This window comes from Pyricularia grisea, chromosome I (genome assembly GCF_004355905.1).
Source record: "Pyricularia grisea strain NI907 chromosome I, whole genome shotgun sequence".
Lineage (NCBI taxonomy): Eukaryota > Fungi > Ascomycota > Sordariomycetes > Magnaporthales > Pyriculariaceae > Pyricularia > Pyricularia grisea.
In genome coordinates, this window is record NC_044973.1 from 5706218 (window position 1) to 5777289 (window position 71072).

The window sequence follows — 71072 nt, forward strand, 5'->3', positions numbered from 1 at the left end:
AAATGAAAGGGAACTTGTGAAAGAGGGAGGAGGACGGGGTTGATGACAAAGCTCCTTACCAGTCTTGTTTGGATCCTTCTCCTTCTCCAAAACAGCTGTCCTCAGATCTAACCAACATCCAGCAACCGAGAGCGGTTATGTCTGCCAGTTCAACGCATACAAGACGATGGGGGTGGTGTTAGTAGAAAAAACCAGCCCAGGTACATTTAATCAGCAGAGCGACGAAACACGTCCACGAAATGAAGCTCTTCAAAGTTTGTAGTTTTGTAATTACTCTATATTCATCAGTATTGACTCTAATTAACAGTTTGCATTAAACTTCTTAGATATCTTCTACAGGAGTATCCAATTGAAGACAGGAATGTTACTTGAGCAGCATTCTGCCCCTGACGCTATCACCAAGACTTGGGTCCGGGCCCCGCACTGCGGGGGAAGCAAGCCCAAGCCGCCGACCTTCATGCTTTACTGAAACGAGGCCCTATTGTAGCTCCATTCTATTAACACAGATAGAAGGTGCGCTCGTTCTTTTGTCGCGCTTTTGTGCATATGCTAGGATTATATTAGGCGGGGTCATTTTTGATTTGGGGCTGTCCGTTGTATCCAGTAAACATTCAACATAAAACCATTTTCTTGCTTTATTTCCTTGCACCATGTTAAAAACTTAAAATTCAAGTATCCTTCCCATCCGTTCCTCAAACTCCCCAGACAGTAGCCTTTCATCCAAAAGCCCCATCAAGATTGATTTCACTACAACAACAGGTCGGCAACTAACACGGCCTAGCTTCTGCCTGCAGCATTGTCCTACTCATGTATTGGACGGCGCAGCCGAGCAACCCACTACGGTCTATGCACAGCCCTCGGCCCTTGAGTCGGGTTTACTGATCCGCAGCTGCTTGAATAATGCAGCGAGGGTCTTTGTGTAGCTTTGGTCTAGAACCCGACCGGGCCAATGTAAACGGACAGCGCATCTTTCTATTGCAGATTAAGACACAAAAAGGAAAACAGGGAAATGCACCTTGTGGATTGAAGTAGCAGCGTTATTACTCGCTCCAGGAGAAGGCTATCTGGGGCTAATTGGCACTACACGTAATCAATATTCAACAACGTTCAGCTTGGGGTTACCCATGGTGGCGAAAGTAACCTCTTACGTATGTACTACCTCATTAATTGCAGAGACCATTACACAATGTCAGCGTGCATTGGCTCTTGGGCCGACGCCTTTTGCTCTTTCATGCAAGCCTGCCTAGAATGCACATGGCTAGCCCGAATGGTATCACAATTTCATGAATGAGAGAAAAAAAAGTTTTCTTGATAGCTTAATAAGGCTAATATAGCATTAGTCATGTGAAGAGGAGAGGAGCCAGTTGCTATAATTGGTTTATACAAGGCTTAACTTATATAGGCAAGTACCATATGGAGCAACTGAACATAATCTGCTAAAAATAAACCCTTCTTTCAGCTCGTATAACGAACAATAAAGGCAAAATATGTAATCAAATTCTCCGTACAAAGAACTCAACTCGGAAGATAATGCGACAATTATTTTGTTGTGTCAAAAATAGTTTCTTCTATTTGAACGTAAGTCTGGTGGAGAAATGAATGGGGTCTTATATAAATCCAATACACATGTCCTGTAATCTTCCGTTATTTTCTGCCCTCAGCGCTCTCAGTCCCTTCACCTTATATCGTGTCCAGGTGCATAATTTTAAACATCTGACCTGTTTCTACGCTGTTTGTCAAAATGAATTTTATTATCTTGTCTATTATAGCCGTCCTGGCTGGTGTGGCTATTGCAGCCCCTTTGCGGGCTGTTGGGAGCGCCAATACTATTACACCTCGAAGCAATAGTCAGTTCCGTCGTTAAAATGCAAAGATACTTTTTTTTTTTCGATATGTAGAGCAATACGTTCGATCGTCTTTGGAAACGCTCATACCTTCTATCAACTTACACCTTCCACTACCGAATACATTTTGCTGACATTCTGGCTATTCTTGTGTTCAGGAATCCAAGCGCAGACCCTCACCCCCGAGTTCCTGCAAAAGCGGACACCGGTTGGCTGGGACAGTAAGCATGTCGTGCACCCCAGCGACGCAGAATTCTTGAAGCATATAGATAGACACAGGGTGAACTGGGAACTCGAAAAAATACCAGAATATTGGGCTCAACAGCGCGAAAAAGAAGAGGCCCAAGAATTGCACAAACAAACATGGAGTGTGCACCAGACACAAATGCTCCATGACAAGGCGGCCGCAAACGCGAGGATCCCGCAGCACGCGTCGGGCAGCCGTAGAGGTGGAAAGGGCGGCTCTAATCCAAGGGGCGGACGATAATTAGGTCACAGCATTTTTTTGATGGTACGGACTCGAGTAGCGATCTTTTGCTTTTGCTTTTCCAATATCGACTGAGGTGGCTTTGACCAATCCTTTCAATATAGAAATTCCTTGCTTTATAGGAATACCTGTTTAATAGCTTCATATTAACCTTTAGAGAATGTGATGTTCATGGAGCTATGGTACATGACATCCTGTCCCTCCTGTGATTTTTATCCTTGCTAGCGTCCGCCCCTATTAAAAGTTATTCTAATTCAATCTAACAACGATCCCGTGTCTGTCGAGAGCTGATAGGCTGTTCTAAACTAATCATTCTTCATTTCTGACCCTTCTGAGAATGGGCCGACGTGTTTGGTTGCGAAATAACGAGACCACGGCCGCACCAGCTACTAAACGAATGTTGGTTTGAAACAGGTTCATCTGTTCAATTGTCGGTTGATTGGGGGTTATTGAACAGTCTGATGCATCCCGGGTCAGCTTTGATTACTCGAAGGCTCACTTCGACTTGCTGCATATTAAGTATTCTGATTATAGGTGTTAGACGCTAAACCTCGACATCTTTGAACAAGAAAGACCTCAATCGGCGAAGTTTCATGTCCAAAGCTGCGAGCCAACGCCGATGCTTTGGCGCAATTACTCGGCTGCATCTGACCCTCTTCATGCTGCCCTTCCCAGAGACTAGGCGTAGGTCGTCGTGCCGCGAGCGCGATGAGCTCTTCGATTCTGGTCTGCTTGGGAGGGGAATCGTGGAGGCTCGTCAAGGCCAGAACTTGGCAGCAGTTGGAGCGCGTGAACAGGCCGGCGGGGCCGACCTTAGTCGTGTGCTTTTGGTTGTTTGAGAGTGGCGGTCGCTTTGGGTAAAGCTCGTATTATTATGCCATGAATCTAATTCGTTGCTGAGGTTGGCTTAAGTGGGTTATTTCGTGAGTACGAAGGTATGTAAATGAAGAAAAGTTTAATGTATCCTGTCGCTTTGGGAAAAATTTCTTCTTATGACGCAGGATCTCCGGGGACTCTGGGGCGACCATCCTTTATGCAATTGCGTAAGATTCGGAGATGCCCTCGAGGCAGCTGACTCGACCCGGGTCCCTTTTGTTATTTTTAGTGTGCTCTTTTCTTAACTGTTCTAACAGGAGATTAAGGTATCATGCAACAAGGCTGTACACGCTAGACCTATTGGGTAATATGACGGCACCGAACACTAGCGACTTGTCACGGTAATAGAAACTGCACAGATTATAATGTCTTCCTATTCCGCTTGTTTAGTTTTCACTTTCTCCCTGAACCCATACCCAATACTCACTTTGTAACCACGCAATCTGCATTTTATTTTCCTTTGTTTTTGTATCTCATTGCTATTAGGCACTTCTCAGTTTGAGTTACGTCGGCTTTGAATAAGCTTTTTAAATAGGCTTTGCAGGTCTTTTACCATTTATCTTATCTTTTGGAGCATTTACAAAAAGCAAAGAAAAAACGGTGGCCAAACAGACAACACCTTATCAAAATGCATCCCTCGTCGATTCTCGTCCTTTTCGCTTTCGGCACCGCTGCCACGGCTGCTGGCATAGTTGGAGTAGACATGTGCCCCCAGTGGACAAGCTCCACTCTCCGCATAGAAAAGACGGCAGACAACCACTGCTGCGTATACGGCCGCAATACTGTATTGGGTTGTTGCACTCTCAAAAACGTCAGCCCGTTGGACAAGTACGAACCACCGTGCACATCTGAGAAGTTTCAGTCTTCAGAAGCCGTCAAAAAATTCTTTGAATGGAAGGTAAGAAAGCAAAAAGAGGATGACAGAGAGAAAAAGCGAAAAGAGCAGGCCGCAAACGGGAAGAAGTCTTGGTCTTTTATCGTTAAGAAGTCCACGTCGGCTGAGCCAGCTTCGTCATGAACATTTGCACGTTAGGGTACAATTAGAAGGCATTGACTGCATTGGTTGGAAATTGGATCAGTACATTGTCTTGTTGTTTCTGTTGGAATATTTTCTGGTCTTGTTTTGGATGCTTAATTAGAATACTAGAGTAGTGCTAGGGCATCTGTCCTTCTTTGTTCATTTTTTGATCTTGAATAGCCAGAAGATACCTCACCCAGAAGCAGTAATTCATGAAAGCCCCAATCAATATCCCTGCTTTATTCAGATGCCAGCATAAAGCTCCAAAAGTATTGTCTTTCCGATAACACTACACATACACTAGGATCAAGAAAAATGACAAAATGATTAAAAGCTAACCGCTTTAGAGTTTTAACTTCTGCACTCCTAATTGCTCTTTGTTAGTTTCCTGGCATTCTTAGGTAATTCCCCATGTATTTTCTATCGTCTGATCGCTGCTGCAGACTTGGGTGCGATTTGCGCTGATCAAACGCAGGGTGACCAGGTCCCTAAATCTTTATGTTATTACACCAAGCTGGAAAACTCCTTTCTGGAATTTGGAATAGAGTTTCAGAGTCGGCTCATCTTCACCCGGAAGGATCTGGCTGCCGTAGAAGCCCGCGGTGCCGCCGATGCGATCAACCCACTGCGCACGATGTTAGTATCGACAAGAAACAAAAGGCTACTGCCACGGAGAGAAAATTTCAGCTTGAATTGTATTTTCAAGTCAACCGCTTTGCATTATCATCACCACTCTTTTGCCGAGAGTAAGATACGCTGCAGACAAACATCCAACTCATCTACAAACCCTACGTCATTTATCCCCCACTATATACATCCTCAGTATCCATACAGGTTAACCGGCGCTCCCACCGCCGCCTCGACCATCTTCTTGTTCTCCCTGATGAGCATGAGCCGAATCCACCACGCACACGCGATGCTCCCCAACGCAAACGCCGCGCTGGCACTGAAGCCGATCGTGTACCGCGGCCCATCGCTGTCGGGCCAGATGTACGCGCCGTAGATGTAGCCAATCTGGCCCGCGACGTTGGTCATGGCCAGCACGACCGCCTTCTTCTCCTTTGTCTGCGAGCAGCTGCTGGACGCCCAGCCGATGATGACAGAGTTGACCGAGTAGGCGCCGGCGGCAAAGATGAAGCACGCCGTGTAGCGGCCCGCGACCGACATCTCGGCGGCGGCGAGCACGAAGCCCGCGACGGCAAGGGCGAGTCCGATAGTGATGTGCCAGGTGCGCTCGTGTAGCCGGCCAGAAGACCAGCCGATGCCGATGCCGAACATGCCCGCGACGATGAAGGGCGGGCAGGTCATGAGGAGTGTTTGGGTAGTGTTGAATTTGAGAGTTTTGACGACACTTTGTTTTGTTATCAGCATGGGTTGCGTCATTTTCTTTTAAAGATAAGGGATAGATGTCATGCACTCACGTCGGGAAGAACGAGTTGAAGGAGCACGCCGACAAGTGGAAGTTCTGCATTAGACAGAAGGCCCAGGCCTTAGGGTCCTTGACGGCTTGCTTGAGCCCGATCATGACGGAAGATTCGCCCTGGTCGTCGACGCGGTCACGCTCCATGCGATCGTGGGCAATTTTGCGCTCCTTTTCGTTGAGCCAGCGAGTCGTCAGGGGCGTGTCGGGAAGCAGCCAGAAGCCGAGAAGACCAATGAAGGCCGTGGCTGCACCCTCGAGGATGAAGAGCCTAATGTCGGGGTTTATATCAGATATTGCATCAGGTGGTTGATCTGAGAAGGGGGCTACTTACCATCGCCAACCACTAATCCCACGGACACCGTCGAGGCCTGCAAAAACGCCGGCTGCAATGAGGCCGGAGAAGCCGGTCGCGAGGATTTGGGCACAGTATAGGAGGGCAATGCGGGTCGCGACCTCTGTAGCTTTGTCAGTTCGGAGCGGAAAGATTTGTCCTCTGGAAACTGCACTAACCTCTACGGGGGTAGAAGATTGACAGCATGTAGGTCGCACCGGGGTAGAACTGCCGAAAAACTGGTTAGTTGTGGATGTCAAAACCTCGTGGGGCACAGGCATGACATACGGGAGCCTCGGTGATACCCAGGAAGAAACGAGAAGCAATCAGCCCGCCCTTGTTGTGCACGAGCGCAGTGCAAGCTGTAGAAAAGTGGTCAGTGAAAATACAAGGTCAAATCTCAAGCAACCGACATACCAGAAACGACGGCCCAGATAATCATCCACGAGCTCATATAGAGGCTAGGCCGTATTCTTGTGATCAACATGTTGCTGGGGATTTGGAACAGCACATAGCCGACAAACAGGATCGAGACGGCGACGTTAAAGTCGAAGCCGCTCATTCCGAGATCCTTTTCGAGGGTGTTGAGACGCGCCTGTGCGATGGCGTTGCGGTCGACGTAGTTGAGAAAGTACATGATGCAGAGCGTGGGCTGTCATTTTGGGCGACTTGTAAGTTAACTCGGCTCCTGTTCAAGGGAAGAGAATAATAGTGAGTGTGTACCATTATACGCCAGTCCAACTTTCGAACAAGCGCCTTTTCGGCGGGGTCAGTGCTGGTAATGGCACCGCTGTAATCCCGCTTCTGGCCAGCGTCTTCTTTCAGGTTCCCGGCATCGTAATCGTCGGCTGTCTGTGCCCTCGAGACTTCTGCCTCCGTCTTGGAATCGGGGTTTGCGTGCGACATGTTGACGGTTTAGCTGGTGAACCCGACAGGAGTAAGGCACAAGGTCAGGCTTGACAAGATAATCAGGGTGAAGGAACGGCAGGGCTCTTTTTGTACAATAATCAGTGGCCTTCCATTTGCTCAACATGATCGCGGGGGTGGTCTCTTCCGAATAGGAAATCTCCACACTTGTTGAATGGACAGTGGAGAGGGATTGATGACCGGTGGGTTCCCGGCTTTTTTTTTTTTTTGTGCGCTAAAGTTTGCGGGGTGGTGCGGAGTCTGCTGGCCTGGATTGCGACAACGGCTTCGATATTTGATGAGCGGGCTCCAATTAGGCTGGTCGGTCGACTGCCGGCTATGTGCCGAAGATACTATACCAGGGAATAAGGCCCGATTTTTGCTGCAGCTGAGGAGGCTTGCTGACGTTGGCATCAACGGCGTCGGATTAAGCATTTAATCTAGAACTAAAAGGTCCCCGAGCATTGTCCGAACTGTCATCTCGTCTCAGATCGTTTAACATGGTATGTTTTGGGCGGGTCTAAACAATTTTGGGATTAGGCAAAAGCATCTAGGAACGCTTCAATAGTTCCAGGAAGGTCAGTCCGGCGTAAAGTTTATCTCGACGACTTTCATGTTGTTTGTTTCAGACTCCGAAAGACGCAACGGCAGCTGAAATAAGCACAAAGCGGAATAAAAAGAAGAAAAAGTCGGTGGATACACCACATCCTTGTTGAGATTGACTGTCAACGAGTCTATTTGTCATTGAGTCTCAACGACATTAGCTACAGTGGAACCACCTCCGCAACTACCCCGTGCGACCAAGATGCGGGGAACAGTTCCACCCCCATTTAGCGCCCGAACAAGCTTGTGGTTCCCTAGCTTGGTCTGTTGCTTTGGTGGGCTTGATGCGATCAAGCGGTGCAACCAGAAAGATCTGAGAGGCTTGGCAGTCATTGCAATTACGGATCACGGCAATCTGGTCAGAAGCAAGGGAGTCGGGAAAGAAAGAAGGAAAGAAAGTACCCACTTCTATTGTCAAGATAGTCATCCACTACATATCCAATTAAGATAGGTATCCCGTGAATAGCAGCGCACACAATCTCGATAGTTTTCCACCCATTCCTTCGTATCCCACCAATCCTCAACGCATCAACCCCGAGAACCTCGTCGCCCACAACGCGTTAATTTATCCCTGTTGACAACCAATTGTCCCAAACTTTCATCCGCACCCAAACAAGTACCTCTGCTTTTCCTCCGAAACCGCAGCACGCTGGCCTAGATTTGCGCATTCATCAGCGTGGCGCGCCCTTTTTGAACACTGCCAACTCTCTGTGATCAAACCATCACCTCGGCTCCCCTTTGAGACTGGGCCAATTGGGGATCAACCCCCATTGTTTCTGCACTGGCCCATTGGGAGGTGGGGACAGTTCCGCGCACCGGGGCAGGATGAGACTGAGCAAAGGTGCGAGGGGATTTTCAACTGCCTCCACTGAGGCAAATGACGTATTAAAAACGTATGAGAAGGTCTTTACATTGCATTCGCAGTGGAAAGATGAAACCTGTGCAAATTGGAAAATGGCGTGAGTTGGATTATATATAGCTGGCTACTTCTTGTCGAGCCGCTGCGGCTGTGCTTTTTTGTCTCGGTCAGGTACACCCAAAAGATGGAGAAGAGGGGAAAGGAGGCAAAAAAAAAAAGAAGAAAAAAGAAAAACCGTACTTGTGACCGTTTCTTTCTTCCGCAAGCACCAAATGCAATCCAATCCTCGAGTAGCCCGCTTTGGTTGCTGTTGTTGGGTCCATGTCACAAGGTTATAGAAATCTGTAGGAATAAAATTGCAAACGAAATGCAAAAAAAAAAAAAAAAAGCCTCTCCTCAGGTCCGCTTTACAATTTTTTCATCTGTCCGTTTTTACATCCTGCAACCCCCGGAGCACCTCGTTTGCCCGATCTGACCAGTCGAAAGGATTGCTACACTTGGGCTAGACTTGTCATCCCGGCTCTAATTTGCCCCTTAACCTGTGTGCTATTTAATTTGCCTTCGGCAATGAGCCGTGAATGAATAGCATGCCCTCAGGTGGCACTGTTAGCAGGGCAAGTGAGCGCATGATTCTGCAATGGGAATGCGCCTCCATTGTGCCGACTGCAAGTTCTTGCCATCCGCCATTATTACCTAATTCCAAGGGGCCAAGCCCAAAGGTTTCGGCGGCTTCTATTGCTATCCTGCTCTAGTCGGATCCCTTTCAGGGTGTGTGGGAAGAGGAAAACACGCTGTAAATCTCGACTTGGAAGCTGAGGTATGGTGAGGATGCGCAATGACGCACACTAAGGAACACGTGCAGCCAGAATTATAGGGTAGGAGAGCCATGTAGAGCGCGGTGACTCTTTTATCCTGCTCCCAACGCTGACTCAGCGCTCGCTGTCATGTGATGACTCGATCTATCGAATTATCTAATGCGACACCAAACTTGTCCGATCCGGCCAGGATTAATCTGGGATGTACAGGACCTAATTATAATTGTCAAATACGTTTATTTAATAGTTGAAGACCATTATTCGTAATAGGATAAAATCGGATTCGGTCCGTTGTTAAAAGTAGACTAATTAGTTCATGCTTTATGCTATAGGGCAGACTATTAATTATACAGCTACTTGCTAATAATTTACGCAATTTGACTTGTCAGCTTAATACAAAATTGTGTAAACAGTAAACTGAAATAGTTTAAAGTTATGGTTGACTTAACATCTATTTAACTGGCCTGGTGAGTTTGACCTTTCACAGCCAGAACTGCTTTGGCCTCATTGTTTCTTCAGCTTTTTTTTTTTCTCTCGAAGATTGCAACAAAGCTTGTAACATCTCGGTTTCTGATTACAAAACTTTTACAATGAGGTTTAATATCATCTTTGCCGGTGCTTTGGCCCTTTTCTCGACCACCGAAAGCGCAGGTATACTCTCCCTTCCCAAATGGATCAATAAACAAATCTTCATCGGAGAGGATAGACAGGGCTCACTTTCGGTTGCGAGAGGCTACGAAGACCACTGCGATGAGTACATCAATGCCGCGGATTACGGTTATGATCTACGCGATGATCCCGTGGAGGACGCGATTGATGCGCGTTATTACAATAAACACGGATATCATATTGGCGATGGACCCGCCGAGTACAGTACTTGGGGGGGCGGGAAATGGGGCGACGGATATACTGGACCAGATGATTTGTTCAATGACCAGGCATATTATGGACCGCCTGGAGACATTGTAGAGTATCACGAGGATTGTTAGTACCTGTTGATAGGAATAAAGTGATCGTTGTAATCGGTAAAAAAATATAACAAATCGAGGCGGTATTTCAAACATAATAACTATCTATTTGTAACCATTTACTATCCAATAAAAATGTGTTAAAATTGCTATTATTTGTTTTAAAATCACGTGGTTTTACACATAATTTATCCACTCGCATATCTGTTTATTAATAAACAAAATAAAATAATTGAAAAATGTGGTAAGTTCCTAATATTGCAAATTAATATTTTAATTACGCCATCTCTAATAAAGGTGAAAATATCTAATACTTTTTTAATAATAATATTTTTAACAGTTATTTAATAAATATATTATTATTTATATAAATTTTAAAAATGCTTGGATTATTATTTTTTGGTTTAGCGAATTATACCGCTATTACTTTTAAAAATGTTGGCGTTTTAAGTTTTATTTTTATTATTATATCCGCCTTCGCGTTTACTAATTTTATCCGGATTTTTTTATTAAATGGTAAATTCCGGGTTTTTACATTTACCGCCACCGCCGCCGTTACCGTTGTCAGCCCGACCCTTGCTTTTATTTTTATTATTTTTACCGCCGGTGCCCTTAAAAATAAAAAAATAATTTTCATCGCCCGTACAAAAGAATTGTTCACTACGTTCGTTAATTAAATTACCTAAACTAAGATAAAATAAACGTACTTTGCTTGTTGTTAATATTCTCTTAAATTACTTAAGATTAATAATTTTATATGGGATATATTTTCGCGCCGCCGTTTTTTATTTTCGCCCGTTTACTGGCGTAATCCGGCCAAAATTTTATTTGGGGTCTTTACGTTTTATTTTCGCGGGTAAATAAATTTTTAATAATTTCGCGGTTTATTATAAAATAAATCCGTTTTCAAGCGATATTATTAATACGCTTTTAAACATTTTTGCGAAAAAGTTTCCTCCCCAGTTCGCCTTTTTACGGTTTGTAAAAACTTTATTTAAATTTGTTAATTACTTTTTACGGTTTTTTCGGAGATTAAAAAATTAATATCTTTATTATTATTTCTCGGATTTGTTTTAAAGGGTAAATGGTAATCTGTATATTATATCCTATATATATATATATATATATATATAATTTATTCGTTTATATTAAATTCCTTAACGTATAATTTAAATGTTTTTTATAATAACGTTTACAGGGTTATTAAATCCATTAAATTATTAAAATTATTAAAAAATTATAATGTTAATTATTTTTTCTTTTTTATAATAATTCCAAATTATAAAAGGTAATTATTAGTCTCAGTGCTTAAACTAGACCCCCATGCGTTGCAGGGTGGACCGGGCGCTCCATATACCTTTCAGCCACATGGCTTTTCGGCCAATCAAATCGGCCGAAAAAATCGCGCCCGTTTTAATCTGAGGACATATTGTCGATTATCGCTAGTCTCAGTGCTTAGACTAGACCCCCCTGCGTTGCAGGGTGGACCGGGCGCTCCATATACCTTTTAGCCACACGGCTTTTCGACCAATTAAATTGGCCGAAAAGATCGCGCCCGTTTTAATTTGAGGATATATTGTTAATTTTCGTCGCAAGCGACAAAAATGCACAATGTACGCACTGTGTATACACTGTATGCGCAAAAGCGATATAATTAAAATACTGTGTATTTTTTTATTTATAAATATTTAATTAAATAAAAATGGTAAACATAAAATAAAGATATCGGTGTACAGTTTAAAATTAGGGCTTTTTAACGGTTTAAATTTTATATTTGTTATTATTATATTTAAATAAAACTAAAAATAAATAATAATATTATTATTTTTAACGCCCTATTTAAAAATTTATATATAAATAATAATATATATAAATTTTTTATTATTATATAATAATAAATATATTTATATTAACACCCACGTATTATTTTTTTTGCCAAATTATCGTTCGTTAATTTTTTATTTATATAAATATACGTTAAATTTAATAATTTATATAAATATTTAATAATTAATATATTTGTTAATAAAAGGTTTTATAATTAATATATTTGTTAATAAAAGGTTTTATAATTAAAAAATTCGACATACTAAACTTTTATATTAATTTTATATAATAGTTTAATAACGTTTATTTTTTTATTTAATTTAAAATAAATATAAAATATAATTTAAAAAATATAAACTTTATTAAATTTATATATAAAATACGCAATTTTAACAATATTTAAAAACCTTTCTAACGTGGATATTCGTTTATACTAGTTTTATAACCGTTAAAAATTTGGTATTAATATCGTTAAAATTGGTAAAAATATTAACCCGTTTCGATTATAAAATTTATTAAAAATATTTAATATTTGGCCTATTCGAATATTTAACACCTTATATTACGTAATATATTAACCAAAATTTATATATATAATATATACGTATATACCACCTTCCAAGTACAACAATTTTCAAATTATATATTAAAATACAAAAATAATTAAAAAAATCGAAAAATTTCAATATTTATTAAAAAACCAACCTCCATTTAAAAATTAAAAACACCTATATTCCAATTCGACCAATATAACCATTAAAAATATAAATTAAATCGTTACTAATTATTTCGTTAATTCCTATATCCAACGTACAAACCGTTTATTTTTGCGATTTTTATTTAATTAATTATAACGGAGTGTCGGTCGCCGAATTGGCGAAATCACCTCCATTTGAGCCCAAAATGAACAAATTATCCTCAAACCTGAACCAAAGTAATTTTTGGTTGCACCCACAGGTACAGACAAAGCCACGAATTAAGCCACGGCTTAATTAGTGGAGCTCGCGTTCAGGGATAAGCCCTGAGACTAATAATAGCTATATTTAACCCGTATATTTCTCCGTAAAATATATTAGTGAAAACGTTACGGGTTACGCGTTTATAATTAGTAAAGTTTAATATATAATATTGTTTTATATTTTAAAATTATTTTCTCCTTTATGATTAAGTTTATTATTATATTAATTACGCAATTTATTTTAAAAATAAAATCTCCTTATTCGGTGAATAATACGTTTATAAATCCTATTATTTAACCGCACTTTTATATAAAAAATATATATTTTGGCCCTTTTAATAGGTTTTCGATTTATTATTATAATAATTTGGTAAATATTTTAACTTTTACGTATAATTAACTAACCGTTTATACGGCCATGAAAAACGTAAATATAATTTCAAATTAACAAGTAGTAAAAGGTTTATTTGTAATAATTATTAACCGTTATATTTAATTATAAAGCTTCTTATACAAATTTGTTTCGTATTTATAAATATTAATTTTAACTATGGTGTCTTTTATATAATCCGTCTTATATTATTAATAAAATAATATTTTAATTGGTAATTTATTTCTGTAGTTTTTAATTCCCGTTATAATTTGTTAAAAACAAACTTAAAAACTTATTCTGGGGTTTTATTTGCGTCTCCGGGCTTGTTTAATACGGATTAAAATATAATTAAATTTTAATTTAAATAATATTTAAAGCGGATAAAATCGGTATTGGACCCTTTTAAATTTTAAAAATATATTGTAACCAGGTATATACGAGGAATAATGGCTAGAGTTTTTTTTTAAAAATATACGAAAATATAATGTCTGGTAAGGAAACTTAAATTTAAATTTAAATTTTTTAAATTAATATAAATGTTTTTAATTTGGTAAATAAAATTATTTGATTAACATTTAAATAAGGAATAAAAACTTATATATAATAATATAATAATATTTTATATCGTCATAAAATAATTATACGTTAGAAAATATTATATATAATTAATTGGTTTTTTACGTATTTACCCATTTATTTTAAGGTTTTTATTTATAAAACGGTTATTTTTTAAAAACGGTTAGGCGGTGGCGCGTATATTTATATTATATATCGGGTAATAGCCGAAATTTTAAGTCGGATTTTTAAAATTTATTTTAAACGTGGGGTATATAAGTTATAAATTGGTAATTAATAATATATAATTTTTTAGTTCTATATGTAAAAGTTCGTTTAATTTACAGCTTTATATAATTACCGTTTATATTTATATTTTATAATATTTATAATATTTTTTTATTTTTTATTTATCTTATTATATGTACGGCCTAATATATATACGGTAATATAAAATATATTATTAAGTGGAAAAACTATGGATACGAATAAAATATTCGGAAGTTCTTTTAATTATTTTTAAAATAATTAAAAACCGTTCCGCTAATAATACCGAGAATTAAATTTAAGAATAAATTAAATAAAAAAAAACAATTTAAAAAAACACTATTTATTAATTTTAAAAATTAAGAACCAATTTAAATTCGAAATTATATTTCCAAATAAATTTACCAAAATAATTAAAATATAATTAAAATTAAAATCCGGAAAGATTAATTTTAAAAATATTTAAAAAGGAATTTCGCCTAAATATTATTATTTTTCTTACTTTAATTTCTTATATTTTATACAATATAATTTACATTATTTTTTAAAATTTAAATTCCTTTCTAATTTTCGTAAATAAAGAAATCTCGTTTACTACGCGAAAATTTATTTTTCGACCGTTTTAATTTTATATTTAATCTTATATATTAACACCCCATATAACGAATTTAGGCGGCCAATAAACCTAATATATTATATTTAAAACGGTTTTAAGTAAATATATTCCACGTAACAAATAAAACCCTGGAAAAATATTTAATTGAACGTTACATTTTCAACGTAATAATTTTTTAAAAAATTATTTCTATAATATTAATTTATAAAAACAAATAAAAAGACGTGGCGAGGTTTTATCGACGGACGATTAAGTTTTAATTTAATGATTTAATTAAATATAACGTGGGAAAATTAATTAAAAAAACGAAAATAGAAATAAAATATAAGTAAAAACGGATGATTTAAAACCAAAAGAATTTGGTGAAAAAAGGATATTTAATATTACGACCATATAATTGGGCCGGTATTAAAAACACCAAATAAAATTACAATTGCTTTAATAATATTTGCCTAAAAATTACCGACCGCTGAAAAAAATATATATATAGAGGAAATTACGTAATACCACGTAATTACCCATAAATAAATTTTAATAACTTGTAAAAATGAAAAAGAATTACATTCGGAATATAATTTATATAAAACACGTTTATTACCATGTGAATAAATCCGATTTTAAAATTATTTAACAATAATTTAATTTTAATCAACTTTAATTATTACTTAAAACCGATTATAGTTTTACCCCAATTATTAATAATACCCGATTACCCGATTAAACGTTTAATTGTTTTAACCCACTGTACTTTATTATAAGAACAAATTACCCCAATATTTTAATCGTAATATAAAGGGAATTAATAATTAAGGTATTTTTATTTAGCTTATTTATATTGCTTATGTTAATAATATTAATTAATGTTAATAGAAAAAAAAATAATCGCCGCAATCGGTAAAAATAATATAATAAATTAAACGGTATTCTTATATATAATAATTTTTTATTCGTAATTATGATCAATCTAATCAAGATTTGCTGAAATTTCTATTACGTGTTCCGAGATCACGTGGCGTTACACGTGATTTACCCACTCGCATGTCTGCCCATGAATAAACAGTACCAATAAGGATAAAACAACCTGTAAACGGGAGCTGTAAACAGAATGCCACGCGGTAATAACACCATAAATAATAAATAATCTCATTTCTTGCACAAAAAGCAAATCTTGTCAGGGCCTTGGCTTGCGATCAAGACGGCGACGCATGATACCTTTAATTGTACGCTGCAAATTTAATCAGGTAAAAGACTTGGGCATTCCATAGAAGTGATGAAGGATTTGAAGCTACAAGTGGTTTAATTGTGGCCAGTTGTATATTAAGCCTTTATGTTATCTCCTTTATTAAACATTTGGTTGCCACAATGCTTGAGGTGATTTACTTAGGTCTGACGCAGCGTACGACTGATATAAACGTATACTGAATGCCCCGTGAAAAACAGGTGCAAAACCGATCAGGCTGCCTCCAGAAGCAGCGGCTATGGTGTTTCTGAATCAGTCGTCCATCATATTGGCATTCTCATCGGTTTGCAGCCGCACCCATGCCTAGGCTGTCAAATCTTGCGCCACCACCTTAACAGTGCTATAAACCAATTTCGTTCGGCCGGATGCCTTGAAAATGTCACGTTAGCAGCTGGTGCTGTGTAAATACGTACATGCGCGTATTCGTCCAGGTTAGGCCCTAGAGTTGGACTTCCACCTATAATACTCTCTCCTTGGCTGGTGGAGCGTCTGGAAATGGCAGTACGTTCAAAATTTCGATTTTGGTCAAATCCTAGGGCCAAAGCATTGTTCGGGAGAATATCTTAATTTATTCTCGTAATATTTTAGAAATTGGACCGGAGTTTGGTAAACTTATTCAGAAAATTATAACAAGTATCCCAGTTGTCCGCAACCTTGCTATTTATACCACTTACACTCCCGTTAGCGGTTGCATCATTCGTAATCGTTCTTTAAATTATTATTGTAACTCAAATTTTCAGCCTATATTAAGGAGTACAAAATCTTCGAAAATAAAGGTAGGATTTTATAGCTCGTACCGCGCATAACCGTTCAACTCGATCTTCCTAAATCTCAGGAGGAGTTCTCGAAAGGCGAGGGTTTCCCTTGGTGCTTTACGAACTGTGCAATGTGCGTTCAAGTTAAACTCCGATTCTGCTTGGTGCGCGGCCCACGCCTGGAAGGAACCCCCTCGGCCGCTTATTTTTCCAAAACTGTCTCTCCTTCTCGACCAATTTGCCGGTTATCGCCAAGTCTTCATGGGCGTTAAATAGCAGCCGTTCCCATGTGGACGATCCAGTCATCCTTGGGCGGACTGCGGGCTTGCAGCGCGCATCATCGGTGGGAGGTAGTCGCGAGCTCCAGCACCAAGAGCTACAGTAGGTGTGCAATTTTATTGCAACCGAACCCCAAAAAACGCGACACCGCGTTTGAAATCGCGTAAACCTTCCCCAACCTCCTTTTTTCAATGTTTTATTCGTAAACAATAATATATCACCAAAACGTGATTTTGGTAAATTAGTAACCGGAAACCGCCAAAAATATAACAGGTTTAAATTTTAACGGGTATTATTATAATATTAATAATTTTCCCTTCCGAACGAAAATGGAATAAAAATTATTTGTTTAATAATAAACCAGGCTAAAATAATAAAGAAACATTTACAAATACAAGTTTACGGATACTCGTTTATTAAATACGTAAATTATTGCAGGTTAAATGGAATTTATTTTTAAATGAACTAAGAACCGGCGGTAACCGTTAATTTTAAAATAAACTTTTATGAAAATTATATATATTCTGTTAAAAGTCTAAATACGTATTGTATAGTTTTGAAAATCGGTTAAAGCCCGGCTTTATTTTGTACAAGATTAGGAATGAAAAAAGAAACAAAGTAACTAATTACGTACGCTTAAAATATTAATAAATTCATACCGTTAATAACGTGATTTATATAAATTATATCTCACGATAAATATTGGGTAAAAAATTTATATTTTAATTATTTTATATGAACCTTGGTTATTTAAACACATATTATAAACCAGTAATATTTATCATATAAATTACGGTTATTTAATAGTTAAAGCTGCATTTAAAATCAATATTAAGAAAGTTTTTATAAATTATCATATAGTTAAATAAATGGCCACGTATATTTAACAGTTGTACAGTTTAAAGTTATATTAAAATGGTAAAAAAAGCCTTTTATTATATGATAAAAGCGCGTTAATAAAATAAAATTTAAAAAAAACACAGTTAAAAGGTTTATAAATTTTATTATCGAAAACATCATTAAATTAATAAATTGGTCGATTTATAACCCACATTTGAACTTTATAAAGGACGTTTGGAAAATATTTTTATTTGCAAAATTTGGGTTAAACGCGGCCAACTTTACAAGATTTACCTCCGCAATTTAATTTATATAAAAGTGGCTAAATTAAGTCAAAATCGACCATTTTATCGATTTAATACCGCATAAAGTTTAAATTGTACGTAATTTTTAAAACCGGTATACCAAATATTAAAATAAATGTAAATAGCTTGATTTTTACGTATTTATTCTTTTTATAACCCCCGAACGAAACTGGTAGAATTATATTAAAAATTGGTGATCGAAACCCAAGGTGGTGGCGAGATTCATTGGGTTGCGATATTTTTGCACTAATGTTATAATAAATAAAAGGTTTAATAATCCCAAACCGCATTTTATGTGCACATACGTAAAATATAACCAAAAGAATGACGTGAACTAAAGTGAAATCCGAAAAGGAAGCTAGGAAAAAATAATATATATATATATATATAGAGTAGTGAAAACCAATTTGTTTAACAAGACCAATTGAGCGAAAAGTATAATATTGGCGATTTTATTTTGAGAACCGGTTTACGACTTTAAAAAACAGTTTTAATCGTGTAATTACTAATATGGTGTGCTAAGAGAGGAGAATTTTACCACAACTAAATAATATTAAACGTTGCGGGTTTGCGCGACAACTATTCAGGAGAAATTTGAAGATCGCGACCCTCAGGTATTTTGCAGCCTGGTGGAGAATAGTATTAAAAGAAAATCAAATCCACAGCTCCGCGCGACATCCACAAATATATAGGAAGGGAGATTTATACATTTACCATAGTACACCGAACTTTATTTCATTTATCATGAGGGTGGGACATCAAACTATCGATTGGACTGTAAAATAGAAAAGGTTTGCCCGAATTTATATATAAAGTAAATTGTATATGCAAACAACAAATTATCTAGGGATATATTTTATATTTGGCGACGACCTGCTTTTTTATCATTATGTATATATGCGTGGCATTTTACGAGGTTTGTTTCTTGGCAGGAAAGATTGAGTATTTAAAGTTTCTGTTACTTTTTTAAGAAAAGTTTTTACCCGAATTGGAAACGTTCATGAAGACCGAACCATTGGACGATAAGTCGGGATTGAATTTAGTCCCGATCCCTATAATAATTGATTACTTTAATGCAGTTATAACACAGCCCCGACATGAATAGAATTTTGTTTCAAATTAAACTACGATTATATACTAATAGTATTTGTGAGGTAAGTTAATATGGAAACATCACATATAAAAGAAATGTTCCTCGACCACAATTTGGTCGGAATGATAATTTTTACTGATTACCATCTTGCAATTTTGTTATAATACAAGCAATTACAAAAACAGAAGAAGAAAACCGACTCCTCAAAAGTTTTGCCTTCTCCATTCACCAAAATGCATATTAAAACTCTTTACACTATTGCCGGGTTTGCTCACCTTGTTATCGGTGGTCCGACAATAAAGCCGGTTGAAAACCTCCCTCCCATCGGGGCACCGCCCCCAAAATCCGTTCATGGCAAGAACAGAAGGGCTGTAACATCAAATGCCAATAATTATCCTGGCGTATATTCAGACACAGACGCTTGTCCTCTTGATAACAGTCATTCTTTTGGTAAGTTACAAAACGAAATTTGACATGATATTCATTCGTAACTTTACCAAAACAAAAATAACTAATTCATTCCTTCCCCCCTCAACAGATAACTACGGGACCCTTCATCGCCGCGAGTTGAGCGCCTTGATTTTCTTTGGCGGTTTGGCGTGTATTGTCGCTGGAGTGTTACTTATCCCGCTTGAACGCTTGCGTCAGAAATTGAAGAGGACGTCGATAGGCCCTGAAGGTGCGGACAGGACGATCGATGCATTAAAACACCGAAAAGACCAAAAAAAGAGCGCCGAGGTAATCGAAATGCTCGGAAAACATGGCGACGCGGTAGCGGTCCTCAAAGAATATTATGATTTAAACCGCGGAGCAGGCGCACGCCAGAACGCCGGTAACGGCGCAGGTTCGAAAAAGTCGTGGAAGGAAAAAATGAGATTTTCTCAATATATGCACAAAAAGAAGATCGGGGCGTCATCTCCGGTCGCAGATTATGCAAGGAACGGAGGGGCGTGGTAATCGGTGTCTTTTTAGGCAAACCTGTGTACGATGGAGACCGGAATAGATATGCGGGTAGGAAGATGAGACAACCCGTTGATAAAAGGGAAGCTTTTTTCATCCAGGAGGAAACAGGGGAGGCTTGAGATTGCGGCTAGTCTGGGCCAGATCTTGCCAATGTATCCATCTCATACCATCGCTAGTTCTTGCTTTTTGACTAAACATAGACTTGATATTTTTCAGACATATTTATCTCACGTCCAACGCCATTACTAAGTGATATTGATATTTCTTCAGTGACTAATGGAGACATATTAAGAAATTCGGTCATCATCCTTTCTTGGCCACTCTCAGATCTTCCCAAATCCGACTTTTCCGCATCTCTGTTTGCTCTCAGGGATCACTTGATCCTGTTTGGAGGGTGGAACCTTTCTTTTACAGTATCCAGAACAGGTGCTCCTTCTATAAAATACTCCCATCAATCTCTGGGATCGTCTCCTCTGTCTTTTTTCTCAATCCCTCCCGAGGTTTCGCAGCCAGCGTTAAACCAAATGACCCACCAATCTCACCCCACGTGCAAGAGCCTTCATACCACTCGCCGCCCAACAGAAGGACCACAAGATGCACCGCGGTCAAGGCTACATGCAACAACAAGACCACAAAGGAAAACTTGAGCAGCCACCCTCTAAACTTGTAGCTGAATGTGTAGTGGAAGTACTAAAAGTCCGTTTTGGCAAAGCAACAATTTGACGTGTCCGTCGGCCCTGTGTGTTCCTCGCCCAGCGCGTAGAACGTCGCAACGCGTCGGCCAGCGTCATGGCTAGACGGCTGGCAAGGCACTGGTGCCACAGAGTCTCCTGATTCGTGGCCTCGGCACAGTGGCTGGCCATGTGCTCGAGAGGGCTCTGGTTGGTGACGTTGCCGCCGCTTTGAGCGTCCTTGCCCCTGGACAAAAGTCCGCGTGCACCAACCCACCAATCCTGCTGCGTACCTCTCCTGGATTGCAACAAGTAGCTCGCTAGGACGCCAGGCGTCAAGATCAACTATTTCGTCGCCTTGGAAGATGGAGGCCCGTTCCGTCGCGATCCAGACTGTAGGCATGGATAGCCAGCGTGCGTCGATCAGGCACACCAGTCTGTGCTTTTCTAAATTGTTATCGATACTAATGTCCATAACCGCAAATGCCAAGAGGTTTCTGTCGAAGGGAAGGAGTTCACTCGCTGTCACCACTACCAAGACGGGTTGACTGGTTGAGAGTGGGACATGTTTTTGACTGCCCCTACGGTGACTTTCCCCTTCAGCGCGTGAGACCTGATATGGCCACCCGCAGAAGTTACTTCCTTGGGCTACACTGTACCGAAACCTTTGGTTGCATCCATCCCTTCTTCTCCTCTTCAGGGATGCTCTGATTCGCACATGGATACTATGGGTTCCAGGTTGCTTCAGCTGGTCTGGATCTGGATGAGCTGAGTCAGCTTTCCAAGCAGCTTCACCGTTTCTCCTACAGGCTCTGTAGACTGGGCGAGAAAGTCGCAGCAACTAATTTTGATATGCTTCTATTTTATCGGCATCGCAGGCTACGGGATTGATTGACCGGATTTCACAACCGCAAATTGAATGGTAAACTCAGGCTCAGCACAAAAATAGCTTTCATGAATCATTTCTTATGGGTTCCTCATGTCGATCCTCAGGAGTCAGAAGACCAAGAACAAATTTTCTTCTGTTTCTTCTGCATTATCGAGTCGATTGTGAAGGGGTGGGGAAATGTTCATGCGGAGGATGTGCATGTCTGTCAACCCGCCGGCCATATCTTCATTTCGGTCTCCGATAGAAGTCGAGTGAGCCTTGTATTTTACCAAATCTCTTCTGTGGAACCGATAGTGTGGATGCGGCTCGTGTCTATTTTGGGCGAGGGATAATTTCTGGTCCACCCAAAAAAGCCCTTCGAATACAAGCAATCTTAGATCACTTACATCGTGCCTGGTAAAACCTTCCCTTTGTGGTAATACGACCGATGCAAATTGGGTTGTGATCAAAATATTTTGGTTATAAATATTTACATTCAAACCCTATATATATGTATATGTATGTATTTATAGCCTTATCCCGCTAACGAGACTGCTATGTCAACACAAGTGACAAAAGAAAAAGAGTGCTTTTGACCCACCTGAGCTGAAATTTGTTTGTTTTGTGGGGCCTTACATATCAGTCTTGTCAATCACTATTGTTATCACAGTGATGCAGAACTGTGAAATAATTTGTGGCATGGCCGGATATTCTATTAGCACTTTTTTTTTGCTGACTATTCTCATTTTGCTTCTTTTCACCGTCAAGTCATATCGCCTATCTAACCCGAATGAACCTGGGGTTCAACTAACTTCTTACTGCGCTGTGCTCCTCCACACTTAGAGAAATAACCAAACAGGGACTCTTCCTGTGTATACATAAAGAAGAGCTATGATGGGGGGGCCCGAAAAAAACTAACCATAAGCAAACTACAGTCCCGGCCATTTTGTGGCCAGAGCCCTGACAGTTGCACATACATTTACGCCGTGCTCGAGGCCAGGATATCAGGTCTAACTTTCGCATGGATGCATAAAAGACGGCGATTGCCGCTTTGACCTTGACTCAATGTCGGGAAAACCCCTTTCCTGTAGTTCAAGGTTTGCTTACTTACCAATAGAGCTACATGGACTTTAGGTAAGGTTTAGTAACTGGAGAGCAATTTACTTCGCTGTATATATATTTCCCCCACTCGGTCTCTTTCTTTCCTCATTTTCGCGACATACCTTGACATTTTGTCACTGTTCTAGTTTTGAATCATCTTCTTCTGGCTTCCTTGCGATTCAAAATGTTCAGCAACCCTCTTATTCTTACTTTTCTCGCCATTTCATGGCTTTCAGGAAACGCGTCAGCAGGATGCTTCGGGCCGCACGGTCCTCGCAAATGCAGCTTGTATCGGGCTGATTCCCGTGATCCTCGCACCATCGAACTTGCCAACGGCTTCATGACGACGGGTCTCGAGAAGGTAGACGAACCGGCTGTAGTTTGGGGCCGTTCAAAGAGCGCGGTCGTTGCCACTTACCGGGATTACATCAAAGACAAGCCCTTCTATCTCTATTATATTGACACTGGCAAAGGCCGCATTGCGAGTCAATGGATTGAATACCAGGAACGGGTTCAGAATATCAAGCAGAACCAATGTGGTGTTCCAACAAAATCACTTGACATGAACTTGCTACGGGCGCAAACGATGACGATGGAGACCCAGAAGGTCGATTGTCACAAGGAATTGATGAAAAATGCTGCGAAGCTGGTTCCAATTACCTGGGATAGCATTATGGGCTATGAGACTGTTAAGCCCAACGAGCAGCCATCCGAGTGGCATGAGAACCCGGAATGGAGAAAAAATAGAGACAAGATATGGTTTTAAGTACCAGAAAAAGCACGTGGCTGGTTTCAATGTCGATTTTGGAGGCTATTGGGACTACTTCAACATCCACGTCTCATCATTCCTTTTTATTTCCATTTATTCAACCTAGCACTACGCGACTAATATCAGCCGGCCACCAAATTTCGAAACGTGGGAGCGCATTTCAGCGCTATCTTGACGACCACGGAAGCCTTACCAGCGACATTGGATGAAACCAAAGCTTCTCATCTCTATCCAAGTTTCGCTGAGGGTGATACTGTTCCTAGAGGTGACAAACCGTCGTGACGACTTGTCTGTCGCATGCGGTGTTGGGCGGTGGACCTAGACGGCAGATGCGCAGCCGGACAAAAGGGTCAGCGCGAATGGAGTGGAAATGGTGGTGAGCCGGATTTTTTATTGCTTTTTTGTTGAGTTTCTAAGCTTGAAAGCTTTTGTTTGCAATGTTGAATGTTTCAACATACGGGTCTTGGACTGTGTTGGGTATTGGGGTTTTTCTATTTATTTCTTTTTGTTTCAATTCTTTATTTGTGGTTTCTTTTTTGAGTATTTGAAACAAGGTAAAGTGCAGCCGGTTCTATATTAGAAAACAGTTTGGCGCGCGCTGATTTCAAATCATGAATTTGTTTGAAGGCAATTCTCCAGAAAGGGGCACCGAGCAAAACATGAGAAGGCCAACGATGCCGACACTAGAAACTAATTTAGTATAAGAACTGTTCAACCCTTAGACTAGCTGTCCAGACATTCTTATAATTATCGTGATGATTTGGTACATCTAAGAATAGTGCAACAGTTCAGAGTAATTGGATCATGATTACAGAAATCGGCAATACAAACTCCCTTGCCCCGTGCTCCTGAAGAGATTTCAGACCTTGTTTGGGCAAAGAGGTGGGGTTGGAGGTAATACTAGAATTTAGACTCCAGTAAGCGAGAGGCGTCGACGAGGGGTAAGCAGACTGCAGTATGTATATTTATTGTTTTAGCTTGAGTTCCTGCTCAGTCCCGACAAGCAAATATGGTGAGAAAATTTCCGACGGATAACCCCTTTTATGATTGGTATTTTCGATGGTTTGTTTTACAATCTTGTTTTCTAGAAAGCCTCTTCTTCATAAAACGTCATCAAAACCCGCCCCCACGGATTCCCTAGTCCCCTGACTTCTATTTCCCATGGTATCAACTATATTCAGCAGTTGTACTTCGTCTGTTCAATTGTTTCCGACCCGACTGTAGCCTAGAACGCGTGCCTCCCCATCCGGTCAATGGGGTTATAGCTGTACGACAGAGAATAATCGTCAATGCTGTTCAGACTCAACTCTTTCTTGAAAGCCTCCTTAACTTCCCTCACAATTGACGAATCCTGGCTGCATATGACGATTTCGGTCACGCGCGAGCCCCCAAGCCTGACTTCCCTAGCAACGTATCTCGTCTCGTAGCATTCCTGGCCGATCTGCACATCCGCGGCGGTGATGGTGCCGTCGCTGTGGAAGAAGACGGCCGTGCAGCCCTTGAGTTTGAACACGCCGCCACGCGCACCACGTCGCCCGTCGACCAGCCCGTCACAGGACCGAGAGAGTACGCATTTTGGACCGAGATTCGACGCCATAATCTGCCGACGCGCGGCACCGGGCAAAACTTGGTATGATGGACAGCTCTGAGACCATCGGAGCTGGGTCGGACGTTTGTTGAGAGTTGGCGGGAGAATCCGCGTGAGGAACTAGGGGAGGCGGAACTGCTTGGCGATTTCTGTCTGCGGGACGAAGACGTGTCAAACACTCCGCGGCCGTGGAGTGGGTAGTCGTCGGGGGGGAAAGCGGGATCGAAGGTCTGGTTAGGTTTCACGGATATGACCGAGGTTGTCTCAGCTTTCATAGGGGAGCAGTCGCCACGGTGGTGATCCCAGTAAGGATTTGGACTAGGAATGAAAAACTCATTTTCACATTGGGTTGGAAGGTTGTAAAGGTGGATGGGGGATTTCAAAATAACATCACTTAATTGATGAATGAAAAGGTTAAATCTGGTAGACGGTTAGAGGTTTTAGTGAAAGATAATGCTTATTTGAGATGCAAATAGTTCTTACTAAATCATTGCTTCCTTATATACTACATTTTCAAAGAGATACAAAAGACTCATGAGCCTAATCATACATTTCAAGCTTGAAACAGAAAGTCTTCGGAATGACTGTAACCATGCCCTACTCACGACGTTCATGGTAATTGCCATACCAAACGGGCGCAGCTATGAAAGCATTCATCTGATATTTGCATCGCCACTCTAGAAGTAAACTAAAGTGGCCGCCAGCAGGAAGTCCCATTTGTTTGCCAACCTTGAGCCTGTTCGCATTTCCAGCGCCAAAATTACCTCATTACTAATAAAGGAGCTCGTGACACTGCCATTAGGCACTTATAAGTTATGGTATGGAAACTTGGACAAGAGAACGAGGGTGGTACCATTATACACACGGTTGGGAGAGTCCAAACATGGTAAAAATCCTATACTACCAAGGAGCAAAAACGGTATTGGTCCGGTCCTCGTGCTCATACGTTTCAGCTGATCTTGCCAGTGCGAAGCCACGTTCGTTTCACACTCTGCATTGGGGCCTATACCTATTGCCTGGGCTTACACCATCGGCACGAAATCTTGTTCTTAAGCGAACTCACAGTTTACCAGGGGTCTATACAGAACATGCACCTAAAACGGGTGACAGTAAAGCAAGATTCCCAGTTTTCGAACGCTCGCTTTACCTCCATGTTTGGACATTACTTGGCTTAGAAATCTCTCGTTTATTCGCTTGGATACGCATTGTATTTGCGTTGACCTAGGCCAAACTTTACAAGATATTGCATTGCTGGGCTTGGGGGTTTGCAGTTATGCAATACGTGGATATTGTACCGCCCCTTGTGAAGGTGCTGTCTAAATTTGGAATGAAGATCTTCAGACACAAAAAGTAAATGGCTTATATGAGTTTGATGATGAGACTGTTGCTACCAATCCTTGTCCAATCTCCTAGGCAGGGGTAGTGATCTGGATAATCTTCTTGAAATTAAGACATGCTACAAAAACTTGCGGAACTAATAAGACCTTTTATACAAAATATAAATTTTTCTTTTGCTGCCTTGTTTCTTGTCGACCACGAAGAAAGGACGCAGTCGAGATTCGTTCCGAGCGTGTCAATCATCACGTTCCCCTTTAGTTTTCCTGCTCGTGCAAACGACAATATCGGCCACCTTGGCCCTCTTAAAAGGAAAGTCAGCTCCTCTCGTGTCATGACACTTTCTTCCAGGTATTAGATGACCTGCAGATACGGTGGCAGAGCTACCGGCTGGTTAAACATCCGCATGATGAGACCTTCCTCAACTGCCTTCGGCTCGATTATAAACCCTAGCAGCCAATCAACTAAAATACCTTACTAAACTTAAACTGCAAGTCACTGAGGCACAGAGTTATTGACAAAATTGATTGAGAGTTTTGATAAAAGAGAAATAACCGACGGCAAAGGTACGATTTGATAAACTTTTCTTTGACAGTCGCTCCTCTATAATTTCCCAGCCAAACTCCGTGAAGAACCACTGATACATGGTAAGCCAAGACTCGAAAGCAAGACAAAAGATGACAAAATGAGTAAGGAGAGACAAAGAGAATACAAGTAGCAAGGATTCACATCAACAAAAGAAAGGAAAAACAATACAAACGCCGGAGCTAGTTCTTTTCCCCTTTTCACATTTTCTCAAACTTTACTCTCGGGATCTCAACGCAGCAATCCCGCTACAGAGCCTGCAGGCCCTCCAACTTAGGCCCTGTGAGGCTTGGCCCTGCATGCCTTTCCCTTGCCCGTTGGCCGTCGACCATGGGGAGCAATAGACACGTCGTCCATGTGCACGCCCTTGTCCCTGAAGGAGGGGTCCGCGTGAGTGTCATGGTACTTGGGCTCGTTGCGTGCCTCGAGGTCCCGACGGGCAGAGTATTTGTTGAAAGAGCCGTCATCGTTGTACACCTGATTGTCGCGGGGCAGAGGGGCTGCCTCCCCTGTGCCGGTGCTGGTCTGAGTCTTGGTTTTCCTGGAGGAATTGGGCGACTTGGGCGACTTGGGCGACGTGGGCGGCATGGGCTGAAGGTCTTCAGGAATGTTGCTAGTCGGTTGCCTGCGGCGGGATAGGACCTTTCTGTTGCGGTGCGAGCGCTGCCCTCTGCCGTTTTTGTTAATAGGATTACCATGCTCGTCGACGCCCTGCTTTCCCCAATGGGCATCGTCGTCGGCGCGGGCCACAATCCTAGTGGGATGCCCATGGCGACTTTTACGGATGGGATTACCATGCTCGTCGACGCCCAGCTTGCCCGAATGAGGGTCGTCGGCGCGGGCCACAATCCTAGTGGGACGCCCATGGCGACTTTTACGGATGGGATTACCATGCTCGTCGACGCCCAGCTTGCCCGAATGGGGGTCGTCGGCGCGGGCCATAATCCTAGTGGGACGCCCGTGGCGATTTTTACGAATGGGATTACCATGCTCGTCGACGCCCTGCTTTCCCCAATGGGCATCGTCGTCGGCGCGGGCCACAATCCTAGTGCTACGCCCGTGGCGGCCTTTATAAATGGGATTACCATGCTCGTCGACGCCCAGCTTGCCCGAACGGGTGTCGTCGTCGGCGCGGGCGGCGATGTGGCCCTGCGGGGCCGATTCCGACTGGACGCTTCTACGCGTGTGCAGGGAGGCCTGTGGGCACGCCTCACATGTATGGACTTCTTTGGATTTCTGTGGGTGATCTTCTTTCTTCTTCTCAATTTCCTCTTTTCTAGCCGTATGGGGCATGAAGGGGTTGGACCATTGGTTCTGAGGTAGCTTCCTTCCTTCTCCCCACTTCAGGTTTCTTCCATGATCATCATAGTTGTTATCCGTGGCGTAATGTTGCTCTCCCTTGTCGCCTCGTTTGTGGTGATTACTTTTGTGAGAAGCCCCATTGGTTGCGTAGCTCGGGCTGTTGTGTGTACCCGCTGGAGGGATTCTCGGAGGGTAGCTGACCGTGTCGCCAGGCTGAGGGTGGGGTTCACCCAAGTCATAGGGGTGGTCGCGAGCCACGAGACTTGCCGTATCAGCACCGTGGTCGGCGAGGACTTCGGCCAGCGCCTGTGGGCCGAGGGCCGCGAGCACGGTAAACTTGAGCCAGCTGGAGACGCGCATCTTGAAGTTCAAGAGGAAGACAAAGAAATAGGAAATAGTTCAAAAAAACCGAAGCTATACGTGCGTAAATGACCAGAACAAGTACAAACTACAAACAGAATAGAAGACGTTGTTGAATGTGAAATGAGAAAGGCATGCGGGAAGATCCAACAATGTTCGGGGGACCAAAACTTTCCTCCTGATATATCTCTTCGCAGATCTCGTTTGTCAGGATATTATAGGCGATTTGTATATAGTAGCATGAATCGTATCGTAGATGCAGCATAAACTTCAATCGGCTGTGGGCGCAGTCACTTGTAATGTGCTTCCATAGACACTGTCATTAGTGTGAAGATCCCATTGTACGGCACCAGTCATGTCTAGATTGGGACAGTGAATAGTTAGCTGACGTCAAGGTACACCCCTCCCTAGATTTGGAGAAATGGGTCCGGCGAGTCGGCTAGCCAACAGTGCTTGAAGTTCTCCCAATAGATCATTTGATGCATATCTGCCAAAAATAAAATTCAATTTAAGCGCTGCCGCGTGAGTATATGTCATGCATCTTGAAAGTATACTTATCCGGGCATATCAAGTGGCTGTCCCTGAACGTTTTGCAAATAGATCTAACTATAGAGATTAAAATAATACGGTTACCGACTGTTTTGGAGGTTTTAAATTACTTGATAACAGGTCTGTTTAAAATGTCAAGCATTTATACTATACTACTTTGCACGCATGACTGAACAATGTTACCAAGACTTTACTATACTACGGCGACGGGCGACAAAAATAAACCCCGTCACCGAATATGTATGCGTGGGCCTTCATTAACTTGACTAGCCGCGGGGGCAATTAAGTGCCTACCTAAATTTTATTTTTTTCTTGTTTTTCTTTTGTTCAAAACCATTACCAAAGTTGGCAAAGCCCAAAATGCCCACACCAGCGGAAACTCTACAGGGGGGTGGATTGTTACCCCACGACCATAGTAGTATTAGGCCAAAAAGCACCCGCCTTGTCATCGTACGTAGATACGTGGGCTTTCACCCGATCAACTATCCGCGAAAATCATCCAAGACCTACCACATATTCCGTTGAATTTTCGTCAAAAAAATAAAGACTATTCTTTTTACCAAAGTCGAGAGCACGCACACAGCCAACAGCTTTCTGCTCATTATTCAGGGGTGGTGAGTTTTCTCCTATACCACCAGAGTATTATTCCTGTTGGCTAAATATTGTCAGTTATTATTTTTAGTAACGCGCATTGAAAGACACTACCAAGTGGTAACGAGTAATTTATATGCACAGTGAGCGGGTAGAATCTTCTATTACAGGCTAACATAAACTTTTGTAATGACTAAATTCTTACAATTAATCGCAGAAAAGAATACATAAAGGTTGCATTGCGCTAGTAGCCCATGCATCCCGCCTTTAATGTGAGCATTTGCGAATAGACTTTTTATTTTTGGTTTGTAATTTCCCACGCATAAATTTATTATTGAAATCAACTATTCACTTACGGACTCACGTAAATATAACTTTTCACTATGAATTCATTATTGCTATATTTTATTTTGAATTTTGCCCCGATTATTTATAGCAAAGGTAGGCATCTTTGTATTACCGCTGAATTTACGGTCTAATACTCATATACCTGTAGCCCCTCACCAGAACGATCTATTCGAATACTGTGGTATTGTTCCGCTCTCTGAACGCACCGAAGTGTATATGATCCCTTCGAAAGGCAATGGTTGGATACTGCCCAAGGGTAAATGGGATGGTCAACACGATACTGATTGGGAATCCTGCGCAAGGCGCGTGGCTATACGGAAGGCCGGGTTGGTGCTTGGTCCTCTCACCTATCTGGGCACTACCCCCGGTCGTCGTAGCGGCATTGTCTGGTATAGCGGGACAGTGAAGGAAACACGAGACCCTACCGACACGAGCGCTCGAGATTATGAGACTGGAGTAGAATTCTCATTCTCATATGCATTTAATAATTTAAGGACGCATGAACTGTTTAAATACAAGTTACCCATGTGGAATGCCCTCCAGGCAGCCATAGAGAAGGCAAAGCGTACGCGTTACAGGGGGTAATGATATTTACTCGGGGGCTGTACGTTGTGGGCGCCCTTAAAGAGGAGTTTATAAAACCGTGGGCCACGAATTTCGACAGAAACCGTACGTAAATGCACCTTACCGCGAATAAAGCTAGCATTACAAACCCAAATAAAATTATATTTATATATAAAACTATGAATATAATAATTATATTTATTACCTTATATGGTTATTTATTTTTTAAACATTGCCAAAGAAGTATATTAATGCTAATAAAAGAAATATAAAACGAGTTTGAAAATGTTAGTTCTCTCTCCCCGGCTAAACATTAAATAAAATTTATTAAACTCTATTAATTTATAAATAAATTATAAGAAAAAAAGTATAAAAATAGGGTTTTTAAAAATGTTTAACTTAAAGTTTATAATATATTATTATATATTACAGCGTTCGCCCATTTTTAATATTTTATTAATATTTTTAATTCTTTTATAAATTTATATAATCGAGGGCGTAAAAATAAACTTAATATTACTTAAATATACTTAAAGTAGTCCCGCTATAAAAATGTAATGTTTAAAGCAGGTTAAGCTTTTAAATTATTATTTTATTAGTTTATTTTGTACAAAATATAACAGCTTATTACCCGGGCATTTAAAACAATTAAACCGTTTATATTAACCAGGTTTTCCTTATATAAATAAATTGCTTTTTACGCCTTTATAAAAGTGTAATTAAATTGTAAAACTGTGAAAAGAATTAAAATATAATATATATACATATGTAAATATATTTAATAATAAATAATGTTATTATTAATTTTATTTAACCCTGCTATTTATTATTAGAAAAGTAAACAGGTTATATTTATAATATAATATTCCAATAACCGGTTATTTGTATTAAATATTATAAATCTTCCAAAATTATAAATTATTTTAATGATTTACACGTTGCTTTACACTATTATTATTTAATTTAAATATTTAAATAAATTTATAAAACCGTTTTTTAACGTTTTTATCTCGATTATTTTTTACTTATTGCGGCAAATCCCCATTCTTTCTTCAAATATACGATTTGAAAGTTTCTTTTCGTTAAACCTTTTAAATATTTTCGGTATTTAAAATAATATAAGCGGTATATTTAACTTAATCGTATTAGTATTTAATATAATACTATTTTTCGCTTAAAATAGCGACTTAAAATAAACGTTGGGTTAGGCGTATAACCCGGGTGATAAAAATTCCAAAAAGTTTAAATTATATTAATATAACCGGTGTTCTTAAAAATTTACATTTTTATATTTTACGAATTTTAAACGCGTAAATAAACGGTGTTTATAATAATTATAATATTTTCGTTATTAATTTTTAATATATCGTTAATTAAAAAACTTAATAATTTAAATACTTTTATTTAATTTATTTATATTATTTATATTAATAGAATTAAACTAATTCTTATAATTGGTAAAAAATAATATATTAAATTAAACAGTATTTTTTTATATGGTAATTATTTGGTTATAAGTATTTATAATTTTATAAAAGTTTGTTAAGAGTTTTATTACGTGTTTTAAAATTACGTGGCTCCACATATAATTTACCCACTCTTATATTTAACCATAAGTAAATATTTAATTTAATTAATATAATTTTTATTAATAGGCCTTTTATTATATGAAGTAATTAATAAAACGTTATTATAAGATAACGTAAATATTATTATATATATTTTATTTTCCAAATTAAAAAAGAGCTTTTAAATATTCTTTTTATTTTTTACTTTTAATTAAGTGAGAGAGTTACCTATTATTGGCCCGCGCGGTTATCCCCGTAACTTATCATTTAATTAATTAATAAAACGTATAAATCCTTATTCCAACAATTTTAATAAACATAATTTTAACAAGTTTTTTTTCAAGTTTTTTTACAATAAATTTAAAATTATACAATTTTATTATATGAAAATTATGAATATTTTAATTATAGCGCATAGCCCCGCAGGGTTAAATTTTGCTTTATTTTAAACGAGCGTTAAACAAATATTATAAAAGTACGCCTATAAAAGGGGACTTAAAAATTTAAGATTTGTAAATGAGTTTTAAATTCCTTAAAACTAATTTGCAATCCAAATATAAGTATTTTAATCTTATTACAAATTATAATACGTTATAATTATTACCTTATAATTATTCTCACCTTATACCCAGCCCTATTTAATATTCCGGCTGTGACGAGGTTTAAAATATAATATAAGAGTATCCCTAATTTAACTTTTATTTTCCCCTTTTATATGCCGTATTTTTGTTTTTTATTATTTATTAAAAACCCTTTCCAATAATTAAATGTGCTGTTTAAATATTAACTTCACTATTTGGGGTTAAACTTCATATAATATTAATTATAACGTTATTTAAAATAAGGTTAATTAAACCATTATTAAATACCAAAAATATATATACTTTAATTATCTTTCAAATTTTGCAATTTCAGCTTGATGTTTACAAAATAAAATAAACAACTTATAAATATAATAAATGACGTGGCCAATATATATATGAATATTACACCGTTAAAAAGCATTTATTATATCCTATATATTAATAAAAACTGGGTTGGACTGGGTAAATGGTTGGGTTATTATTGCAGATTAAAAATAAAGGTAAGCTGACCACTTCAGGGGCCTGACCATTTCTGGGTCAGCCGGTTTCGGTGGCATTGGTCAATGGTTTTATGACCCCCTGTTTAAGGGGGCCCACAACGTACGGCCCCCAAATAAGGCTAATCTGGAGTGAGTTTTTCAGCGCAGCCTGCTTTAACAATTTGGAAGGGAAAGACAATATGCAGCAATATATGACACATTAGAGATTGGGGTTTAGTCTTACTTATAATACGAGCCAACATTAGTCTCCTTTTTGTGTTTTCATTTTCGAATTCTATGTACATTAATCAATTTTGGGATCAATTGTATCCCTTCATCTCAGGTGCCGCCCGACTTCATACCTCTTAGCCCTTGTGGCGCCTTTACTGCACAGCATCCGCTGCGCAATGCTGATGACCTGATACATTTTGCTCCCGTACTTGTAAGATATGTACCGACACTTCCTCATTCAATTTGCGATACGCGACGCGCTCGCTGCGCGACCCGACGTGGCGATTTGGCATGCCAAGCGGATTTTGCACATTCTTGGCTACTTTATTGGGGTTTGTTTTTTTGATGTGATGCATTATAACGGTATTTCAGCGTCGTTTCCTTTTGAATTTATCTTCGCCTTGACTTCCAAAAACAAGTGCAGATGGTTTCGAAACAGGTCAAGCGGCAGCGCCAACAACTAGTTTTTTGAAGTATTTGCTGCAGCATCTTACTTGCTGCAGTTGTAGCTAATTCAGCAATCCAATGTAACAAATTAACAATAAGTGGACACGGTTACAGTACAATAGTTACTGGTATATAAACGCCACACAAATCACAGCAGGGGCGCCACATAATTCGACACACACATATTTAAAGATTTAACCCTTTTACAATGGCCAACCATCTGGACCACTATTTAGGTCGGAAAATATGTCCGAACTTTTATAGTGATTGGCGTTATAAATAAAGGTTTTAATGCTGGTGTAAGTAGTGGTGCAGATTATGGCGCAGGTTGTCGGCCTTGTAAAGGGGGTTAAATTTGTAAATAGGTTATCAAACAAAATCATCGCGGGGCTTACGGCTTACAATCATAGACTGGGGAGTTTTCGTACTGTGGTAGTACTTATGTAGTGTAAATTTAATAGCTTGAAACGTTGAAATCTTTGGTCACGATATAATAGGTGGACGTAGTGATGTAATATTGTGTTTAAAAATATGATATTACATAACTTGCAAACTAACAAAAGTACTAATAATATATGATTCAAAAAATAACAGGAATACGAATCATATATTATCCAGCAAGGTTTTACTTTAATGGTAGGGGTGAAAATCGCCGTCCCTGAACTGTTAGCAAAGTATTGTGGACCTTGTCGGTGTTCTCGATTTGGGGAATAGTTTTTTGTAACAACAATAAATTTTCGATGCGGTAGGTACCTGAAACACCCCGCGGTCAGTTAAGTTGATAATGGTCCACGCGTATATATATACGGTGGTAAGGGGCGGTTCTTTTTTTGCCTGCACCAGTGGTAAACCGAAAATAAACTTTTAAAATTAGCGCTCATATTTTTATTTGAACTAATTTTAGTAATTTCTTTCTTCCTAACACACGAGATCTACATAATACCGTATTAAATTACTCATGGTACCTACGGGGACTCATTTATTTTTAGGTTATCCCTCCTTTTGTTCTCCACACATTAATCAAGGCGCTTACAATGGAATAATCCTATAAAGCCTGTGAATCCCCAGGTAGCCAAACGAAAAGCTTTTGTCTTTAAATTATCGATTGTTCAGAATTGTCTTCTTTGCCCAAAATTATTATCTTCGACACCTCTTTGCAAAGCAATGTCTACCTTTAAAGTTTATTTTTTTGCGGCCCTCGTCTCCTTATTAGCCCTTCTAAACACAGCCGCGGCCTACAATTGCAGAGGTACTACTTATTCGGTACAATATGCGGACAGTGTTCTTACTAGAGCGTGCGGTCTCGTTCGACAAGGGTTCAAGATGGGGATCTATCCTCACACTTTTTATAACTCAGAAAGCTGGTTCGATACCACGAATCCGCTTTACGAATATCCCATCCTCTCAAGTGGGAAACCTTTCTTCATCGGTAAATATTACTATTCTATTTCACAGCCCAGATTATCCTAACTTGAAGCTGTTTTTGACTCTGTTATCCTGCTACTATAATAGTAGTGAAATAATGCTAACAGCTCTTTTTTCTTTTTCAAGGTACGCCCCCCGGCCCAGATAGGATTGTATACTACGTTGCAGGCGCACAATGCAGGCTCGTCGGCATTGTTACACACACTGGTGCTCAGGGCAACAACTTTTTTGCATGCAAACAAAGGAGCAATTAAAGGTCTCGGGCTTGGCGGCTGGGGTGGGACTGGCGCAAGAGCAGGAATAATATATTCGCAAAGTTAGTTTTATAATGTTAATAGTTACCACAGCTTTTCCCCACTGTTTTACTTTTGACACTTTTATTGTACTTAACGAAAGTTTGGCGGTCAGTCAAAGTACGTCTCGCCAATCTTGTAAAGGGGAGGGACTTTAATTTATGCGACATGTAATCTTGCCCTTTTTGATCCCAGCGATATTGTGATGAAACAAATGACGAAGGCTTAAAAAGCCATTATATGCTCGATTATGCTACGGAAATATACAAGTGGTAAATAAGACGAAATAAAGGTAAATTCTCTAACAAAAGCGTCTTCTTTCTGATTCCCCCCACATGCGCCTTTCATAAAGGGCTTGAACAAGTCGTATCAATAAGCCAACTGCCTTTGGATTAAAAGGGCGTCGCATAAGCCTCGGCTCTCAGACCATGCCTTATGATAATCTGTCCCCGGACACACCGAACTTTCATTTCGTGCGGCTTAGTGATGGAGGACAACAGAGCAAGAAGGGAACCCTTAATTTTGAGGCAAGTGATAGCTGCAGGCTGAGATTGCTGCCAAGTGCAACTTGCATTGTCTGTCTAGCGTGAACTGGAGTAGACTGGACAGCCTATCTAGGTTGTTAGCTTTGGGCCGGATGCGGTGCACATGATGCCATGATTGTTATAAACATCTGTAAATGACGGCCCCTCACTTTCTGCAAAGGCCGGTGCAAGTGACTCCTCTGATATCCCACTTAGTATCTCCAAACTAAACTTTCTTTTCCTGTTATTATTGTTAGAAAAGAGGTATACCATCTGAGGAAAAGCTTGGTGTGAACAAAGAATGCCCCGTAATAAGCTCGAATTGCACAGCTTATACTGGTAAAGACTACTCGATACATCTCAGTCACTCTGTAATCGGGTTTCACCGCGAAAGACTGCGTTCCTGCTACTAAAATTCTGCATCTATTCAACACACCCACCAACTCTAATACAGGCTCTGTGACCCTACCGCAAGCGTTTACAGATTAGCTGTATCCCTCTGTACCAGCCTACCCGGGGCAGCTATAGTCTGTTGAGACTGTAGACAGCTGGAGGACATGTATCGTTTCTCTTTGAGATGCACCTCTTGATGTGTATAGTCACTAGTCCTTTGGCAAGCTTCCGGTGAAAGTCTTATAGTCCTAGAGATCTATCATCTAGCTGGCAATGCTACAAACGAAGCTTAAATCAAACCATGAGACAAATCAGACATTGATAATTCACCAAGGGCCCAAAGATTGTCCTGCTATGACCAACGGGCAACAAGAGATCACTATCTACATCATTCAACATAGAGTAATGACTGACAAGCAACTTGCTACTTGTTGCATTGCAAATCAGTATAAAAAGGTTTCTTGTTATACCACAACTTGATCTTTTTGCTTCCGTCTCACTCTGCATCTTCATCCATCGTGGACCTGCCTCATTCATTCAAGACTCTCAAATCTCGGACATCCTTAATAACATAGAACCAGCCAACCGACTAGATCATCGACTAAGAGGTTGGACTAGAACATAGCCCAAGATGCCAAGTGATGATGACGAAATAAGTGCCGACGTGCCAGAACTCTACAAAGGTTATCACGAATTCAGAGTCTATGTAGCCTCGGTTCGGAGCAGATTGGCAAACGAATGCATGTACATATCCCACAAATACGACCTGGTCGTCCAGGCCTTCAGCGACCACGAGCTGCATGAGCATCTCAACGCATGTATAAACAGCACACCAATCGACCTCCATGAATACGAGATTTCAGTTTTCATGTGGCAGTGGACCACCGAATACATTATAAAGCTCTTCATCAACGCCGGGGTGGTCCCCGAAGGTAGCAGCTGGCCACACAACATCTGGGGAACTCCGTACGCGATCCTAGAGGAAGTTCACATAGTGATCAAGGAGCTGCTGCGGAAAAGCTGTGATCAGAACTTCACTTTGTACCGTGAGCGCTATGGGTACTAGTGATTAGGGGTTCAGTGTTCATATGGGTTGCATTTTGCCACTTGGAGTCTTGGGAGGTTGACTTGATAAATGGCAAAGCTATGACGGGTAAAGGGATGGACGGAATCAACTGGAGTCAAGCATACATAGAGCCAAATGGTTCTTTGTAAGACGATGCTAGTCAGGTGATTTCGATGCATTCACTCAGTGGTCGTTGAGTTGTCGGGATCAGTCCGGCGGTTATTTTCAAGTTGCTTACCAGACCAAACTTTTCCGCTACCGAGCATGTTTCACATCAAGAATGAAGAGCGAGACAGCTTGCTCAAGTACCCACGCAGGCTGATTACTTTGCCATTTGGTTGTAATTGAAATATAAATCAGCCCCAAAGCGACTACAGAAAAGCTCACTCAGACTAACTAGAACGGTCAAGTCACTCATCACTTGGGAAATTTACTTGCGTTTCAGTTTGAGTGAATGGCAAATCATGCTCATTGTCATTAATCTCGTTGCTTCATCTCGCCGTTACAAAGGAAAAGGCATGATGGGGGTTTGCTATCATGATTGCCCCCACTGTGCAACAGGCCAAGGGAACATATTCCAAAAGACAAACCTTGTATGGCGTCCTTTTGGCTATGTTCCCTCGCCTCACTTGTGTTTCTCCGCCCGTACAAAGAAAATATAGTGGGGCTTTAATAGAGCCCTCTGTGAGTCCCATCCAGGCTTGGGGACCTCAAAAGAATGTCGAGAATCCCATCAGAACAAGACCAGGCGGGGACATCAGTTTTTGTATCTAAACACCGGTGGTCCATGGGAACGTCCGCCATGCCACCAATGCTAGACCCAACCGCCCACTGCGAGCCCTAGTCCTCCGAAGATGACCAGGCTCCATTCACCTAGTGAATACTTCCCACCACCGCCACCTCCTCCACCGCCGATACCACCCTTGAATCCCCATCCGGTACCCGGAAACGCACTGCTGGTGGCGCGTCCCCCTCCATCCCCACCACCTTGCCCCCTCCGGTCCTGGACGGCAAAGTCCCAAGTCAAGCCGTCTGGGTGACAGGTCGTCCCGTCGGCCGTGTCGACGACGACGCTCCACCGGCCCGCCGCGCATCTTTGCCACGAGGTTGTCATGCAGTTCCACTGCCCCTCGGAGCCGTCGCAGGTCGAGCCAACAGATTGTTGCCGTTGTTGTCGTGGGATGATCATGTCGTAGTTGTCGTTGAGCTTGATGTATTCGTTATTGTCGTTGTTGTTGTCGTTGTTGTTGTTCTTGTTGCCATTGCGCGAGGGAGTCTTGTACCCCGGGAACAGCGCCGAGGCGGCAGCTGCGGCGGCAGGGTTGGCGAGCGCAAGGTAGGTCTGCAGGAAGAGCATGAAGCAGATGAACATGGCCGGGAGGTTGGGCATGGACGAGGCACCGACCGCCTTGCTGGACGGGCGGAAGCTCGTCTCAAAAGACATTGTCGGTGCTGCTGCTCCCAAGGGAAGCAGGAAATTTGTTGTTGTTGTCGTTGCTGAAGAGTAAAGATCTTGCGAGCTCGTGCTGAGCAGCTCTGCCTGAAGCTCAAGCAGAGTTGTGCTCATTGCTCGGCCAGAAAACCGAGAGAATTAGGATTTAAAAAAAAAGGGTGTCTGCGTTTGTGCTTCTTCCTCCCTCCTCTCACGAAAAGGAAAAAAAAGAAACACCACCACACACACACCTCTGGCACACCCTGAAGAAACTCGAGAGGTGCCCGCCCCTGAGGAAAGAAAAGAAAACAACAAGTCGTAAACCTGAGCGAATGTGGCGGCATCTTTATACATTGTCAATGGGGACACTAGAACCGAGGGGGGATGCGTGGATCCGAAGCAACCCCCGGCTTTTCGTTTCCGCATTTGACAACTGGCGGTGACCACGATATTCCCGCCATCTACGTATCTGTCTTTGGTAATATTTTCTTTTGGGCACCACTGCACGAGGTTGGGTCTGTCCTGTCGACAAGTGGATGATTTTCGACAAGGGGTTACAATCGTGGTGGGCCTTGATTGGTCGGGCGGGTGTCCAGGTCGAGCAGTTCTTTGGCATTCCGACTTGCCGTCACCGTTTTTTTGTCTTTTGGGGCTAGGGCCAAGGCGCTTGGGCACCAAGATCCCGGCTAGGTGTTTTTTTTTTGTGGTAAGGCCTTTGTTGTCTTTGATCTAATCCGACTTGCCTGCACGATGAATGGCGATGGATTGTTCTCGAGCTCGAGATTTGATCGACAGCCTCCCGACGCGAAATTGATGGGTGTGTGACCCCTGCACGGAGTTTTTGGGCGAATTTGGCGGAGGTTGGGAGTTTGCTTAACGCCGTACCACGCACATCCTCCCTCGGAATTTTGCAATAACTATCCAGACCTAGTCTGCTGTGGTCAACTTCCAAATATTATCAATATAATCCTCCAACTACCTTCGCCTCCCTGATTCTCCCTCTTGCATAATCGCAAACAGGTCGGAGACAAATGCATGATTGAACGGGCGGGCGGTGAAGTAAAAAATAAAAAAAAAGTGATACACAGGGTGTGGGACCGATTGCATGGACACAAAAATCGGTGTAAGCCCCGTCGACGAGGAGAAAACCATTTGACAAGATGGGATGCCGGGGAATATGGGGCTTTTTTGGTTTGAACAGGTGGATCCATTCCGAACGCCGGGCCTCCGGAACAAGGGTAAAAGCGACCCGTAGTGGATAACCGTGTAGGGATTCGGTGGCTGGGGACGAACTGGGATTTCGCGAAATTGCTCTGTATCCGTAGCAAGCTGACGCTCCCCCCGCCCTCACCGTAAGTTCGTCACATAACCGGCGCTTCAGTAGGTCGAAATGCACAAGGTCAATCAACATACGTTCGGCATTCTTCATGACTTTTTGGAAATTTGCAGACGGAGACGAACTTTTTCTTAGTCCTTGGTTCTCAGCTGGTAGAGACAAGAATCGAATTTCGCCGGACGTAAAGTGTGCATCTGGCGATTCTGGGTGCCGTGATTGGGGAATTGATTCCTACCATGGCGGTTGAAACAAGCCATCGACATGCCACCAGCGACCTTTCGAGAAAAAAGATCACCAAGGATGATCTTCAGGTATGTCCTACGGGATATTAACAAAGCAGCATGCCCTAACACTTGCGATAAGACCAAATGTTCTGTCGTTGCCCGGGATGAATCTCAAGAGTTTTGCGAACCGGGCAAAAAATGGTCAAAACAAAAAGAAAAAGAAAAGTCCAATCAAAGCACTCGATAAATCACATAGAATATCCCTTATCACTCCCAGCCAGTTATTTGGAGGCTAATTTACGATGGGGACTTTTGGAAAGGCTGTTTGATAGCAGCATGTTGCTGTTGTTTGCTGGACGTGTGCATCTAGCGGCAGGGTGAATATACACAGTGTGTGTCCCCGGGCTCCATTGACAAGCGTGCCACGTCGCCCCGCGCAACAGATTTCACAACATGGTGACGATGCATGTGACACGGTAAAGGCAAAATAAGGTATTCAATAATGCTTTCATTTGAAGCTAAAAAGAAAAAGAAAAGCCATCCATCATCTGAAAAAATAATGAGATGGAGAATGGAAGATGAGTAACGCCCAAAAAAGGTTAAAATGATCCGTCCCAATCCCAGAAAATAAAAACGTCCAAGCAACGCCGCGCTATGCTGTATGCAAAATCCCTTTTATCTTGCGCCGAGACCATGTGGTATATCCCAATAAACGCCTTTTACCGAAGACAGAAACACCCAAGCGCCAGTAAAATGCAAAAAAAAAAAGTTACCAAATACAAATGATAAGAAATAAAAATGAAAAAAAGGGAGAAACTGCTAAGACAAAGGAAATAATAAAAAGGAAAATGTTAATAATACCCACTTCAAAATGATTACTCGACATGGTGCTTGCTCCTCCAGCTGTCGTTGCGGAGGCGCCACTCGCACGTGTCCTGGTACTTCCTGATGTGGGGCTTGTTGTTGCGGCCCTTGAACATACAGGTGACGCGGCCGTCGAGGCAGCCAGTCGTACCGTCGAGCTTGTCGCAGTCGTTAACTGCCGATTGCTTGTAGACCCAGTCCGACTTCTTGGTCTTGCCGTCGTGGAACTTGCGCCCGCCGCCGAGCTTCTTCTTCATCTTGTTCTTGAGCTTCTTGCCGCCGTGGTGGGGCTTTCCGCTGCCCTTCTTGCCGTCACCACCGCCCATCAACTCCTTCTTGAGCAGCTTGGCCAGCATCTTGGCCATGGCCCGGCGGGACATACCCTCAAACAGCTCGACGTGGTGCTCATCGGCGTCAGCGCCGTCGCAGGATCCACCCAGGCGAGGCTCGGACAGCTCGCTGCCGTTGGAGATGCGGCAGATCTTCTTGCCCTTCTTGCAGGTCTCGAAGCCTTCCTGAGCCCTGCACTCGGAACGAGTGATCCAGAGGGGCTTGCGTCCGCCCTTCTTCTTCTTCATGTCCTTGGGCTTCTCAATCTCGGTGCTGATAATTAAGATGGGCGCGTTCTCGCCATCCTTTCCGGGCATTCCAGGAAGACCCATGGGACCGGGCATGCCATCTTTGCCCTTGGGGCCAGGACGGCCATCTTTACCCTTGGGTCCAGGACGGCCGGGCTCACCCTTGGGTCCTTGCTTGCCAGTGTCACCCTTGGGAATGGCGATCTTGACGGTCTTGTCGTCCTCAAGGTCGGCCGCACCGGGCTTCTCCATCATTTTGTTGGGCTTGCGGCCAGTAGAGGTAGGCATGTTGAAGGGGACATCATCACCAGGCATGCCATCATCGCCAGTCATAGCATTCATTGCAGCAGGCATGACATCAATTCCAGGGAGAGATGCATCCTCGAGCTTGCGAGACTTTGAGGGACCTGGCAAATCTGCGACAGGGTCGAGCATATCGAGATCCTTTGACGGCATCGACATAGAAACGGGCTTGGCCATGTCTTCACCCACATCCGGTCCGGAGGGACCCTTGGGAGAACCGGCGAGACTAGGCTTAATGCCGCGGCGAGTGATAGCAGCTGAGCCGGTAGGGGTAGGGGTTGGGGTAGGAGCCGAGGCAGAGGTGGTAGAGGTCGCAGTAGAGTTGGTGGCGTTGTTCTCGGGCTTCTTGGGCTCCTCCTTCTTTGGTTCTTCCTTTTTGGTAGCGTCTTTCTTGGTGTCTGCCTCTGTGCACTTGCCTTCATCACCCTTGATCCACTTCTCCTCGATGGGCTTGCCGCCAAAGTAGGCAATCTTGCAGCGCCAAGTGAGAGCCTCTCCCTTTTTAGTGCAGGCCATGGCGCCCTTGACATCCTGGCACTCTTTCTTGGTCATTTCGGCAGCGGCGTCGGTGGTCTGGTTCTTGGGGATCACGCCCGGCGCGTTGGCAGCCTTCTTCTTGGCCTCGGTCTCCATGGTGTCGATATCCTTCTTCGCATCCTCATATGTGCATTTCCGGTCGCTAAACTTGATGTTACGAACCTCCCCGTCGGTGCCGTTGACCTTGGTAGAAGGAATGTTGCACTTGGTCCTCTCGTACTTGAGCGTCCAGCGAAAGACCTGGTTCTCGGGCAGGCAGGGTGCTGTTCCGTTGCGGTCCTTGCATTCCTTGAGCGAGATGTCTTGCTTGACGCCGTTGACAAGCATGTCCTTCATCTCACACTTGCCCTCGTCGCCCTTGATCATCTTCTCCTCGGCCTTGGCACCATCCTTGCCGGGCACACTGCACTTCCAACGGTGGGTTGTTGCCGGCTGCTTCAGCTTGGCTCCGGCGGGAACAGTCTGCTGTTCCATGATGCAGGTCCGCTTCCCCTTGGCGGCTTCGCACTCGGCCTTGGTGATCTCGGGCAGAGGCTTCTTCTCGGGAATACAAGTGGCCTGCTCCTTGACGATTGACCTAAAAGTGGTCGCATTTTTGGCGGCCTCCTGTCCCTTGTCTACCATGCATACCAGTCCATGAGTGGGCTTGGAAGCGGCTTGGTTGTTCCAAAAAGGTACAGGAATGGCAATGGATATCCGGTTAAAAATGCTGAACGTTTCGGCTGCCTTTTCTTGGCAAATGAGTTTACCCTTGTCCTTGGTGCACGTGTCTTTGGTGATGACTTCCTTGTCGTTAGTACACTTGCCATCGTCACCCTCGACCCATTTCTTCTCCTCCTTCTTGGAGTCTTTGTCAGTATAAGTGCAGCGAAGCCTTTCTTCTTTAGGCTGCAAACTTTGTCGTTTGCCGATCAAAGAAAAGGTCTGAGTGGTTAGAAGTCCGGTTTTCCTCTCCTCGCACTTGAGCTGTCCTTGAGAATCTTTGCAAACATTGAGCTTGACGAGGTCTTCGGGCTTGAGTTCATAGCTTGTGGTCGGCGAGGGCTTGAACCTGCGCTCGATTGCTACGGCAGGTTCGGTATCGAGAACTGTGGGGTGAGCATAAGCCAGGGCCGGGAGGCCAATGGCTAGTATCGTTGTAGGAAGCATTATAGCTTCGATGGGTCTGTTTGTGAGGTTTCTACTCTTTTAGGGGTGTCTGAGAGGGTGAAAAAGAAAATAACTGCGGACTTTCCTCTGTCAGTGAAGCTGTCAGTCAGGTCGTCGACGTCGATGTTGGTATTTTTGTTAGTATTCCTTGGCGCTGAGTCGTGGGCGCACGAGGGATATGGAAAGGCGGGTAGGCAGTCGAAAGCCTTCCGGAACCTAATAGTGAATGGTGATGGTCCGGTTTGTCGGAATAAGCATGGCGTCTCATCCGGAAAATGATGGGAGGAGAAGTGTTGCCAGTGGATATATACAGACGCAGATGCATGGTGAGGTGCAGGGTGTCTTGTTTGCTGTGCCAGAATTGTGGAGTACTCAATCGGCGGGATATTTCGGGTACGCGCTTTGGGACCTTGAGCCTTCTTACACCACATTATCCCAGCGATAGTAATTTCTGACATTGCCAAGGGAGATTTGAGCATGGGTGTTTGCGTGCAGCAAGACGCTGACAATCTGGGGTTGTAGCCTTTGCAGCTTGCAGAAGCAACATCAAATTGCGTGCGTGGGGGGGAACAATGAAAGCCATGGGTCCATCTTTTTGGTGTGGTTGCTGACGGGAAGAGTGAGGCTGTGCGGGATGAGAATTACTGTTGTGGTGTCAGGCCTTGGCTCTTTTAGGCCTGTGCTGCGGTCCGTGGGAGGGTCTGCACAGCAATTCGTAGTAAAGTGGTAGCAGGCGTCTGTCTTTAAACGAGCTGCCTCGCCCTGTTCTCATACAAGACGGCGCTTCTCAGGGCAATCCGTCTGTCATGTTAGTCACCCTTTGTGGCACAATGGCATAATCGCACCCTGACCGGTTACGAGAAAGGTACGGTCGTGGTTTGATAGGGTGGCTGCTTGCCGACTCCCGACCTGATTCGCGTGACACTAATTTTTTTGTTCGAATCAATTCTCTGACAATGTACATTGATCGAAGTGGCTCAAGATCGAGACTTCTCGTCGCTGAAGATGCTTCAATTGATAGGATGATTTAGAGCTGCAAAATTGTTTTCAGTTCAATCATGACTTCGGACCAGAAATTGAGTTGAGAGGATTCAAGATTCCAGGCAGCGGGGGAAAATCTGGCCTGTGGGTCTGGGCTGAGTTTTGGCTGCGCCTTTGCTGACGGATGATGGTTGACTCCAATTGAGACCACGTGACTGAATCCTTCTATCGCAAACTCTGAGTGCACGTGATTTGTTCACTGTCAACTTATATGGGTCAGCAAGCTCAGCCAAATGCTTGGCTCCGTTGCACAATTCTCTTCTGAAGTATGCTTTAAAGGCGACGTTAAATAGCATCCATATTTCTCTACCAAGCTTCCAGTTTGGGCTTCCACCCTGTAACAATAGCCAGTAAATATATTACCCTACCTTCCTACTGTACTTACTTACCAACTTATTTATCTAGTTACCTAAGTATTTACCTACCTATCAGCCATTGCCTAATACCTTCTACCATTGACATTACTAACGTCACTTATCCAAATAAATATATGCTGGGGCCGAATATCTTGCCCAAGCCTGTCTAAATTAACTCGGACTCGTAAGAAATATTAGAAAATGCCCGGGAAGAAAAACCCACAATTTATTTCGATATACACACCTACCCCTGAATATATGTACAGGCGAGGATCGGCCGTTTTTGTCTGAATTAGTCGAAAGTCCGCATACCGGGGATAAATATAAGCCAAATAATAAATAGAGTGCTATCACTGGGAGGAAAACCGGCGAGGTACCTAATGGGGCTTGATAATTTACGTATAGGTGCAGTGTAAATTCATATTCAGAGGTAGACGTGTATGTTAGTCACGAAAAGGTACGCACAACGTCAATATGGGGAGTAATAACACCCTGTATAAAGGTATATTACAAACTGGGACTCATCTTGAATCTTAACTCTGGTTTGATATCTAATTTTACCTTGTCGGTTTTGGTCGAAGTTTGATATGCTTATTTATACTAAATTGTTTATCACCATTATAACACAATCTATAAATTATTCATATCGCTATTTTAATGAATATTTATATAAAATACTGGTATTGATAGCTATATTAGCCTATAATAATGCAAATTAGTGGTGGTGTAGGTTAACAGTGGCACAAGTCAGTAGGTGTAAATAAGTGTGCCAGTGGTTTTGCAAATAGTGTATTGTATTTACATGGGGTAAGGTCATTTCGCAACGTTTTTGTTCATATTAGGGCAGAGTGGGTCAAAGTTGGAGGCTCTATATATAAGCGTGGAGGCTATTCCGTCCGTCCCTATTTATAGTGTCCTGTGGGTTAGGTGGACTGTATAATGAAAATCGCACTTCGGTTGAGCCGCAGTAGTATGGAGTGATGTAGGGCCAATTTATATTAGCTCTAAAAATAATGTTAATCAAAAATAGCTTTCTATTCGAGTTAGCTTGCCGCCATATTCTTAATTAGTAGGAATTCCCAGCATAACATAGTATATTAGCCCAATTTTCGACTTTTGTTTCCCGTTCAAGCGTTACCTTCACGAATGTAACCTCAGAATCCGTTCCTGGCTTAGTTGAAGAGGACTCAGCCACCCTGTCGGGTCCGATCAGCGCTTGAGTCGTCAGGTTGTGGTAACACTACCCTTCGCTAGCCAAGAGTCCTTGGTAATTCAAGCCAGTTCGGCAGCTCCTAGTGGGCGAGTTTTGAATCGATCCGGATCCGCATACCGATTCGAGCCGGACAACCAGTTACTGATTCAAGGGATTGCCGGTACTGCTTGCATAACTAACAATGACAGACGACGCTAAATCCGTAAATGCCTGCTTACCAGATTAATATACAAGACGGGTGATGGCGAGCGGCCTAGGTGGCAAACAGTAAAAATATCGAACCTCACGGAGGGGATATACCTGTTTTTCGGTACTACTCAACGAGCTGGAAAGGTACTACCTGCTTCGCATAATAGTCTTTTTTACTGTTTAAATAAGGAACTATTTGCACCATGCCTGTTTTCTCTCCTATCCCGGGTGCCATGGAATCCATTCATATTGAGACCTGCAATGTAATTCTTCATTATATACAAGGTCGCCTTTGTTTCGACAAGAATGGTGTTATTCCCTTCCTTCATCATCATCAACAGTTACCAGCTATTGCATCTTGTTTTTCCCTCCATTCCCTTTGTTCCCGTTCATTACTCTTTCTTTTCAGTCCTTTCGCAATTCAACTTTCTTCCAAAGTCCTCTTTTTCTAGAAAACAAAAAGAGCAAAATGCAGTTCTTCAAGACTCTCGCCATCCTCGCCATGGGCATTTCCGTGTCTGCCATCCCTCTTGGCCCTCAGCAGCACGGCACCGTTGCCGCTGCTAACAAGGCCGGTCACGCCAAGGCCGGAAATTGCGTGTGCCCCCCTCGCCGAGGTGGACTCTCCAAGAACCGCAGCGCCAGGCTGAGTGCTCGCACCGACGATGACAATACTCCCCAAGGTTTCCAGTGCCCCAACTGCCATCACAACTCTCACTTTTGCGATGACGGGTAAGTGAAGTGCAAGGTCTTGTTGTAAAGGGGTACCAAGAATTTGAAGAGCTGATAGTAATCTGCGTACAGGAGCTGCGATACCCATACCACCACCTGGTAAAGGGGTATGTTAACTGTTATTTGCGGTGGATACGAACGTTGCGCAGTTTCGAAAGTCTTTGGGCATAGCCGAAGACGTGTATTTCATGTTTGTTTAAAGCTGGTTTGATGGTTTGGAGTAAGAAATACTTTGATTAGGGATTAAATACACACATACGTCTTGTTTACTATTAAAGAAATGTTGAACAATGACCTTGGGTGGCAAGTCGACACGAAAACTATCGACGTTTCGTAGGTCCAGACCGACTACCGGATTGGAAAGAAGTCGGCCGTAGCGATGAAGTGTGCGTTTCTTTCCCTTGATTTTACACTGGAGGGTTCGATCACAAATAGGGCAATGATAAATACTGGGACAATAACCATTTGTCAAATCCCAATGCCCCCCCCCCCCCCCCCCCTCATTGGGATTGAACCTGATTGGAAGTGATTACTGACCGACTTCCAGTTTTCCAGTCTGACTAAGGTTACCCACTACAGTTTGCTGCAACTGAATCGGGGGTACACAGCTGTAAATTTGACGACACAAATAGTTTCAGTGATGTATAAATAGACCAACGCGGAGGAGGCGCAAGCCCCAAACTAACAACCAAGAACAAAACATAAGCACATCAAAAATTCGCTCCATCGCTTGCTCAAAAAGTTCACCCATGAACCAGTGTTCAAAGAACTCTAGTCAAAAACATCCGTAGCAAACCGCTCATTCCGATGCTTGTCGAACCACGCCATGCCCTCCTCGGACGAGATGGGCTTCCCGATCCTCTCCGCCTCGCTCTGCATGATCTTCACCAGCGCCTCCTTGACACCGCTCGCCATCCTCCCGGCCCCGCAAATGTACACCCTCGCGTCCCGGCGCCACAGCTCCCCGACCGCCTCCCTCTCCCGCCACAGTCTGTCCTGCACGTACCTGCAACCCTCAGACGCCTCCGTCCGCCGGCTGAAGGCACGGTAGACCGTCACGGCGCCGGCCGCCTCCCAGGCGTCAAACTCGTCACGGTACAGGTCGTCCTCGTCCGGATCGCGGCAGCCGTAGAAGAGCAGGGCGGGTGCTGGCGGTGTTTGCCTGCCGCTGCTGGTTTGCAGGAGGATGGCGCGCTCCTGGATGAAGGCGCGGAAGGGCGCCAGGCCTGTTCCCGCCGCGATGCAAATCATGGGCGTGCTGAGAGGGTCGGACGGTAGGTGGAAGCTGCCTGCTGCGGGCCGCACCGACGCCTGCAGCTTGTCGCCAGGCATAAGGGATGAGAGGTAGGAGGAGGCGACGCCGACGTGGCGGCCGATGCCCGAATGGGCCGGGACGTCGAGGACCGAGTATGTCAGGGTGAGCTTGCCCTTGTCGGCTAGTGGGGAGGAGGATATTGAGCTGTAAGTTGATTTCTCGGGTCAGTGAATCTTGAAGTTGCAGAGAGGAACACTACCCAAGGTAGGTAAGGTAGGTATGCTATCTTGTCTAATAAACCATGACAAAGCATCAAAGGAAATACTTCACTTACTATTGGCGTACGCGCATAGGTGGGAGCATAAACAAATAGGTCTCGAATGGGACGAGCAGAGATGGGAACCTTTCAAGAATCCCAATCACAGAAAGGGATTTTGCGCGGACCTCACTGTCAAAACCGTCCTTGCTCAGTTGCAAGATCTGTTGCTTCGTCTCGTCGTCGTTTGCAAACTGGCCAAGGTCGGCAATGTTCTGGCCACGCACAGCTGTCAGCTCATCTCATGCTTTCAACCACAAATTTTTGAACAAGTAAAGAAAGCTTCGACCGGATCCAAAACTCACCCGCTTCGTAGCCGTCTGTCCAATCTCAACGTACGAACTCAACACCTCGGAAACCGGAAAGCTGACACCGATCGGCAGCGACGTAGCCTGCGCCCCCTTGATGGTCATGTACGTGTCCCAGGCCAGGTTGAAGCGGCGCATGATGCGCGCCACGCTCTCCCTCGGGTTATGCGGCAGCACGGCCAGATAATCGCCGGCCGTGTAGGACCAGCCCGTGGGGAGCTGGATCTCGAGGTGACGTTTTTCCCTTGCCGTGGCATCTCCCCCAGCCTTGGACAGTCTTCTGGCGTGGACGACAAGCGACTCGCGGACGTCCTGCCGCAGGTCCGAGGCCCGGGGTGTAGAAAAGGTTACCTCTACGCTGGGAGCTGCCGAGGTCATCTCGGACCCGCCGAATTGGTCCCTGATGGCCGGCCACAGCTCTTGGTCCTCCCACGTCTCAAAATCGGAAAACATGTCGCGGTCCTTGGCGTTGGTGGTGCCGATGGGGAGGATGCGAGACGCGCCCAGCTTGTCGAGCGTCGTGTCTATCTGCACTGGGACCTTTTGGTATGTATCGGCCCAGTCACTATGGCCTGTTTTCGTTGTGTGTGGTTAGCCTTGAGCTTCACTCGCATGTTGGAATCTCTGGTCCTGAGGAATGCATCCAACAAAAGGAGAGAGACCAAAAAGAGAAGAAGAAAACGAAAAAACAACTCACCACAACCCCAAACAGCATACTTGACACCCTTCAGCTTCCCTTCGTCCAAATTCTGGATCCAGTTCATAAAATGGCACGCATTCTGCGTCGGCTGGCCCTCGTACGACGCCGTTATGATGACGATTGGAACACCAGTTGGCATCGCTTCCTTGGCAGCGTCAAGCGTGTCCACCGAAGCAGTATACCCATGCGAGCCTGCATCCGACGCCAGCCTCTGCGCCATGAACTCGCAAGTCCCCGAATTGGAACCGTAGTAGATGGCAATCTTGCCGTCACCCTTGGATTCTCCTGCGGGCTGCTCCGACGCTACCGCCTCCACAGGAGAGGAGCCATCCTGCGTGTCATTCGTATACCCTCCAGCCAAGCGCGCCTCCAACTGCGCCGGCGTGAGTCCCTCGCGGGAGATGGCCCTGAGGTGGAGGTCCTTGGGTCTGATGGTGAGAGACTGCGAGAGCTGCAGGGTGTAGGACGGATTATACATGACAAAGTTGTAATTCTGCAAAAGGACGGCCAAGCATAGCACCATCTCCTGCCACGCAAACGGCCGCCCGATGCATCCGCGCAAGCCCGTGCCGAACGGCGCCCAGCAGTGGGGGTATTTCTTTTGCATGCGGTCGAAGTTGTCGTCCAGCATCCTCTCGGGCTTGAACTCGGCGGCGTCAGCGCCCCATATGACGGGATCGCTTTGGGATTTTGTCAGGAAACATGCGATCTGCGTCTGGTCCTTGAGTAGGTATTTGCCTCCTATCACCTGGTCGCCGATCGCCTCCCTTGCAAAGGCGGTGATGGGTGCATTAAGTCGCAAAGTTTCCCGGATGAGCTAAGGGAGTATTTCTTTAGTGTCAAACTGAGAATTTTCGTGACAATGGTACGAAAAAAAAAGGTGACAAAACTTACTGCAGACACATATTTGAGCTTCTGCACGTGTTCCAGCTTAACAGCACCCTTTCCTACAACCTCGTCAACCTCCTTTTGGGCTTTGCGAGAGGCCTCTGGGTATTTGGCCAAGTTGTACAACGTAAAGGAAAGAGTTGCAGCTGTGGTTTCGTGGCCCGCCACCAAAAACGTTATGAGGTTGTCGATGATACTCTCGTCGGTCATCTTTTTGCCGGTTTTTGGATCTACCCCGTCCAGCATGGCAGTGAGCAGGTCCTTTCTCTTGTTCGGGCCCTGTTCCGTCTTTCTCGCGTCCAAAACCTCTCGGGCTGTTGTGCGAAGGAGCTTGATGTTTTCTCTAAACTTTTTGTTGTGCGAGTGGTAAAACACAGACGGCATGAAGCGGTTCGCCCTCCGACCGGCCTCGTCCAAGACCTCGTTCATGGCCCTTATGAACGGATGCAGGTCCTGGCGGTAGTACGAGTTGAAGCGGAACCCCATGGAGCAGAGGGCCACCGTGTCGAGGGCGAGGCGCGTCGTGTCGCCGCTGACGTCCAAGGGCTCGTGGGGGCCCTGCCGCGCCCACTTCAAGGCCATTTGGCTGGCGACCTCGTGCATCTCGTCAAACATGTTCCTGATCGACAAGGGTCCAAAAGCCTTCATGAGGACCCGATGTGCGATGCCCCAATTCTCTTCATCTTCTCCAGAGGACTGGGATTTTTTTTATGGTATTAGCAAAAGGCTAGTGGAATGGATAGCTGGGTGCACAGGGCACAAAAATTAAAGTTGCACTCACTGTAAAAAGTCCATCGTGGACCGCATTTCTTAATTCCTAGAAGCAGCCAAGTCATGTTAGTGAACTGCTCTATAGATGAACAAGTGATGCAAGCAAATTCCCTCACCTCCAAATCTCCCTTGATGGACTTTTTAAATCGAGAATCATCGCAGACTTCGTGGACAAGGTCCCAGTCCGACACAGTGACTAATTCCAGGCCAGGCAAGTCCAACTTGAAGATTGAACCATACTTGTTGGCCAAGTTGATCATAGAGTCGAGCGGGAACTTGACGTCAAGATCCGGAAGGTTGCCGACAAAAGGGGCCTTGGAGGGCTGCGGTATGGGGACAAGCTTGAGCTCTCCATCATCCTCATCGCCCAAATTCTTGACCGGGCTCTTTGTGCTACCCATCTTGAGCTTCTCGCGAATTGATCCTCTACGAGATTTGGTGTTTGGGTCGTGATTATGAGACATGATGGACAGGACAATTAAATAAAATCCAAGGTCGGTCTGGGATGTATATGACAAAAAAACAAAGTTTGAAGGTTTGCACTACCAAGTCAGATTGAAGAGAAAGAGAGTCATACATTGGGAATAAGGATCATCCCGGCATCCGCGGTGTGCAGCCCGCGGGCCCCGCGGTGATCCGGCAGTCTGGATACGAGTTGCAAGGATACCGGAACGCACCATTCTGCGCCACTGCTTGAGGTTTGAGAAAAGATTGCCACAAAAGAATAAGTAAACATGGATAGAGTGAATCATTTCCCCGTGTTTGAATCCCATACTTTGGTTTGGGAGGTGCTTGTGGGGGAAAAGACAAAAAAAAAAAGGTAAAAAAAAAAAAAAAAAAAACAGCTCCACAGGATAAAAGGGGTTGTTGCAAGAATCACATCCGGCCAGGTTGTACGCCCGCCAAGAATTAGCAACCCCAGGGAGGATGCAGTAAGCTTTTTGTGACATTTAGACTCGCCTAACCACAAATCGCAAAAACTAAGAATCGATAAAACGACGCATAAGCCACGAATTGCAGCATATCCTCGTCACGTATTTTTATTTTGTTTTAGTTTTCTACACTATACGATACGATTCCATCTCGAGCGCCCAGACCCTCTGCTCCTTCTCCAACTCCCTCCTGACGTAGAAAATCGTAACCAGCACCCAAGGCCCCGCCCAAACCCACGGCAGGGCCCACCCGATCGTGTAGGCGTAATCGTCAAGACCATCGTCGAGCGCAAACACCAGCGCCAGCGTCGTGATTGCGCAACACTCTGCGCCCAGCGCCCAAAAGACTCCCATCCGCTGCAGCATGGCTCGGAACACGGCGCTGTCGGTGTACCGCCGATTCAGGCTCTCGCGGAAAGCCGTGTTGCCCGATCCGTCGACGGCGCAGATGTCTTCAATCAAGGGGTAGATTCCAGGCCGTAGTTGTGAGCCTTTGAGGATTGAGGAGATGCGGACTGGGGAGGGGATGGAAAAGTAACGTAGGATCTCGACGATAAGGCTGACGGTGCCGAAAATGAGGAGAACTGTTGAGACGGGCATTGCCATGAGGCGTTTGTTGGGGTTGTCTGGGATGAATGCGCTGGGAACAAGTAGTGTTAGCAAGCTTTATATGTGCTTTCTATCTTAAATGGGCTGTGGAACCTGCCATCAAGGCAAAAGAAAGAAGAGAGAAAAAGAGCTCACATTGAAACTTCAATAATGATGAAAATCCAACAGAGTATAAACCACCACTCGAACCAGTCAAAGTGCCACCATTCAGCACCAAAAACCTAGAAATACGCAAAACTTTAGTCCAAGACTCCAAGCACACCCCCATGTCATTCAGCAAAGGTGTTCTCGTCCCAAACTTACCCGACAACGACTATCCTTCTTCCCAAGCCTCCAAGCCCGTTGCAGCAGCTCCAAGAGGCTCGTGCCCCCGATGATGGCCGTGACGATCGTCATGACGATGCTCCCGCTCAGCGGTTGGTTTGTGGGGTTCCCCGGCCCGAATCCATACCACAGGGCAAAGTATAGCCCGACGGGTAGTACAAGACTGTCAAAAAAGGTAAATATGACAAACATGGCGATGCCGGTCCGCTTGTCCTGAATGGTAAAGTTGAGCGACGGCGGACCGGCGGGAGGGCGTTGTTGTTGATGTTGCCGTCCACGCCATCGCCGCTCTTGCTCTTCCATCGTCTTTCCCGGCGACCAGTAGCCTGCTACTGGAATTTCCGTGACGACACCCGAGATCTTGTCTTGCCGGTGCGCAGCGGCGGGCATGGTTGTGGCCATGTAAATATCCAACTGGGAAGGTGTTGAATGGGACTCCGTCGTTTTTGATCCATTGAGGCTAGAGAAGTTCTCATATGATGCCTCGGTCAAACGCATACATGTGGAGCAAACTCGTAGGCCGTGATGATGTGTTATTGATACTTTCCGATAGCCCGGTTCTCCCGAGAAATGACCAAGCTTGGTCATGATGATTGATTGTGGATTTGGCGATGAGGGTAATATGTGCTAGAGTGACAGTGAAGAGACGCTGAAAACTAACGGCTGGAATTATTCGTTATCATATTTTTTTTTATTCTTAAATTTTTTTTTCATCGTTGGATTTCGGTTTAGATTGTCGTTTCATTTCGTTATTGAGACCACATGTAGCAACTGCGCAGCCAAACTGTTCAATCTAGAGCAGTCATAGCTTGGTACCAAAACCAAAGTGGGCTTGTTTTGCTATCAGCCAATTACCTATCTGGGTACATATGCCAGTGAGCATATAACCAGCAACCCAAGACCCATCATTAAAACGTTTCTCATGCCATGCTAGCTACAGATTACTTGTTCCTCCCGTATATAGATGGCAGTCTAATGGTTAAACCAAGGTACCTACACAAAGTTTAATTCGACGGGGATGATGCCTATTCCACTGGCAAAACACGGCCCCCGGCCCTGCCAATCAAAAGCGACTAGCGAGTCAAGGAAAAGCTAGTTCAACCCCAACCAGCCGTGTAATCTTCTTCCCTTTCACCTTTTTAACCCAACTTTCCAACTTCGACCATCCTAGCTTCTCCCGTGCCGCGTCACCGGTATGGGGCCGGCCCCGACGGGTCCCGCTATACGCGAAGCTTATACGCTCGGGCGTATAGCGTAGCCCAGTCCGAGCTGACGAAGCCGTCGCTAGCCACACTGGATCCCACGGAACAAACTGGTGGCGAAAAAAATGTTTGTTTGAGGTCGGTTCGTGTGAGGCTACAGATTTATTATTACTTGGGGGCTGTGCGTTGTGGGCCTAGTCTCAAGGCTCATCCCTGAACGCGAGTTCCACTAATTGAGCCGTGGCTCAATTCGTGGCTTTGCTTGTACCTGTAGGTCCAACCAAAAATTACTTTAGTTTAGGTTTGAGGACAATTTGTTTATTTTGGGTTTAAGTGGAGGTAATTTCGCCATTTTGAACAATTTTACTGCGCAATAATTTCGCGACAACGTATAATAAAGGCAATTAAATATATCGTTAAAAATAGGAATTAGTAGGGTTTTTACTTTGAATTGAAAAATTTACGATATTTCCGTTCGATTAAAAATTTAATATAGGTTTTTTATTATTTTTAAATGGAAGTTGGTATTTTTTAAACCGCTAATAATATCGATATTAACCTTTTATTTTCTTTTAACTATATAAAACCCGTCGAAAATAATATGTAAAGGATCGTAAAAACGAGGGTAATATTTATATATAAAAATATTTATTAATAAATAAAGGGATTTATTATTTTTAATTCGTAGGGCGATATAATAACGTATATACGGTATAATTTTTAAAAAAAAAATTATTATTCCCCCAAATTTTTCGTTATATCGACGAAATTATATATATATTATATTTAAATATTTTTCCGTATATACCTTTTTTTTAAATTAAATTAACGTAATTCCAAACGACCCTAATTTCGCCACCGGTTTAAATTACGGTTTAACCATTATTAATATTTTTCCGGAATTATATAAACAAACCAAAATATTAAATAACCCAATATTCCAATATAAATTTGTTTTTTTAATTACTATACGTTTTTTAAATATATAAATATTATTTAATATCCCCCCGCAAATTTTTTATTACGATTAAGTTAATTATATATACCGCGTTTTTTACTATATAGCAAACGTTATATTATTCGCGAAAACGGGTTACGGTAAAAATTTAATATTGTAAATTATATCCGTTATTTGGAATAACGCGATTATTATCCAAATAATTCCATTAAACAAATTGGGGGAAAAATAATTCCGTAATATATAGCGGTATTCCGCCGTTAACCCCAAATTAATCGATTAATCCATAATAAATATAAATATAAATATCCCGGGCCAATTATTAAAATTAACCGTTTATAATACGATAATTTTTGGAATCCGTATATCGTTTGCGAATATATATATATTTTATTGGGTCCAAAATAAGCTACCAATTACCGATTTTTTAAATTTTTACGAAATTTTATTTTTTATTAACGTATCGCGTTATTTGCTATTAACGAATTTTATATAATTTTATAGTAAAAAAATTTTAAAAAAACGTTTTTTATATTACGTATAGTTCGTACAATTATACCAAAAACCGTATTTATATTTAAATATACCGTAACCTTCATAATAAAGGTTAAAATTTATATTTTCGACCAATTTTATTATAAAAAAATAATATAATTCGTTAGTCTCAGTGCTCAGACTAAACCACCCTTGCTTCGCAATGGTGGACCGGGCGCTCCATGTACCTTTCAGCCACATGGCTTTTCGGCCAATCAAATCGGCCGAAAAGATCGCGCCCGTTCTAGTCTGAGGACATGTTGTCGATTATCGCCGCAAGTGGAGGTTATCGCACAGTGTACGCACTGTGCACATACTGTACGTGTATTAAATGCGTAACGGCGATATAGTTTTTTAACTGTATATTTTTTATTTACGAATATTTAATTAAATAAAAATGGTAAAAATATAATAAAAATATTAGTATAAAGCCTAAAATTAGGGCTTTTTGAAAAATAAAACCTTATATTTATATACGTTATAAATAAATTAAAATAAAATTAAATAATAATATTATTATTTTTAACGCCCTATTTAAAAATTTATATATAAATAATAATATATATAAATTTTTTATTTTTAAATAATAATTGGTATAGTTATATTAACCCCCACGTACAGTCTTTTTTTCCAAATTATCGTTCGTTATTTTTTTATTTATATAAATATACGTTAAATTTAATATTTTATATAAATATTTAATAATTAATATATTTATTAATAAACGGTTTTATAATAAAAAATTTTAATATAATAAACTTTTATATTAATTATATATAATAATAAAAAAACGTCAATTTTTTTATTTAAATTAAAATAAATATAAAATAAAATTTAAAAATATATAAATTTTATTAAATTTAAATATAAAATACGCAATTTTAATAATAATAAAAAAATTCTTAAACGTGGACGTTTGTTTTTACCGGTTATATAATCGTTAAAATTTCGGTTTTAATATCGTTAAAATTGGTAAAAATATAAACCCGTTTCAATTATAAAATTTATTAAAAATATTTAATATTTTACCTATTCGAATATTTAACACCTTATATTACGTAATATATTGATAAAAATCTGAATATATAATATATACGTATATATTATCCTTTACGTACAAAAATTTTTAAATTATATTTAAAAATAAAAATATTATTAAAAAAAATCGAAAAAATCCAATATTTATTAAAAAACCAACCTCCACTTGAAAATCAAGGCCACCCATATCCCAATTCGACCAATATAACGATTAAAAATATAAAATAAATCGTTGTTAATTATTTTGTTAATTGCTATATCCAACGTACAAACCGTATATTTTTACGATTTTTATTTAATTAATTATAACGGAGTGTCAGTCGCCGAATTGCCGAAATCACCTCCACTTGCGACGAAAATAAACAAGTTGTCCTCAGACCTGAACCAGAGTGATCTTTGGTTGGACCCACAGGTATAAGCAAAGCCACGATTGAGCCACGCTCAATTGTGGAGCTCGCGTTTAGGGATGAGCCCTGAGACTAATAATTCGTCCGTATTCCTTTTAATAGGCCCGATATAAAAATTATAATACAATGTTTGGAACGTAAATTATTCGCCAATAATTATAGACGTTTTTTTTTTTTTAACCGCGGATATTATTTTATTAACCACCTTTTAAATTTTTAAAATTATCGTATATATAAATAGTAAAAACCGTATTATTTAAATACGCCAATTCCTAATAAAAAACCTTATTTCCCGGGGTTCTAATAAACGAAACGTTATCGATATTATTATTCGGTACGATTTATTTATATTAAAAATCGATAAAACCAAAATTTATAAGGATTTTTCCAAACCGGAATCCAAAACCCGAATTATATTTGCGATTTTATTTTTGGGTATAAATATAAATATATAAAACGTAAAACGCGTAATATAATATGGAACGTTAATATTAAACGACCCCGCGGACCTGTAATAAAGGTTTGGAAAAGCCGTACGCGGGCCTAATTTTAAAAAAACCGTATATTTTTTTACGTTTTATTAATATTTCGATATTTAAAATTTAACCGCGAAATATAAACCAACCAAATTAAAATTTATAACCAAATTAGCCAAAACGTCCGCGGTATTACGAAAAAATGGTAATAATTTATAAATTACGTAATCGGATTTTTCGACGTATTTATAAACGCGATGTTTTCCTATAAACTTTTAAAATATATTTAAATTAAATTTAGACGAAAATAATAATTTATAATCGGTAAAATCCCCCCAAACCGGCCTTTTCGGTATATTTAAATTACGAATTTTTTTTTATTAGTCGTTATAGGATATAATTAATAAAAAAAAATTAAAATAGCAGGTATTAAATATATACGTTTTCGCGAATATTCCCTATTTTCGGCGCGCCATTTTGGATTTTATATAGGAAATAATACCACCCAATATAATAAATTATCCTAAAAATTATTATAACGTTTGTTAATATAATATTGGGGTTTTACCAATTTTATTTATAAAAAAATAATTATATAAACTGCCCAAAAAAGATTTTAAAAAAGTTTATATATTTTAACAATTGGAAAAATGGGGTATTTATTTCGTAATAATTACGTTATTTCCAAACCCGCGACGTTTATACAATTTATTTTCGTAATTGGCGTTATTATAATTAAAAACCGGTATTTTCGCCAAAATATTCGTTTATTTTTATAATAGGGTTTGGACGAAAAAGGATTTATTAGAATATTTCCCAATTATATAATTATATTTATAATTTAAATAATACGGCGATTATTTTTTAGTTAAATTTTCCAAAATTTACAAATATGGCGTAAAAAATTACGAATTTTATATTTAATAAAAACGGGCGAAAAAACGCGGGGATATAAATATTATAAGATTTTCGTAACCGGTTAATTAATTAAATAATTAAAACGGAAAAAAACGGCGTAAACGATAACGGACCAAACGATAAATATTATAATTATATACGAATTTATTAGTAATACGAAATCGATAATGGAATTGTCGAACCAGGTATAATTTCGTAAAAATACGGATATAAAATCCCGATTTTTTTTCGTTAATAACCCAATTTATTATTATATTTACGGGCAATACGGCGAATTTTTAAAAATTTTCCAACGATTTTTTTAATATTAATATTACGAAAAAATATTTATAGAAATTAATATATATTTTTTATATTTTTTATATAAATATATACGAAAACGTTAAAACGTTGTTTTTATATAACGGCGAAGGTATTTTTTTAACGGTTTAATAAAAAAATAAAATATAATCCGATTATAATAATCGTTACGGTATTTGTAATAATATAAAAATTACGGGGAAACGGCCAATCGATTATATAAACTATATATATATATAATCGTATTACGCCACGTTTTTATAGGTAAATATAAATACGAAAAAAACCCCAAAAAAGGTTAACGCCAATTTATCCACAATTTCCAAAAAATAATATTTGCCCCGTTATATTTTTATTATATATATAATTTTATAATAGCGCGAAATTATTCCGTATTTTATTTATAATCCGTTTTTTATATTTTATTTAAAAAAATTTAACGTTTTGGGTAAAAATAATTTATTTGCCGTTTTTATTATTACGGGGGTAAAAGGGCTAAATTTTTTATATATTATTTAAAAAAATCCAATTTCCTGGATAAAAATAATTTTTTTACCGTTTTTATTATTACGGGGGTAAAAAGGTTAGGTACGGTTACGGGGTCCTTTACGCGAATAAATATTACCATATTATTAATATTATATTAAATAAATTAGGCCTTATTTCCGCCGAAATTAACCGCCCAATCGTTTTGGTTTTGGGCATATATTTCGAAAATTTGGAATATTATATAAATTTAACGTAACCGCGGCCCTATTCCTTTTGGGCGGATATTACGAATAATTAAAATATTATATAAATTTTACGTAACCACGGCCCGCATCGTTATATCCGTCGTAAATAAATTTACCGTTTGTAAAAAAAATTACGGTAATATTAAAATCGTTTAACGAAATAACGTTAATTTAATATTTTACGTTTTAAATATTTAAACGACCGTAGGTAAATTTAATAAAAAAAGGCCCGTTTCCGGGATAAATTTTTATATTAATGGAAAATTTTATTTTTGCAAATTATAACGGTTATTACGTTTAAATCCAATCGGGCCTACCGTTTTACCGGAAATATTATTTAAATAATTAAGGGTCCTATACCCTATTACGATTATAAATATTTTTTTTTTTCCTTTTCCAATTCTTTTTTTTTTTTTTTACTACCAATTTACTAACCATTACCAATTCGATTTTGTAATTATTAATTTAAAATTATAACGATTAAACTAATATTTAAATTCGTCGCCAAACGTAATAATTATTATAATCGCAAAAATATTTTATATTAACCGAATTAAAATTATTAGGTATTATTTAAATATATTTTAATTGGATAAAATTATCCGTACCCACCCAATTATTAAAGGATTAATCCTATTATAACGAAAGTAGGTTTTTATTAACGTAAACGTAATATAATTATAACCCTATTCGGTTAGGTCCGGGATAATTTAATTAATTTTATTGTAATAATAATTACAATTTTTGTATTAAAGTTTAAAAAATTATAATAATAATTATAATTACGATCGCAAATTGCGATATTTCCGAAAAAAGGCGGTAAAAAAAGTAAGGGGATTAACGCGCCCGTATAATTTATATCCGGGTATATTCCTTTAAATACGGATTTACCGACCGGTTTTATAACCATACCGTAGAAAATAATCCGAACGAAAATATTAAATTAAAATATAAAGGATTTGGGATAATACGAACCGATTTACCGGGCAAATATAAAATTTAAAATTACGTATAAAAACCGCGTTTTATTACAAAATTATTTTAATACGATAAACGTAACGTTAAATTTGTTTTTTATTTTTAACCCTAAAAACGATAATATTACCGATAAGGGGGCCGGTGGTTTTAACGATAATAATACGGGTTTTTCCAATACGTTTTAATAAATTAATAATATATAGGTTAAACCTATTAATAACGAACCGATTAATTATCCTATTATTAACGAACCGGCCGATCGTATTATTAATATATAGGTCGATTCCGTTATTAACGAATCGGTTAATCCTATTATTAAAATATAGGTTAATTTTACTAATAATAAACCGGTTAATTTTACTATTAATACGCCGGTTAATTTTATTATTAATAAACCGGCTAATTTTACCATTAATAAACCGGCCAATTCCATTACCGAAAACGGTGTTAATTCCGGTACGGGTTTAACCAACGCGTCCGATTTTATTAACGAAAACGGTACTGGTTTTGGTATTGGTTTAACTAACGCGTTTAACCCTATTAATACGAACGGTATTGGCCAAAAACCGCCGTTACCCTAACGATAATTTAATAATATTATTTTATCCGTTAAAACCGTTTTTACGAAAATAATAAAACTACGTTTTAAACCCGACGGTAACCCCGATAATAAACCGGTAAATTACGTTTAACCGGAATATTATTTTCCGTCGTATAAAAATACCGGTTTATTAAATTATTTACCCGTTCCGTTTTGGAAAAAATTTTAAATCGAAAAAGGCGTAATACCGACGGCGATAATAATTATAATTTGGTGTAAAACCGGAAATATTAATATCGTTAAAATAATTTATATTTACCCTTATTTAGGTTACGTTAATTATTTTAACGTTAATAATAATATCCGATCCCCGGTTTGGTTTGGAACCGGAAATAATAGTTTTCGTAATATTTAAAAAATTCCAATCGTTTAAATATCCGAATATATTTAATCGAACGTTGGAATTTCAGCGGCGAAAACGCGCGTTAATGGCCAAATTTTAATATATTATTTTAATAGTAATTTATTAAATATAAACGAAATTATAATCGTTTTCGGTTACGAAACGACCAATATTTTAATACAATATATAAATATTTTAGGTAAAAGTTTTTTACATTTTTTGGAAATTATAATAATTGTTATATTTTATAGGCTATAATTCCCCTTTTTATTATAATAGCTATTACAATTTAAATTTTTTAATTTTTCAAATTTTTGTAATTATTATTATAATTTAAATTTTTTTTTTTTTTTTTTGTAATAATAATTATAATTTATATTTTTTAATTAATTTTTATTTAATGGCGGACGTATTTGGTTATTTGGCCTATTTTAAAACCGGTAATCCCGGTAAATTTATTAAAGGTAATAAAATGCCCGTTTGGTAAAACATTTTGGCTTTTATTCCAAATATATTCCGCGACAGGGGTATTAAATCCATTTTTAACGATTTGGCCATTTAACGACGTTTATCCGTTATTTTCTTTTTTATACGTTAGGGCGATATTAACGCCCCCGGTTTAAAAATATTCGCGGAAAAATTTAGGCCGGCTATAATTTTTATTATTTTTATTATAATATTATTTTATTTACGGAAAATAATAATTGGTTTTAATTTCCGATCCGGGATTTTAAAATTTAAATCCGCAAATTTAAAATTTTATATATACGGCGGTTTTTATATCGATAATTGGTTTAAAACCTATTATTATTTTTTTTATTTTATATTTTGCCGGTAGGGTAAAATTATCGTCGGTAATAAAGAAAATTCCAATAATTTCGGCGGGGATTACCGGAATTTATTTAAATTTAATATCGAATAATTATTTACCCTATTTACCGCGGTTAACCATTTAATAATTACCGATAACGTTATCGTTTTAAATAATTTCCATTTAATAAAATTTTAATATCGTTTGGATATTCGTTCGCGAACAAATTAAATTATCGACGTTATAAATTTATCGGTTTTAAATTATATTTATTATAATAGGACGATAATAATATTAATTGTAAATATTTGGTCCCGTTTCGAATTTACCGAGGTCGGACGGTTAAAAAAAAAAAAACGTACGGACCAGGTTTAAATATACCCGTTAAATTTACTAACGTTTAAAAATATTATTAATAATTTGTATTACGAGGGTCGTTTTTATCGTTTTATCGTTATTAAATTTAAAATTAGTATTATTAAATTTTATTCCAAGTTTTTTGGTAATAACCAATAAGCCGATTTTTTTAATTTTATATAAATTTAATCGATTATCGCCGATCGTTTGGCCGAAATTAACCGCGGTAATAAGGAAATTTTCGAGGAAGCCCGCGTAAAAATTTTTAAGGTATTATTAGTTTATTATGCCCAATTTTCTATTTTAACCAAAGGTTACCCCTAATTTGGTCGGGTATTTAATTCGGACGCGATTTAAACTACCGTTTAAAATTTGCGATTTTCCAAAAACGATTTTTTTATTAACGGGTTAAACGTCGATGGTGGAATAAACTTCGATTATTTAAAAATTAAAGGCAAATATTTTTGGTCGAATTAGGATTTTCCCGATATTTTTTCCGGTCGCCATTGGTTTTTCCATTAATTCGTTAGTAAGTTTTTTATATATTATTTATAAAAATTATAATTATAATTATAATTATTGGTTTTTTTAATTTTATTTTTTCCTTTTTTTTTGTAATTATTATTACAATTTTTAATTTTAGGGAATTAATTTTATTTATTTACAAACGTTTATACCTTTTTTAAATTCGAACAGTCGGTTTTTAAAAATTGGTTATTTGCAAATAAAATGGGCACAGGTAAAACAACCATTTATTTTACGGTTATTTATATATAATATTTTCGTTACCTATACGATAAAACCATTTAAAATTTCAACGGTTGTTTTTCCACTTTAATTATCGTTCCCGTTAATTTCGTTTCGCAAATTTTTAAAGAAGCCGTAACAAATTTTCCTGCTTTCGACGTTAAATATTATTACGGTTCGGCGAAAGCGTATATTACCGATCCGGCGCGGGCGGTTATTATTTTAACCCAATTATAATTTTATAAAATATTAACGAAATTCGCTATTAATAAATCCGATTCCAAATCCGCCGGTACCGTAATTATTACGTTTTATTCGATTTTTTTTATCCGCGAAACCGAATAATTGGATAAAATTTATAACGTAAATAAAATATTTAGCTTATAATATATAAACGAAATTGTTAATATTATTTTTTAATTACGTACCGCCAATATTAAAAAAATTAACGATAATTTCGACGTAATTAATAATTTCCAATAAATTTTTTTTTCGTAATAATTATTACAATTTTATTTTTTAATAATATTTTATTTAAATTCGATAATTTCGTTAGGTCCCGTTAACGTAAAAACGGCCGTAAAAACGATTTTTTTATTGGCGCAAATACCAAATAAATCCGACGTTTGGTTATATATTTCCTTTTTGGGACTTTATTTTAACGGATAATTGGAAACGAGGCCTAATATTTCCGTTACCGGGAATTTATAATATACCGCGCATTTCGCCTTATATTTTATATTAATCGGGGTTTGGTTACCGTAATCCCGATTATTAATAAAATTAGGAATATTATTGGGCCCGGTACGTTAATATGGAATAAAATTTAAATTTTTTTCGCCCGTTTTAAAAATTTATTTTAAGAAAATATATTTTTAACAACGTATATTTGGGACGGTAATAATTATTTCGTCGTTTCGTATATCGATTTTAATACCAAGGTTTCGTTAATAAAATTCGAATTAATAGGTTGGAAATAATGGTTTTTTTATTTTCGTATTTTAAAATTTATTATACCTATAACGACGCCCAACGCCAAATTAACGTTTATTATTTATTATATCGGTATTTTTATTATACGTCGCGGTATAAATATTAAATTAACGTTACCGAACGGTATTATTATTTATTCCCGCGAAAAAATCCCTTTTTATTATATTATTACGAAAAAATTATAATTTGGTTACCGATTCGAAAATATAATAATAAATACGGAAATTATTTTGAAAAATATTTCCATTTTTTTCGTAAACGAAAATATAAACGATATTAATACCGTCCTATTTGGAAATAACGCAAACGGGGATAACACGGATTTAAAACGAAAAATTTCGTCCTTTTTAAATATAGGGTTAATCCGATTATTATAATTTTTAACGATAAATTATTTTTTTTGGTTTATAATTTACGCCGAAAACGATATTCGGAATACGGATTCGGCCGAATTAAATAAAATTTTAACGTTAAAAAATATGGAATTTAAAACCAAATACCGCAACGTTCGATAAAGTTTTAAAAAAAGCCTGTAGAAAGGAAAAACCCGCTTCGGATCGGTTACCGTTAACGTTTTAATTTAATATAACGGCGACGGTCCTTTTAATTGGGTTTTCTTGAAAATTTGTATTAATTTCCGAACGTTACTTTTTTTTAATAGGGCCGAAATAGTCCATTTTATATTAAACGAATTTCTTTTTATCGCCCGCGTAATAGAAATTTATATATAAAAAAAAAAGGGTTAACGTATTTTGGTTATAACGCCGAATTTATGGATTTAATCGTAAATTACTTTTATTATAATAATAATTATAATCGCCCTTTTATTTTTTATTTATTTGTAATAATTATTACAAATTTTAATTTTGGTTTTTTATATAACGATTATTATAATTTTAAATTTTATTATTAATTTTTTTAATTTAATCGCTATTATTTTAGAAAAGGCTAATTTCGGCGTAATTATTATCCGGTTTAATTTATTCCAAACCGAACGTAATAAAGCAATTACCGATTTTACCGAATTGAATTTTATTTTTAACGTTTGCGTTTTAAATATTAATATTTCGAACGCCGGTTTTAATTTACATTATAATTATTATACCGGTATTATTATTTTTTTAATATGGAACGTTAATATTTAATTGCAAATTTATAATCGGTTAATTTATTTGGGTTAATCCAAGTTTATTATTTGGAAGATTTTCGAAGTGCGGGGTACTTTTTTCGATTGGGTAAAAAACCGGATATTCCGAAAAATTAATTTCCCGAACCCTTTTTTTACGGATTTTATTAATATATATTAAATATTATTAAAATATATTACGCGTATACGTTTGCCGGAAATTATCGTTTTTCCTATTATAAAACAATTTTTAACGTATAAAATAATGGCGGTTATATTTTTTTAACCATTTAATTATTTTGTTTGGATAACGGAATTTTTATAACGTTTTAACGATTTTTATTCCGATAAAATGCGCCGTATAAACGAATTTTATTTCCGTTTTATTTTTATGCTTGTTTTTAATATTCCCACCCCGTTTAACGAATAGGATTTAATCGAAAAAATTTCGACATTTATTTTATTATTTAGTCCAACTTATATCGATTACCAATACTAAAATTAAAATAATAAACGTAATACGATTGGTAATTATATTAATCGTATATATTTGCCTTATTTCGATTTTATTACTATAAATTAGGGGTTTATAATTAAATCAATAAAATAAATTAAAAATAATAACGGATATTATAAAATTGCCAAAAATATACGGGTAATCGGGGCGTTTATAAAAGATTTTGGTATTTGGATAATTAAACGTCGGAAAATTAACGCGTTTTTTAAAAAGGATATTTAAAATAACGGCGAATACGATTTTTTGGCCGTTATTATCCCACCCTTTTCGTCGGTCGAATTTAATAACGATTATAATAAAATCGATTTTAATTTGTTTAAAAAACCTTATATGCCCGTTTTAGTCGAGGGTAAAAAGGAGGGCGAGGGAGCGCCTGGTTCGTTTACCCGGACCCCTACCCGCAAAAAAAAACGTGGTTTTAAAAATCCCACTTTTAAAAAAAAATTGGCCGTTATTAAGCGTTTTTTTTTTTTAGTTTGTTTTTGTTTTTTTTTCGTAATTTGGTATTGGGATTTATTGGTGGAAAAATAAAGTTTGTATATATATATTATTGTAACCAAAATTACAAATGGGATTTTTTTTTATTTGGTTTTATTTTTGGGTTTATAATAAAAAAGTTTAATAAAAGGGATAAAATTGGTAAAAGGACGGTTCGTCGTTTTATTAGGGGTTTAAAAGGGGTAATATATATTTTGGTTATTGTAATTAGGATTATTATATTAATATATATTCCGGTATTTTATTTTATTTCGTTATTCGCGGGGAAAGTAATTTTCGGGCCTTTATTTACGTTTTATTTTAAATGGAAATTTGTTTATTTTTAATTAATTTGCCTTTTATATTATATTATTTATTTTTAAAATGTTTATACTTTTTTTTCGTCGGATTTTACGTATATTCCGTAAGTTAATTTTTTTTTAATATTTATTATTTTATTTATATTTAACCCATTTGGCCTATTATTTCTTTTTTCCAAATGTTTTTTTGCCTTTTTAATAATAATTTGGTTTAATACGTTATCGGGACGTATAATTTTTTGGTTAAACGCCGCCAATTTATCGTTTATTAGTTTTTTTATACCCAGATATAGTAGGTCGGGGGCGTTAAAATTAAAATTAGGCGTTATTTTATTTTTTTCGTTTCCCTAACTATTTTGGAATAGCAAATACGTATAATATATAATATCGTTATTGGTTAATATTATATGGTATTTATTATTAATGCGGATACGGGAAATGTTTTCCAAAATTTTGCGTAACGTATTTACGATTAATTTTAAAATTACGTAAATTATAAAGGTTTTTCGCAAATCGTACGTTAAATTGCGGTTATTTTTAATATTTAAAACGAAACTTTTATTAATATGTTTAATTGCCAAATTTACTGGTTTATATCCGTTTCCGGCCGTGGTATATTTTACAAAGGTTAATTTTAAAATTGCGGTCCGTAGCGGTTAATTTGTAATTTTTAATCGCAATAACTAAATTAAATATAATATTTCCGGTCTATAATTTTTAATTTTATATCCGTAAAAAAATAGGACCAATTGCGGTATTATGGTTTTTAATATGCCGTAATTTCCTTTTTGGAACGCGTTAAATATTATTTATAAAAGGGCGATTATTTGCAAATAGCGGCGTTACGTACGGAAGGCGAGGTTAATTTTGGGTTTTAAATTCCATAATTTTATACCCATTAAACCGTTAATATAACCGGTAAATATATTATCGTAAACGCGGTTTATTATAAAGGCGTATATATTAAGTGGTATGTCGGTAAAAGCCTGTTTTAAGGCGTTTTTCGATATATAATCCTTTTTTAATAGCCTATTTTGGATTAGGGCGGTAATAATAATATATAAAATGCGGGAACGGAAAATATTTTGTAAAAGCCGTAAAACGTGGTAAAATTCCTTTTTATTTTTTTGGAATTTGCTGTTTTTTCCCAATCCCGTTATATTTATAAATATAATAGGCATATACGTATACTAAAAATAATTAATAAAATTAAATTCGATATGGAAAAACCCTAATACGGGTAATATTTATTATTTCCTATCGAAAAGCTAAAATAATTTAATATAAATTTCCTATATGGCGCGAATATATAATATCGTTTTTTAATCCCTATAAACGAAAATTAGGACGGATAAATAATCGAAATGGGTGGTTTTTAAATTTAGGAAATATTTAAATAGGATTTTATAAATTTGGATAACGTTTATATGGTTTTTTTCGTTTTTTATAATGGCGGAAATTTGGATAAAATAGGATATTAATATAATTTGTACGAATATAGGGTATTATAGGATTATATCGGGTAAAAAAGGGCTATCGGGAAATAAAAAACCGTAAATTTGGCCCAAAATATAATATTTGGCATTTTTATAATAAATATTCGAATATTATAAAAAATTGGACGTTTATAACCATTTTTGGTGGAAAGGTATAATAGCGTACTATTGGGATTACGTATATTTTTTAAATTTTAACGTTAATATAAAAAGGTACGAAATTAGGTTTTATATTCGGTTATACCTTTTATAACCGAAATTTTGCATTTTTTCCAGAAAATTAAAATTATTATATACGAAAAATAAAGTTGGGTTACGGGCGATTTTTTTTAGGTTGGCCTATATATATATATTATTATTATTATTTTTAATGTTAGGTATATAAATAATTGTTATTTATTACGTATTTGGGTAATAGTAATAAACTATTACGTTTACCGTTTAATGGTTTTATATAATAAATATATTCCAAACCCGGATAACGTATTTATAATACGTTTTAAAACCCCGTTATATATAAAGTATATCGCGAATACGCGTAATAAATAATTGTTTTTTTGCGGGGAATATCCGTAGGTTAAAATGGCCAATATTAACATAACGCGTTAATCCGTCGACGTTAAAGGGTTTATAATTTCGGAAAAGGTATTCGGGGCCTAATATAATAAATTCGCGGTTTATAATAATATATAAAATGGGCGATAATTCCGAAAATACGAAAATAATAATATTATAAATACGAATAATATTGGGGCCCTAATTGGAATATTTTGGAAAAATATATCGAATATTTGTTTAAACCAATTTATATTATAAATATTTTTGGCGAAATATTTTTCCGTCCCCGGAAATTGGAAATTTATTAATTTAAAACGTTTAAAATTAAAAAAATATTATATTAAATTCCGGAATTTTTAACGAAATAGGGCGGTATTAATAAAACCAGTTTTTTTTTTTCGTTAAAACGGTATTTTACCCCGCTATTACGTAAACGTTTTTAAATAATAAAATTTTTTAATATTTTTTTAAAATAATATATCCGTCGCGCGGCGGAATAAAAAATATTATAAATATTTGGTATTATTACCCAAACGTAAATAAATTGGTAAAAATTGGTACGTTAATTACCGTTATATTAAAATTTAAAAATATTTCGGATAAAAAGGATTTCGGAATCGGTTTCGGAAATGGTATTATCGCGTTCGGAATTAGGTTCGTTCGAAAATTAACGTTATTTATACGAAAAACGCGTAAATTCCTATTTATTTTCCGATACGGGATTAGGTAATAAAAAGGGCGAAGGTATAAATAATAAAATATTTAAATTTAACGACGGAAAATAATATATTATTAATTACGTAAATGGGAATATTTCCGTAAATATTAGGTTTAATATTATCGCCAATATATTTTTTTTTAAAATATATAACGAATTATTCGTATAAAATAATAAAAGGAATTTTGGTTTAAATTCGGTAATAGGTAATAAGGGCGTAGATTTTTTTTTTTTTTTTTATAACGGGTAAAATTATTATTCGTAATATGGTAAAATTTATATTGTTTGCGACGAAAATCGACAAAATGTTTTTAAATTAGAACGGGCGCGATTTTTTTGGCCAATTTAATTGGCCGAAAAGCCGTATAGCTAAAAGGTATATGGAACGTCCGGTCCACCATTACGAAATAGGGGTGGTTTAGTTTAAATATTAAGACTATTGTAGGCCCCTTTAAAGAGGGGGTTACAAAATCGCGGGTTACGATAAAATCGCGGGTTAGTAAATTTGTTAGGGAATCGCCTATAAAAATTATTCGTTAAAAAACAATTAACATATATTAACAT

At 39.4% G+C, this 71072-nt stretch overlaps 13 protein-coding genes across 13 annotated transcripts; 6 read left to right on the plus strand and 7 right to left on the minus strand.

Annotated features, from left to right (window-relative positions):
* Positions 1 to 1741: 1741 nt before the first annotated feature.
* On the plus strand, positions 1742 to 2331 carry PgNI_06651 (uncharacterized protein; the record flags this gene model as incomplete). The annotated part of the gene is made up of 2 exons (XM_031126672.1): positions 1742 to 1847; positions 2003 to 2331. 2 exons carry the CDS (start codon positions 1742 to 1744, stop codon positions 2329 to 2331), a joined length of 435 nt encoding a protein of 144 aa, XP_030981814.1.
* Positions 2332 to 4921: 2590 nt separating this feature from the next.
* On the minus strand, positions 4922 to 7546 carry PgNI_06652 (uncharacterized protein). Its single transcript, XM_031126673.1, has 8 exons — positions 6982 to 7546; positions 6703 to 6898; positions 6397 to 6631; positions 6268 to 6341; positions 6159 to 6207; positions 5980 to 6103; positions 5647 to 5916; positions 4922 to 5576 (listed from the first exon to the last, which is right to left on the minus strand). The coding sequence occupies exons 2-8, from the start codon at positions 6883 to 6885 to the stop codon at positions 5045 to 5047; spliced, it is 1467 nt and encodes a 488-aa protein (XP_030981815.1). The 5' UTR covers positions 6886 to 6898; positions 6982 to 7546; the 3' UTR covers positions 4922 to 5044.
* A 2206-nt stretch (positions 7547 to 9752) lies between these two features.
* Positions 9753 to 10151, plus strand: PgNI_06653 (uncharacterized protein; the record flags this gene model as incomplete). The annotated part of the gene is made up of 1 exon (XM_031126674.1): positions 9753 to 10151. The coding sequence occupies one exon, from the start codon at positions 9753 to 9755 to the stop codon at positions 10149 to 10151; it is 399 nt and encodes a 132-aa protein (XP_030981816.1).
* A 12874-nt stretch (positions 10152 to 23025) lies between these two features.
* On the plus strand, positions 23026 to 23607 carry PgNI_06654 (uncharacterized protein; the record flags this gene model as incomplete). Its single annotated transcript, XM_031126675.1, has 1 exon — positions 23026 to 23607. The coding sequence occupies one exon, from the start codon at positions 23026 to 23028 to the stop codon at positions 23605 to 23607; it is 582 nt and encodes a 193-aa protein (XP_030981809.1).
* Positions 23608 to 24835: 1228 nt separating this feature from the next.
* PgNI_06655 (uncharacterized protein) lies at positions 24836 to 25812 on the minus strand (the record flags this gene model as incomplete). Its single annotated transcript, XM_031126676.1, has 2 exons — positions 24836 to 25318; positions 25804 to 25812. The coding sequence occupies 2 exons, from the start codon at positions 25810 to 25812 to the stop codon at positions 24836 to 24838; spliced, it is 492 nt and encodes a 163-aa protein (XP_030981810.1).
* Positions 25813 to 27391: 1579 nt separating this feature from the next.
* PgNI_06656 (uncharacterized protein) lies at positions 27392 to 28780 on the minus strand (the record flags this gene model as incomplete). Its single annotated transcript, XM_031126677.1, has 1 exon — positions 27392 to 28780. One exon carries the CDS (start codon positions 28778 to 28780, stop codon positions 27392 to 27394), a length of 1389 nt encoding a protein of 462 aa, XP_030982078.1.
* A 1704-nt stretch (positions 28781 to 30484) lies between these two features.
* Positions 30485 to 30853, plus strand: PgNI_06657 (uncharacterized protein; the record flags this gene model as incomplete). Its single annotated transcript, XM_031126678.1, has 1 exon — positions 30485 to 30853. The coding sequence occupies one exon, from the start codon at positions 30485 to 30487 to the stop codon at positions 30851 to 30853; it is 369 nt and encodes a 122-aa protein (XP_030982079.1).
* A 6554-nt stretch (positions 30854 to 37407) lies between these two features.
* On the plus strand, positions 37408 to 37842 carry PgNI_06658 (uncharacterized protein; the record flags this gene model as incomplete). The annotated part of the gene is made up of 1 exon (XM_031126679.1): positions 37408 to 37842. One exon carries the CDS (start codon positions 37408 to 37410, stop codon positions 37840 to 37842), a length of 435 nt encoding a protein of 144 aa, XP_030981805.1.
* An 814-nt stretch (positions 37843 to 38656) lies between these two features.
* On the minus strand, positions 38657 to 39409 carry PgNI_06659 (uncharacterized protein; the record flags this gene model as incomplete). The annotated part of the gene is made up of 1 exon (XM_031126680.1): positions 38657 to 39409. The coding sequence occupies one exon, from the start codon at positions 39407 to 39409 to the stop codon at positions 38657 to 38659; it is 753 nt and encodes a 250-aa protein (XP_030982077.1).
* A 2300-nt stretch (positions 39410 to 41709) lies between these two features.
* Positions 41710 to 44265, minus strand: PgNI_06660 (uncharacterized protein; the record flags this gene model as incomplete). The annotated part of the gene is made up of 1 exon (XM_031126681.1): positions 41710 to 44265. The coding sequence occupies one exon, from the start codon at positions 44263 to 44265 to the stop codon at positions 41710 to 41712; it is 2556 nt and encodes an 851-aa protein (XP_030982036.1).
* Positions 44266 to 47533: 3268 nt separating this feature from the next.
* On the plus strand, positions 47534 to 47899 carry PgNI_06661 (uncharacterized protein; the record flags this gene model as incomplete). Its single annotated transcript, XM_031126682.1, has 2 exons — positions 47534 to 47796; positions 47869 to 47899. 2 exons carry the CDS (start codon positions 47534 to 47536, stop codon positions 47897 to 47899), a joined length of 294 nt encoding a protein of 97 aa, XP_030982033.1.
* A 531-nt stretch (positions 47900 to 48430) lies between these two features.
* On the minus strand, positions 48431 to 52696 carry PgNI_06662 (uncharacterized protein). The gene is made up of 7 exons (XM_031126683.1): positions 52151 to 52696; positions 52045 to 52080; positions 51270 to 51959; positions 50373 to 51192; positions 49673 to 50247; positions 49386 to 49582; positions 48431 to 49255 (listed from the first exon to the last, which is right to left on the minus strand). Exons 1-7 carry the CDS (start codon positions 52496 to 52498, stop codon positions 48568 to 48570), a joined length of 3354 nt encoding a protein of 1117 aa, XP_030981880.1. The 5' UTR covers positions 52499 to 52696; the 3' UTR covers positions 48431 to 48567.
* A 396-nt stretch (positions 52697 to 53092) lies between these two features.
* On the minus strand, positions 53093 to 54487 carry PgNI_06663 (uncharacterized protein; the record flags this gene model as incomplete). Its single annotated transcript, XM_031126684.1, has 3 exons — positions 53093 to 53606; positions 53711 to 53796; positions 53879 to 54487. 3 exons carry the CDS (start codon positions 54485 to 54487, stop codon positions 53093 to 53095), a joined length of 1209 nt encoding a protein of 402 aa, XP_030982037.1.
* Between the last annotated feature and the right edge of the window lie 16585 nt (positions 54488 to 71072).

Excerpts from the sequence above, each read along its gene's own strand:
- PgNI_06652 (XM_031126673.1), bottom strand. The coding sequence starts at position 6,885 with ATGTCGCACGCAAACCCCGATTCCAAGACGGAGGCAGAAGTCTCGAGG. Across the intron at positions 6,342-6,396 it reads TATCTGGGCCGTCGTTTCTG|CTTGCACTGCGCTCGTGCAC; the intron begins GTATGTCGGTTG and ends ACTTTTCTACAG. Across the intron at positions 6,208-6,267 it reads TGGGTATCACCGAGGCTCCC|TTCTACCCCGGTGCGACCTA; the intron begins GTATGTCATGCC and ends GTTTTTCGGCAG.
- PgNI_06662 (XM_031126683.1), bottom strand. The coding sequence starts at position 52,498 with ATGTCTCATAATCACGACCCAAACACCAAATCTCGTAGAGGATCAATT. Across the intron at positions 52,081-52,150 it reads CCATCAAGGGAGATTTGGAG|GAATTAAGAAATGCGGTCCA; the intron begins GTGAGGGAATTT and ends GGCTGCTTCTAG. Across the intron at positions 50,248-50,372 it reads GTATGCTGTTTGGGGTTGTG|GCCATAGTGACTGGGCCGAT; the intron begins GTGAGTTGTTTT and ends CAACGAAAACAG.